This window comes from Alligator mississippiensis, chromosome 4 (genome assembly GCF_030867095.1).
Source record: "Alligator mississippiensis isolate rAllMis1 chromosome 4, rAllMis1, whole genome shotgun sequence".
NCBI lineage: Eukaryota > Metazoa > Chordata > Crocodylia > Alligatoridae > Alligator > Alligator mississippiensis.
In genome coordinates, this window is record NC_081827.1 from 42,503,775 (window position 1) to 42,575,863 (window position 72,089).

The 72,089-nt window shown below is 43.9% G+C and overlaps 1 long non-coding RNA gene across 1 annotated transcript; it reads right to left on the reverse strand.

Moving 5' to 3' along the window:
* Nucleotides 1-730: 730 nt before the first annotated feature.
* Nucleotides 731-9,464, reverse strand: LOC132249814 (uncharacterized). The gene is made up of 4 exons (XR_009461315.1): nt 9,394-9,464; nt 8,001-8,097; nt 2,019-2,166; nt 731-1,402 (listed from the first exon to the last, which is right to left on the reverse strand). It is a non-coding gene; the product is annotated as an uncharacterized LOC132249814 (long non-coding RNA).
* Nucleotides 9,465-72,089: the final 62,625 nt, after the last annotated feature.

Here is a 72,089-nt window from a genome sequence, read left to right on the forward strand (position 1 = left end):
AGTGGACAGTAAGCTGAATATGAGCCAACAGTGTGCCTTTATTGCCAAGAAGTCTAATGGCATACTGGGCTGCATTGGTAGGTGTGTTGCCAGTAGGTCAAGGGAAGTAATTATTGCCCTCTATTCAGCACTGGTGAGGCCATATCTAGGAGTACTGTGTTCAGTTTTGGGCACCCCAATACAAAAAGGATGTGGCCAAATTGGAGAGAGTCCAACGGAGGGTAACAAAAACGGTGAGGGAGCTGGGGTAAATGACCTATGAGGGAAGACTTGGGGGAACTGGGATCATTTAGTCTAGAGAAGCAGAGACTGGGAGGAGACTTATTAGAAGTCTTCACCTATCTGAAGTGGGGTTCAAAGAGAATGGAGCTACACTATTCTTAGTGGTAGAAGATGACAGAACAAGGAGCAATGGTCTCAAGTTGCAGCAAGGGAAGATTAGGTTAGATATTAGGAAGAATTGTCTTATTAGGAGGGTAGTAAAGCACTGGAACAGGTTACCCAGAGAGGTGGTGGAAACTTCATTGGGGGTTTTCAAAACCCAGCTAGACAAAGCTTTGGCTGGGATGATCTAGTTGGGGCTGGTCTTCTTTCAGCAGGGGGTTGAACTAGATGACCTTCTGGTGGTCCCTTCCAACCCTAACTTTCTATGATTCTCAGATTTATATCAGGAAGGCCAAATGACTCCATATTGTCTGCCAGAATGACAAAAAAAAATCATAATGGGGAAATTACCATTTTACACAGGTAACAACTGTAAAATGAGGCTTATACAAGAATACATTCAAAGCATCACAAAGTATATTCTTTGCTCATGCAGACCAGTAGACCCAGACTCACAAAAGATCATGTGGAAAACTTGCAAAGGTAGTATACTAAAAAGGCTTACCAGCTGTGTTTCCCACAGAGCAGTTGGGATGTGAGCCATTGCTTTGCTTGTGCCCTTAAAACCTATGGCCATATTCCCATAGCTTGCTTACAGTCGGTAGCCAAGATTTCACAGACCAGGCAGCCCTCTTGTTATCATTGTCAGGCAGTTGTGATCCTAGTGACTCACATACAAGAATTCTCCACAGCTCCACTTCGGCTTTCTTGATGAGTCAGAGAAATTCTGCCAGTACCACTCCCAGCAAAGAGATAACAGTGTGAGCATTTACCTTTTCTTCCAATCCACTCTGGAACACCCTCTCTCTCTTTTGCCTCCATGATTCATGAAGCATTTCACAGGCAACCTTGGATGGTAGGAGGGAGCTGTTCAAGAACCGATTTACCAGCTCCATGATGACAGTTGAATGCACCTTTGGGTGACTCAAGTCCAGGTTGCAGGTGCTCAGTGACAGCTGGAGGTGATTGTGCATTGCTTTCCTGGGGTACTGAGTGCCTGCTGCATTTTGCATAAAATCTGCAAGAGCAAAAAGGCAAGAGTTATACAATGGAAGCCAAGAGACTCACCCAGTGATTTGAGCAGACAATTACTCTTTCCCTGAGGCTATAGCTTGCTTCAAAAGCTAGGCTGTAGCCTCAGCCTATCACTTGAGAAACACCCCTTTCTACTCCTCTAAATGGGCCTGAAGGTGGTCGTGGAGGTGATTCTGGGCCTCCATGTCCCTTTCCAGTTCCTAGTCACCTGGTCATGATCTCTTTTAACTGAAGTGCAAGTCCACAGTTCTTTCTTTTCCCATCTCATGGATAAGGGCATCCTGGTGGCCCTTTTCCCACGTGGCTTGCAAGTGCAATCAAGTCAAATCCCATTCTCACAGAATAGGATCTAGGATTGTTTTTTTATGGTCTGCCCCTGGACATGCAAAGTTGCAAGTACCAGGCTAATGCTGGGGTTGGGATAAGTGGTCACAGACAATGGAGCATCTGGAGGCTCTGGGCGGAAGCCTTTAGAGATCTCTTCTATAGAGATCAGCACCTCTGTTTCTCTTGATAGGATCATAGGATACCATTCTCTCTTCTCCACATCTGGTTTACCCATCATCCATGTGAAGTGTTCTCAAATCATGGAGTGGTACCTGGAACAGTGAAGAGTCCCCTTCTCCCACTCATTCTTGCTTCAGTTGCCTCCATTCTTGTAGAGTTGTTTGTTTTTGGTTTTTTTATTTAGTTGAGTTAAAGAGTATATTTTCATTCAGATCAATACACACTCTCTCTCTCTCTTCCCTGCAATGATGAAGAAAATTAAAAGTCAAAATAACCACCAGTCTACTTCCTGTTTCAAGTTGGGAAGGGTCAAAATGTGTCAATATTTTTAAATGAATTATTTTTTGTCTTTTCCGATTCACTAAAAAAAAAAAAAAAATTAAAATTCTGGATTCAGCCCAACCCTTATTTTTTTTCCAGATTTGTTGCTATTGGCAATTAACCAAAAATCTGCTATGCCAGGTCTACCCAAAATTGCCTCTGAATGTGGCCCCTACTCCTTTTATGTTTTATTCCCTGAAGGAAGAAGACATATGTTATTGGAAAATAATATCATGGCTTTTATTTTATATTAGAATGCAGCATAGAAACTAATTTCTTTTTAAAGAACATTCTTTTGTTAGACTTTTTTCCCTAGCACTGGATGTGTAGTAGTTGTACTCAACAATACATTGTCAAGATTTTCTCTCTCTCCCTTGTTGGATATAGAATGAAAATTAAATGTATACACATTAATAAATGAATTTAAAAATCTCCTCTAGATGAGCTGTTAAGATGAACCCCTTCCAGTATTTTTACTTTTTAAGACTCAAAAAAGGTATTATGGAAACCTTTCCATGTTTCTTTTTCTATTCGACTAACACCTTAAAAAAAACCTCTAGTAACAGTTTCATCCAGCTTCCATGTCAGCTGCAGGTATATACAGAATCTGCTTGCTTCATAAACCAAGACTACAATTACACAGGAGTCTATAATCCAATATAAAAATATGTCTGCTTTGGATTAAAATAAGTGCAATATGGTACGTGTTTGAAAGAGCAGACTGCATTTTTGTTTTCAATACTGGAGTTAAGATAGGAAAATCCTGTGTGACTTTTAAAGACTTTTACATATTCATTCACTAAAAATTGCACTGAGTTTGAAACTGTATACATGCCATACCTTTTCCTTCCAGTTCTGACATTCCTGAGTTTGTTCACTTTGTTTCAAGAGACCCAAAAGTGGTGGTGGATGGGTCATTTTCAACCTGGAGGGATGTGGGCAGTGGGGTCCCCCAGAGCTAGGTCCTCGGACCTGCGCTGTTCAACATCTTCATCAGTGACTTGGACGAGGGGGTAAAAAGCACCCTATTCAAATTTGCTGACAACACTAAGATGTGGGGGGATGTGGGCACGCTAGAAGGGAGGAATAGGCTGCAATCGGACCTAGACAGGTTACAGGGGTGGGCAGATGAGAACAGGATGGGTTTTAACACTGACAAGTGCAAGGTGCTGCACCTGGGAAGGAAGAACCAGCAGCATACCTACAGGCTGGGGAACTCCCTTCTCATCAGCACAGAGGCAGAGAAGGATCTTGGAATCATTATTGATGCCAAAATGAACATGGGCCAACAGTGTGAGGACGTGGTCAGGAAGGCCAACCACACCTTGTCATGCATCCACAGATGCATCTCAAGCAGGTCCAAGGAGGTGATCCTCCCCCTCTATGCGACACTGGTCAGGCCGCAGTTGGAGTACTGCATCCAGTTCTGGGTGCCGCACTTCAGGAGGGATGTGGGCAACATGGAGAGGGTTCAGAGGAGGGCTACCCGCATGATCAGCGGGCAGCAGGGCAGGCCCTACGAGGAGAGGCTACGGGACCTGAACCTGTTCAACCTCCACAAGAGAAGGCCGAGGTGGGATCTAGTGGCCTGTTACAAACTAGTCAGGGGGGGACCAGCAGGCATTGGGAGAGTCCCTGTTCCCCCGAGCACTACCAGGAGTGACTAGAAATAATGGTCACAAGCTGGCAGAGGGTAGATTTAAACTAGACCTCAGGAAGTGCTACTTCACAGTCAGGGCAGCTAGGATCTGGAACCAACTTCCAAGTCAAGTGGTGGTGGCTCCTACCCTGGGGGTCTTTAAGAGGAGGTTAGACGAACACCTTGCCAGGGTAATTTGACCCCAGTACTTTTTCCTGCCACGGCAAGGGGTCAGACTTGATGATCTGCTCAGGTGCCTTCCGACCCTACCAACTATGAAATAGTTTTCAATAGAGTCTAAATCTCTGACAAACTACATGAACCTGTAAAATCGTTCTAGAGAAACTCAGTTTAATTTAGACAAGATATAATAAGGTTGCCCTCTGAAGGGCACCTGCTGAATAATGAACTTCTAACAACTGTAGTATGGTTCCAGTGACTGAAAGGAACTTTGTGCTTTGTTTCCTACCACAATCAATTCCCTTTCTTTCTTTGTAGACGTATACCATAGTGTTTGAAGATTACTCTAAGCTAAAGGATGATACTTGAGATGCAGGGCTGCAAACAGTTGTTAATACATTATAACACTAAAAGGGAGTGACTCCATCCCAAAAGCTTATTTATGTAATTGCCAGTGGCATCCAAATTTTGCAGTAAACCTTCTGCAGTTATCCCTCCAAATGAAAAGTTGCATCCAAATTCTATGGAAATCCAGAGCTAATCTTTCTGTCTCAGACCTGGCTTTTAATTCAGAGAGTAGCTGTGTATCAGGTGAGGGGAAGAATGATGGTTTATTAACATTTTAAGACAGAAATACACATGAAGCAGACTAGGAAAAATCCTGTTGTTTAATACACAGTGTATGGAAAAGTGACATCTACTAATTGACAGCCTGCTGGACCTGATGCCCTTGGTGTATTGACTGACTCATGTGCCCACCCTGAAGCTGACCATGAACACTGGCCTCGTCACTTAAGCTTCCTTGTAAGTGTCACTGTGAGCTAAATCCCTCCTCAGGCTTTCTTCAGCCACTCACACCCCAGACTGCACTTCAAGAAGAATGAATGTGTGCATTCTGCAAAGTGGAGATTGGGGAGCAGCTGGTCTTTAATGGCATTTACAAGGGAACTGAGGCCAGAAATCACATTTTGTTTTCAGCTCCAGGTTAGATATGCCTGTCAGTCAGTGCACCCAGTATTAAAATACATGTCAAGGCAGAAGCTTGTCTTCAAGGAAAGGAGTCACTATTCAAGAAATATAGTTGTCATTTCTCCAATTTGACATTAGTTTGGGACTTTCCACAGCCAGAATCAGTCTTTCAGTTTCTTCTCTAGTACCACAGACCTGTGTGTTACCTCCCACAGCAACAATTTTTATTTCACCATCTTTCCCAATGCCCACACTCACTGTTGGGAAGTTCTGCCACACAGCACACCCTGTCACCATGTCTAGATAACCCATTAAAATGAATTCAGAAATGTATGTCCAGCTCCACAGTTGGTTACAGTTTTTTCAGTAAATATTTGTAATTAAAATTATCAGGATTAGTAAGACAATAAGATGATATTATTGACCATAAACAAATGTCCCATGGCTTCATGTGGAATGCAGTAGTGTAGTAAAAGGTGGGGCAACCAAGGCAACAGGCCCTGGCACCAACGCCATAACAGAAAAAACCTGAGTTGACAAACTGTCTGCTGCTGTGTCACCGGTAGTGCAGCCAGTGACACGGCCTCGTGCACTACTGCCGCCCAGGGCAATCAGGCATCCTGCTAGGCCCCTGCTTCCTGCCGCATTTCTTGGCTAAAAGCATGCTCTTATACTGTGAAAAAGTGAGGAGGACAAGGTAAGTTTGGTGAGGACATACAGCCTTCCAAGGCTGGCAGCCAGATTCCTGCTTCCTGAAAAAGTATGTCGTTTTCTCATTCACTTTGGGATAAAGGCCAATGATAGGCAGAGAGAAGGACAGCCCAGAAAGAGGAAATTGAGGGGTCAGTAATGATTTCAAGAATATTTTAAGCCACCAGTCATCCACAGAAACAAAGTGATCAAAGACCTTGTCACATGTTCAATTGCAAAAGCTGCAAATCATTGTCATCTTGTGACACTTTAAAGCTAGTACGTGTTAGGGTGGTTTCACCATTCACTTGCAATAGTTGCAAATTGTTGGAATGTCATAACTTATTAAAGTAGGACAAGACAGGAAATAACCCTCACTTGAGAAGGAACAGTTTTGCAATGCCATGAGGGCACTTAACACATGCTAAACGTTTTGAACATTTGTCTAGTTGCATTTTAACTGCACTGTAATAGGACGAGAGGGTCAGGAGGAGACAGCCCCCCCACTTGCACCCTCTCCCATACCTGCATGCTGGTGAAGGTCCCTCCTGGCCACCCGTGTCACAGCCAAAGTGCTGGGTGCTGTTGGGCTTGCTGCTTGTGCAGCAGCCCAAAATTCCAGGAAGGAGACACCCAGATGCTGGCAAGGGAGGCCTGCCCCTGACTTATCCCATGTGGGTCCTTCTCCTATAGGAATTGTGAGCCGCAGCTGGGCAGAGAGTACCAGCCCTGACTGGCTGGATCCCTCAAGGAGTGAAAGTAAAATGATGCCAGAAATGAAGGGAGAGTCCCCTGGACAACAGGACACATGCTGTAAGTGGGTGAAAGGCAGTCTGACTGCCCACGTTTTTTTTACTTTCATAGAAAATGGACTGTCGAGGATCCCCAGTGTGAAGCAAGGGACTTACTGTTAAGGGGCTCTTCAGGCTAGCCTAAGGGTCAGAGTGCAGTCAATGCTACAGCCGGAGCCAGAGCCCTGTGGTGGGAGTATAGGGGTGGAGGATCTCCCAATCCAGACCCCATAAGGGTCATGTCAACAGGCACATAAGGACAGCATAAGCCAAACAGGGTGAAATAGTAAAAATACACGGAGGCCTGTGGTGGGAGCGTAGGGGTGGAAAATCTCCCAAGGACAGTACAAGCCAAACAGGGTAAACGCCCAGACTGGGTGTTGTTTTGTGTCTCACAGAGGCAAATTCTCCATCAACTCATGGCTGGAAAGAGTCTCAGCAAGAATCAGGCCTCTCTTGGGAACAGTAGTCAGAGCAGCAGCCATGCCACCATGCCAGGCCAGCTACATGTACTTTGTAAGTGTGAAGTTGAATATCAGACACTACCCCTACACTCATAGGCCAAACAATATTCAGTTCCTTCCTCAGAATTATTTTTTATATAACAGCTTATGTTTCTCATATATTTCAGTAGATCCTTCATCTGCTTTTCTACCTGACTTCTAATTCCTGCCAGCATATATATATATAACTATAAATCTAATAAATAATAGGTTAAATGAAAAGCCTTCCTTCCTCTGTCATATAGTTAACACAGGGTGTGTCTACACATGCTTTTCTTTTACATGCACCTAAACTTAATGCGCATTTGCATTCAGGTGATTTAGGCACGTATCTACACATGCATGTGCTAAGGCACATTAACGCAGTATGCAGACAGACTTGGGACTAAAGTTAGCCCTAAGTCAGTCGGCATACACAGCGTTAATGTGCCTTAGCACGTCTATATGTGCGTTAATGTGCTTGAGTTATTTGTGCCTAAATTTGATACCTGCTTTTGTAGGTATCAAATTTAGATGCATGTAACCTAAAATCACCATTGTTAAGGCACATTAAAGGCACATAGATGTAGACCTGCACCCTTAATGCACCTTAAAAATGGCTAATGCATCTTAAATTCGCATGTGTAGACAAGGTCAATGTGTACGAAACCAGTCACACATTGTCTCTCCAGGTTAACCAGATTTGCTTATGCAAGTTTTATCCTCCCCACAACCCCATTAGAGTCATTGCTGTCCTGTGTAATAAGGCTTTTGAGATAGACCAAGCTTTTCACATGGCTATATGGCTACTACTTACTTTAATATCTGTACATGCCTCTTCTTTTCTCCTTAGAAAGAAGAGCATCTTTGTCTTGTTCACACTGATATACAGCCTAAGTTGTTTGCCAGTCCTGACTCTACAAGCCCTTATTTTCCCCGCTCTAGCAAATCAGTGTCATCACTGAATTTCAGGTTGTTTATCACCTTGCTCCAAACCTTTACCTTGAGGCCATTGGCCATTTTGTCTTTGTCCAGTGCTGGGGGATTCCAGGTTGTTCTGTCCATTGCTGATCTTGTCTTGGATCAGTTGCCTAGGTGCCTATAAATCAGGACATCCAAACTCACCACTCCATAATTTTTTTTCATCAGGACTGGAAGCTTCTGGCGCTGAAGCCTGTTATTCAATACTCAATCAAATGCCATTTTTATTCCACCATTGGCCAATACCTGATGCTTGTCCCAAGCTTGCATAAAGAAAGAGGAAAGCAGTGGACAGGAGTTTTCCACTGTCATAGGTAATCAAGTAAAAAACTCTGTAAAGCGCCCAAAGGAAAAATATGTAAAATAAAAACAAACAAACTCCCCCCCCACAACTAACCTTTACAATCTATCATTTTAGAATTAGAATTTATTTCAGGAGTACTCATCAGTATATTTCTTCCATAGATCAACCTTTTTGGAGCCTTTGCAGCTAACTGATTCATCAAATCAGCCCATTATCATTCTGTCTAGAATGAACATAGATCCAAGATGTTGAAAAATTACTACACATTTTTACTGTACAAATCCTACTTTTCAAAAATGCTTTATTAAAAGATTCCTCAGTGCCAGTGTAACAAGTGGCTGTTCTGGGCCGAGCTAAAATGTGGCCCCCATACCTGTTCCTGAGGCAACCGCCTGCCTTCTCTCCTGCCATGCCTTGCTGTTAATTAATTAATTGATGTCGATTAGCGGGAGGCTGCCATTGTACTGCCCCGTTGCCAGGGAGCGCTATCTGCAGCTCCGTTTCCTTCACTACACCGCAGTCCACACCTCGCCAATGGAATAGCCGTTGTCTCAGCTCTATCACTATCTGGCCCCTTCTTGGTCTCTCTGGGTCCTCCTTCCTTGGATACATGCTCCCTCAGGGCCAGGGAGAGCCCTAGCACTGATCTCACTCTGTGCCCTCTTCTCCAGGCCTCATCTACAATGCGGCCCCCACTCTGGGGTCTTCCGCACCCCACACTGGGGCTCCTCAATAATGCGGCCCCCTCCTGGGGCCCTCCGTGCTCACACTGGGGCTTCGCAATAGTGCCTCCTTTCTCTGGGGCTTGCCACACCCGCACTAGGGCTTCTCAACATGGCCCCCTCTCTGGGCTCACCACGCCCACCCTGGGGCTTCTCAAATGCCCCTCTCTGGAGCTGGGGTCTATGCACCCCATATGCTGCGCCCTCACTGGCGCTGGGGTCCTCACACTCCGCTGTGAGTCTCCTATGAGGCCTCCTTCATCCCCTTATAGCCTCACCCAAACCACCGGTGATAACAACAACAAAGCAAAACACAAGCCCCTAGGCTATAACATAACTTAAAGCCGCCCGGCTAAAACAACATTGCTCAACTCAGGTCAAGCTGTACCTGCAGTTAAGCTTCTCCTCGCATCCTGGCTTGGGGAGATCCTGCCTCTGTGGCTGCTGGCAGGGAACTGGCTCTGGCCTCCTGTCTGTGCTTTATATAGGAGCCAGGCCCTGCCCCTTTCAGTCAGCTGACCTCCTGGTTGCCCTGGCAACCCCCAGCTGGGCTCCTTATTCCTTGCTAGGGCTCTTTCCCTGGCAGTTTTCCCCTCTCTAGGAACAGGGCACCTCTGTGCTCTGTGACAGCCAGTTACCAGAAATAACTAGGATATCCATGCTTGCATATTAGCCAATTAAATTTACAATCAACTTGACCATGGGCAATACAAGCTTGCCCTGGTAAGCAGTAGGGCTGTGTGAATCTTCAGGTGCTGATTTTATTTGGAGGAGATTTGGCCTGATTCAGCAGCCAAATCTCCGAATCCAAATCGAATCAGGAGACCAATTAAAAGGTCCGAACCTATTTGAAGTTCTTCGAATCAATTCAGAAAAGATTTGGAGACCTTTGGCGATTCAGGCAGTCCCTGCTCGCTGCCACAGGGAGCTGGACCTGGACTCTATACTGGTAAGTAGGGGGAGGGGAGACTGGAGGAGGGGACCATAGGGGGACCCCTGCTAGGCCTCATCCCCTGCCTGATCCCCCAGCCCCACTGAACACCCCCCAACCCCTGCCTGCTCTCCCAGCCCCCCTCCCATGGCTGCCCCACCCAGCCCCAGCTCCCGGCTTTTTTTTTTAAAAAAAAGGAAAAACCCCAGGCTCACTGGTTGCTGCCAGGTGGTGGGGGGGGGGGCAATCCCTGCTGCCCCACACTGCCCCACACTGTGCAGGGGGCTCTGCCACAATCCACCATCCCTCACCCACTCTCCCAGCCCACCCCCCCATAGCTGCCCTGCCCAGCCCTAGCTCCCGGTTCTTTAGAAAAACAACAAATCCACACTCACCGGCTGCCACAGTAGTGTAACGGGGCTTCTTTGGGCAAACTGCCCACCTTCTCTCCTGCTGTGCCTTGTTGTTAATTGACTAATAGATGTAATTAAGCAGGAGGCTGCCCATTTCTTGCCCCGATGCCAGGGGGCGCTATCTGTGGCTCCATTCCTCCCCTACACTGCAGCCCAAGCCTTGCAGATGGCATCTAGATGTTCCTCTAATCACCACCCCCCACACTGGGCCCCAGAATCCTCCTAATTGAACCCAGCCTGGATTCCTCCCCTCACGTGGTCTCATCCACCTTCATACCAGGCAACATAGCTCCCTGAACCGCTTCCCCTTTGGGTGTGATTCCCCCCACTGGGACCTTCAGCTCACTAGCCCTGGCCCACCTCCAGGCCAGTTGGAACCCTAGGCCCGCAGCTCTTGGGCGTTCCTTGTGGTGGGCCCCTGGCCCTTCAACCCTTCTGGTCCTGGCCCCAGCATTGACCAGTCAGGGGAAGTTTAGACAGGCCTGAGTCTATGGCCTTTTTCTCTCTCTCTGAGGGTCCACCCTCTGGGCCCTCCAAACAAAGGGTAACCCACCCAGTCGTGGGGGCTAGGGGTTAAGGCGCCCCAACCCGCCTTTCACCAGGGTGGTAACTGGCCTGGAATTTCCTGGGGACTCTCGTACCACTGGGAGCCCCACCAGGCCACTCACTTCCAGCAGGGTGCAGTTTTAGGTCATGTCCAGGACCAGGAGCCTCCTTACCATCCCCTACAGCTCCTCCCTTACCTCCAGATGATATCAGCAGCTCTCTGTCCAGGTAGTGATGTTGCCTGGCCCCCAGGCAGCAGAACTTCCCTGTTTATATGGGCAGCCCTAGATTCAAAATGGCTGCCCTCATCAGGCACCTGCCAGCTGCTGCATTCTGGCCTTTAAAGTGTCAGGCACAACCAGTGCCCTGCCACAAGTGGCCTTGGGTCTTCTGGGGTCATGTAAGAGCCCTCTCCCACAGTGCAGGGCAGTGGGGGACAGCAGGGATTGTACCCCGCCTGGCAGCAGCCAGTGAAACTGGGGCTTTTCCTTTTTTTTCTTCCTTTTTTTTAAAGAGCCAGGAGCTGGGGCTGGGTGAGGAAGCCATGGAGGGCCTGGGAGAGTGGGAGGGGGTCAGGGTGCCTGTGGCAGAGCCTCTACACAGCATGGGACAGTGGGAACCACCTCCCTGCCCCACCCGGCAGCATCTGGTGAATGGAAGAGTTTTTTTGGTTATTTTTTAAACAAGTTGCTGGGTCTGGGAGAGTGAGAGGGGGATGGGGGCTCATGACAATGCCCCCCATGCAGCATGGGGCAGTGGGGGTTGTTGCCCTGCCTGGCAGAAGCCAGTGAGTGTGGGGCTTTTTTTTTTTTTAAGAGCCGGGAGGTGGGGCCGGGCGGGGCAGCTATTGACAGGGCTGGAAGAGCAGGTGGGGGATGAGACCTCTCCAATTCAGCCAATTTGGCAGCAGCTGAGTCTCCGCATCAGTTTCAGCTGAATTGATTTGAGACAGTGATTTGAATCACTGTCCCCCAAATCAGCTGAATCTGAATCCGAAGCGAATACTAGCTGCTTCACACAGGCCTAGAAAGCAGGTGGGGAAAAAACAACAATGTAAATCTTAAGCAACAAGCAGAATTTCTTTCAGGACTACTCATCCATATATTACTTCCATAGGTGCCAAAAAAACTATTGTAACTGCCTAAATAACACAAGTTATAGAATTGCATCCAGTAATTCATCCATTGGTACAAACAACTTGCTGTTGAACTAAGGCACCCTAATAGAAAAAAAATTATAAACACTTCGTGATAGAGATTCTACCACATCACTTCATAAGTTTTTTTCCAATGATTTATAGCACTATAGTTAAAAGCTTGCACAATATAATTTCTAATTTTAATTTTTTCTAGCTTCAAATTCCAGATGTTGGAACTTATTAGGTCTCCAAAGTTAGAACCCTAATAAGATACATTCTCTTTATAGAGTGATGGTAGACCAGGGGCAGGCAGTTATTTTGGGCAGAGAGCCACTTACTGAGTCTGGCCAAGCCGAGGGCCGCATAACAGGCAGCCAGGGACACAGAAATATTAATTTTCCAAATTTTTTAGGGGCCCCATGGGCCGGATAGAATGGCCTGGTGGGTCACATTTTGCCCACCCCTGTTGGAGACTGTGGTCAAGTGACTTCCTAACTTTACTTCTTTATTTATCAAAATGTATGTATATACAGACATTTTGGTTCCCATTAAAAACTGGAAAAAGTAGAAAATAGTATACTTATTTGCTTATTTCAGTGTGTGTGTGTGTGTGTGTGTGTGTGTGTGTGTGTGTGTGTGTGTGTGTGTGTGAATAAGCATATATTGGCTGGAAAGTGTGCATTTTATATAGAGATGTAGACACACACACACACACACACACACACGTGCTTCCAAGCCAAAAGTGTCTTTCATGTTTTGGCACATTATATAATATAAATATTCTTTTTTATTTTCTATATTACACCGTATAACATTTTTCTTTTTAATGAGCTTGTACTGCCTGAATAAGGCTTACTATGGAGCACAAAAGTTTATTTCCTCCTCTATAATATTCTTGTCATATAAACTGCTTTCCCCACTATTCTGCCATGGATTGCTTTAGATTGCTGTTTTATTAACATGTATTTAAATTGTATCCCTCTTAATTGCCCATATCTTCTCATCATGGGTTTTTCTTGCTACTGAAAGTTAGATTTTTTTTTTTTTATTACCATGGCCAGTAACATTGCTATGATTGCATCTGTCTTGATTTCTGTTGGGTACAGCTGCATGCAGTTTGAATGAAATAAGTCTACAAAATAAAGGCTGCACATTTTTAAGAAGGATCTTGAGAATATTGGACAGATTTTTATTTCTTTTATTTAATATTATTTTTAAGTACGCATCTCAATATTTTCTTTTGCCCTGTGTCTGTGAATGGTGGGGCACATATCTGGAATATCTCCCCACAAAAATACAATACAGGGGAAACCAACTCCTAGAAAAAAAAAGGAGTTGGAATTGTAGAATCAGATTGCAGTTTAGTGCAGGGCTCCTTTAAAAAAAAAAAATGCTTTCTCTGTAACTATGAGGGACAAACCATATAATATTTCTGTAATTTAACGCATTAATAATAGGAGTGGTTTTTTGCTTGCTGCAATACTGCATACATTTTAGAAAATCTCCTTAAAAATAAATGCACATGTATAATAAAGAAATTGCATGGAGACATTCAAGCCTTCTATAAAAAGTATATTGCTAAAATCAGCAGAATGTCCCAAACTACATCCAGTTTATTTAATCTTCATTAACTTTTGGATAAATTTCTAATTTTATTTCATGTATCTAATGCATTATTCAATGTATTCTATCCCTCTGAAACTTTGCTTTAAAAGAGTCTTTTAATTTAATTATGTCCTTTTTTAAAATTAGTTTTGTATTCTCAGTCTAGTCCATAATGACTATTTGACTACATCTTGGAATCAGCGCAGAATTAGGCATGCTTAGGACAGGCATAGAACTAGAATAATAATGATAATGTAGGTCATTATTTTCCCACATTATGTCTAACTTCTGATAGTACTGAAAGACTTTCCTAATTACAGATTTTATCTAATTCTTTTTGCGGGGTTTAATAAAAGTATACAAAAATTTGGACAACCTACTGTTTTCTACACGTGATCAACCAAAAACAGTATAACAGAAATGAAAGATATTAAAAATGCCCCTAATAATACTGGAGAAATGACCCTTCATTCACATTTGGCTATTATTCATAGCCAAAGTGCAATTATTTAAATAGCATTCATTTTCCCAGGTATGTTACCTTCCTAAATCTGGGATAATCACTCCATATGCCTTGACAGTTAAAAATGAATTCCTGAAATGGTGAGGATTGTAGTAGCTCTGTCACTTACCTTGGGAGACGATTCCACAGCCTAATACCACCCACTGCTAGAAAATTTCCCCTATTCTTTATGGTATTGTAAGAGTGATGCTGTAGCCATGATGGTCAAGTAATTATGCAAGAGGCAAGGATTTCTTAGGCTAAGGACAGACATTACACATAAACTGGTTTAAGTGATCAGAAACTGGTTTAAACCTGAAACAGAACAGACATTCAGTGCACATAAACCAGTTTCAAATAAACCGGGATAAATGTAGTATCAGACTTAACCGATTTGGCCCAAACTGGTTTATGCATTGTCTGTCCCAGACCCCTCCTGGTTTAAGTTAAAGCAGACTCGTCCAGCATCCCGGCTTGCTTTCTGGACTGGGGTCTCTGCTCCAGCCCAGCTGGGCTGGCTCCTCTCCTCTACTCCCCAGGTGGCCAAAGAGGGGTTAAATTCTCCCCTCCCTGTTCCACCGACAGGGATCTGAGCTGGGTCGGCTGGGTGCTCCCCCCTTGCTGCTGCCGCAGTGGGGCACCAGGGCCCTGAGGCAGAGGGGAGCAAGGGTGGGAGTTAGTCTCCCCTCTACCCCACTGGCAGTCAGGTCTGCCTCCCATTGCCACTGTACTCACTCTCTGTAGGGGAATAAGCCACCTGCTGTACCCTCTGCCAGACAAAAGAGGGAGGGGAAATAACTTCCATCCCTGCCCCACCCAGGGACCTCTACCTGGCTACTACAGCGGGGGGGGGGGGGCAGGGCCCTTGGTGGGAGTAGCAGCCCCTGTCATAATATCAGTGGTGTGAGACCCCTCCCAAAAGGGGGCCCCACTACAGGGTAGACAGAGCCACCCCCTGGGCATGCAGCTGGGCTGGGCCTGTTCTGTGGTGGCACTGCCTTTCTTGGCAGGGGGAGGAGCTGCCCTGCACTGAGCAATAGTTTCTCTCCAATGCTTCCACTGCTCAGCCTAGACAGGCAAACTTGGAGCCAGCGCAGGGCACACGGTCTTCAGGGCTGTGATGGTCCTTGCCTGTACCATGGGGTTGGGGCCAGAGGCAGCAGCAAAGGAGCTGCTGTGGCCAGGCTGCCAAGAAAGGCAGTCCTGCTGCAAAGCAGCCACAGCCCAGCTGCATGCCCAGGGTGTGGCACCTCAGCCAGGCAGGACTGAGGGACCCACTGGGAGCCAGACAAAGTCCCTCCACTAGCTGGATCTGCCCAGTCAGTGGCATCTGGCCATGCCCCTGCCGGCTGAGCCCCTGTAATGTTTTTCCTGAGCATGAGCCTCTTCCCAGCTGGGGGCGGGGGCGAGGGAGGGAGAGACCATTCTGTGGGGTGAGGAAAGGTGCTGTGGGCTGTGGTGGTGCTGTGGGAGTCTTAAAGAACTCCAGGTCCTGCTGCAGAATATTAAAGTGCAATAACAGAATCCTTGAATTCAATTACTGTTCAATATGGTTCTCTCTCAACAGTGTGACGAGGTGATAAGCAAAGCTAACCACACCCTTTCTTGCATAAGTAGGTGCATCACAAACAGGTCTAGGGAAGTGATACTTCCCCTCTATGTGGCATTGGTCAGGCCACAGCTGCAGTACTGCATTCAGTTTTGGGCACCACACTTCAGGAGGGATGTGGATGGCCTGGTGAGGGTTCAGAGGAGAATCACTCGTCTGGTTAAAGGCCTACAGAAAAAACCCTATGTAAACCAATTTGGGAGACCTGAACCTCTTCAGCCTCCACAAGAGGAGGCTGAGAGGAGATCTCATGGCTGCCTACAAACTCATCAGAAGGGGCAGCAAAAAATAGGGGATGCAATGTTTACCAGGGCACCTGTTGGAGTAACTAGAAATAATGGCCACAAACTGAAAGAAAGCAAATTCAGATTGGACATCAGGAAAATATTCTTTACAGTGAGAGTTTTCAAAATATGGAATAAGCTTCCAAGGGAGGTGGTGCTGTCCCCTTCCTTGGAGGTATTTAACAGGAGATTGGACAGACACCTGGCTGGGGTCATCTGACCCCAGCACTCATTCCAGCCTATGCTGGGGGTCGGACTCGATGAGCTAGTAGGTCCCTTCTGACCCTAACATCTATGAAACTATGACACAGTTCTATGGCACGTCCCAGCATAATCAGCAATAAAGTAATTTGGCAATGATAATTTTGCTTTTAGAAGAACATTAGGTCTGGTCCAATTCTGTGACCTATCAACATGGTGAGATGGACAGTCTTTCTTTTCCTTGAAGGCAGAATGTTCTGTTAGTTAACAATTTATCCATTTAATATTTGTTGTATTAAAATGTTTCCTAAGGTTCTTTTTATGGATTTGCATGTAGAGGAGACTATTTTTTATAAAATATCAGTAAACGGCTAAAAGTTGCCTTTCTTTTCACTAAAGCATCCTTCTTATTAGTTTGAGGCAACTAATAAGTAAGTATAATGTGCAATGGACAGTTCCAGCTTCTTTCTTTAGTTGGTAGAAATGGAATAAGAATTTTAAAGTTGTTATTGCACTATAAAGTATCTTCAGCTACTTTTACATCCATGTTTTATACAGTACTATTTTAATGACATTGGTAAAACTTTCAGCTCCTAGATTTTGTTATGATCATGTTCTTTATAACTGCAGAACCTTTAAAAACTGAAAAGATATGGTCCTACTTTAATCAAGGTGACTTGAAAATTCACTTAATGATGAGTACGGGAATGTTAAATGTTATGGATATCTGCTAAGGAAATTGTGTTCTTTTGTTTTTAAGGTTTTTAGCTATTTCTTTTTAGTTTTTTAATATTTTCGCAATTTTCAAAATAGTAATCTAATGATCATAATGTTGGAGTAACACATTTGTCAGATAAAAAAGTATGCATGATCTATTTAATATAAGTTTTCACTATTTTCAACCTGCAACTAAAGTCTTAGATGAAAAAAGCATAGTATTCCATCAGCAAGATGCCCATATATGATGTTTAAAAAGACTAGTAATTCTAGACTAACTTTGTTAATGGGCTTCCGCAAGTAATTTTATCTTGGCTACTTATGGGATATATTATTAATATGCTGTGAAATGTCCTTATCACTTACATTATCTTGTTTGCTAAAGATTCAACTTTATGTTATGTTGATCTTTACATAATGTCCCACTTAAGATCTTGTTCAAATTTTTTTTCATATTAATTTATTGTGATTTAAATTATCTGTTCTCTAGCTGATAAAGGTAACACAAGGAACAATTTGGTGGGTGATGATAATGATCCCTACCCCCTGCTACCAGAAGTGAGGGAGTCTAAAGCTACAGGGTACCTGTACACTAGCCAGGAGGCTGCTCAGGAATAAGGGAAAATAAATGAAAGATACTAGATGATGTCAATGAAAGGCTATACTGGCAATGTCGTGGGTCAGTGCTATAAGAAGAAACTCAGCCACCCACTAGTGCTGGAAGCAAATGTGGAGAGTTTTTCCAGGGTGCGTTTATTGATCATGCTTTTAGTGGCTCCATTGTTCAAAACAGTCATTGGCTAATGAAGTTCCCTCACTTCCACCTTCTGGCTACTTTAAGAAAAGAGAGTGTGTTTGTGTGCTTTTCTGTGTGTTCCTTTTTGTCCTTCTGACTTCTTTTTTTAATCTGGGAGGGCAGACTGGGAAGTGATAGCGATCAGCTACTTTTAGCTACGGTGAATCTGGAGAAGAGCTCCAGCAACATACTGAAAAGAACAAAAAGCTGCACTGAGAACTTGTCCCATTATATTTAAAAAAATACATTAATTATACATTTTAATTTTTAAAAATGATGTCCTTTGGTTCATACCTGAAGTTTTACGACGCTTAATTTCACCATTGCTGTCTCTTGAGTGGGAGACTGACTGCTCTGGAGTGTGAATAATCTAGTTACAAACAAACATACCAGACAAGTAGAAGGATCATAATTTCTTATGTTGCAAAAATCAATAAAGTGGATTAGAATTGAGATTACACATTGATGAAATCCTAGCAAGAATCTAGATTTCTCTTTCATATAAATGGTTCCTTGCACTGACTGATTTTTAATTTTTTTTTTTGGTTTCACAGAGGCACATTTAATAGTTATAAGACTACCAGTTTTCCAGTGAGTGGGTGGAATAGGATGGTGAATGTCTAATATTATTATATACCCCTCAAGTGAAAATGGGTGTTAGAAATGGGTGGAACAGCTGTTAAAGAAAGGAAAATATATAGTAATCCTGGAGATGTACCAACCTACTCTGCCAACTGCTGAGAGATGAGAAGATTTTATCTCCACATACCAGTCTATTCTTTGACACTTAAGGCTTGCAAACAGACATTGCCTTTGTGACACCATAAACACTTTTATTGTAGCACAAAGCAAGCAGATGGCCAGGCCCCTTGTTGTGCCACAAATAACCAAAATTGTGGCCACAACAATAGGTAGTAAACATAGGTGCTGCTTTTTTTGCTATGGATGTATGTTTGCTTTCTGGCTGGAGTGCAGAGGCAGCCTGGAGCTGTCTATAGTCTCCAGCCACTCCAGGAAGGCACTTCCAGCAGGAGCCTGATCCTGTGTCCCAATAATTCTCCTGTAGGATCAGGCCCCTTAGGCCCTGGCAGTGTCTGTCTGGGTTTCCCTGCTTGCAGAGGCACCCTCACTCAGGACAACAGATATGTCTATGGTGCTCAGTGAAGCTGATCAGCTGTACTGGGACACAGCTCAGCTGATCCTGTTCTAAGGCTTTAAGCAGGATGATGCCTGTTTAAAGCCTTATATAGAAAGAGGCAGTTGTCAAAAAAAATCTCTCTTGGAAGATATAGCAGTTTCATTAATGTTCTTTGTCACACTAGAAGTAGTTTACTTGGGGGCTACACAACTTAAGTCACTTACCAGAAAAATATACAGAGAAAGAGTAAAATTGCTGAATCAGAGATGGAGTGCTGCACTGCATGATTGCCAAATAAATCTAACTGACTTCTAGATCTTTCTAAAACTGCACTAGTTGCTGTTCTCTTCAGCTACATTAAACATTGTTATGCAATGAAGATTAAATATGGTGGTTGTAACTATTAAGTTCTGTTAAATATCACTGTGCCTACTAAAACATGCATCATTGATGTTGTGATTTGTGGTAATAAAGTTATACTATGGTTATACATCTTTAAACTATTGCAGCATATGCTCTCAGATGCCAAGGGAATATTAATTAATGAGAAAATTAACTTGCAAGTATTAGATTACTGGAAGTACCTACAAGTTAGGCTGAAAGTTTAATTTCATCTTGTGCAAAATATATGTGCACCTGCATTTTTAGTAGTAAAACCAAATGTACAGTTTCTTGCTGTTTCATGAAGTAGACCTGTAAAATAACAATCAGTAGTAATATAATATTGCTAAAGCCAACATACAGACTAAGACAGCAGAAAGCACTGGAAATAACATATTATTGTTTTCAACAAAACTGCAAATTTACAGCGCACAACCTACTATGCTATGGAGATAGCTCTGAACCAAAGCTGTTGACACTGGGAGCCTGGAAAAATATGGAATGGTGCTTTGGGACTTTGACTCATCTTTGGTTTGCTTTCTACTGTTTGTTAGGTTACAAACACACACATACATACTTGAAGCATTTGAAGTTAGTTATCTGTTTTGCATACCATTTATGCAACATAATTCCTGTTTTTAAACATGTGCATCATCATTTTTGTAGTATGCTTATACTTGTAATAGTATTTTTAATAGTTTTGGAATATTTTCTGTCTCTTCACCCATTCACTTGCAAAGTGAAAAAAACATTAGAAAGTGAACCACTATTCTCCAATGTAATATCTTACTTAACAACACTTTATTATTGTTTGGCAACTGGAATTAGTTCCCTACTGTAGTAAGCAAGTAAAATACTATTAATATAATTCTGCACCTGCATTAATACCTGCAGTAATAGCTGAAGTAGTTAATGTTGCTCATAAGTTTAACTTGGAATACATTTCAATTTCATAATATTACTTTATTCCTTTTTTCCCCCAAGATTAATCTATATTGTCACTGTCATTTACACCGAGCATTATCTATAAGAATAGACTACATGACATTGCTTCTATTGACTCTATATAAACCCAAAACAGAATGTATGAGACGATACTATTTTAAGAAACACAAAGAAGTAATCAAAATAAAGTCTCTTTTTGGCCCACTGGGAATATAGTTAATAAGAAAATGGAATTTCCAAGTGAACTTCAAGTGAAGAGCCAAATTACCAGCATTTAAAAAAAGGTCATTCAGTTATGTAAAAACTGAATTTATGTCAAATCATTTCACTATGATAATGATGTAACAGGATATTACTAAATATCAAATAAAACATTCATTAATATAATAGAAATATCGTTATACAATGAATCAAAATGATATTGACACACAAGCTTATCAGAATGAAACATTTTGATGTTGCTGAAATGAAAAAGTCAAAATGATTGATTTTTTTTTTGCTTTGATTTCATGAAAATCAACAAATTGCTCCAAAACTCTTCAGAGCTAATAAACGTGCTTTTTTCTTTTTTCTTTCTACAGAAAATGGTTCCATGTTCTCTGTCTTTACCAGCTCTAATCAAGAATATCCTCATAAGGTCAGAGGATTTTCCATGAGAAATTAACCTTCAGGATAGTAAAGAGGAGAAAAGAAACAAATGCCTTTTTATCCCTGTAACACTGAGGCAGAGGCTCCTGTTACTTCGAGAGAAACTGTAGCAGCAATGCCCACAGGCAGGTGCAAGTAGCTGAACATGGGCTGTAGTTGCAAGAAAGCAGATAGCCAGGGAGCTAAATGGCTGCAGGTGCCTACTGTGGGGCAAGTTGGGTAGCATTAGAGCAGAGCCCTCAGTGTGCGGGAGGGGAACAAGTGCAGCTCAGCCAGAGAAACAGCAGTAGACTGCTCATTAAGCTGAGAGGATGCACCTGCTGAAGACCATGATTAGAGCCCTTAAGGTTTAATTAAGGCCAGGTGCTGTTACCACAGAATCTGTGTAGTGCCAGCAGGGCACGAGCATTTCCAGCTGGGCACATGAGCCATCTGCAGAATGCTGGTGAGGTTCTGATGGAGTACACATGGACCGAGTTTGGGTTGGTTAGGCACCAGGCAGATCACTCCAGGACTCAGGGGCAGCCTCCCAATCAGTACAGAAAGAACATCGCAGTATGGCAGGCAAATAGAGGGGTAGGTACACAAAGGACCTGGAGTGCTAGCAGGATTAGGGTAGCACCTAGGGTGTGCCACAGCTGCCCTCAAGGCTATCTTGTCACAGTCCCAAAGGAACATCTTGTGAAATTGAAAGGACCACAAGGTATATGGAATGATCTCCATTGACTCTCCCTGGCAGATATGTTCAAGGCTCAGGTGAAATCAAGGCAGCGCTCAGTCAGAGAATCTTTCTGTCTTCCTACCAAGCCACAAAATAGAAGTATATTTGCATGATAGAAGGCTATCATCTCTCTATTCAAGAGACTAACTGTATTTGTCCCCGGCAGCATGTGATGTGTAAGTGGGGCTGGTGAGCTGTGTCCTTAGCAAGCTAAACCAATTTGGTTTTCAACTGGAAATGAATTAATGGTTAAAGTTTTGATATGGAATTTCTTATAACGTACGGTATTTCATTCAATTTTAAACATGTAGAAGATATAGGCATCAAACACTTGTCTTACTTTAGGCACCCTGGAAATGTTTACTTTGTGCTATGCACAATATCTCCAATACTTACTAGCATGGGAAGATCCAGGATTTCAGAAAGGGGATGTGGGAGCAGCTGCCTCTGCTACAAAGGTGCCGCTGAACCTGGTGGGGAAGTTCTTTCCTGCTTCAGGGGCTCAAAATGTCCCCAGCTGCTTCTCCTACAGCATGGTTGACTGAAAAGGAGGTGCATTCACACCACTGCACACCTGCTGGATCCAATCCTGCCCAGTAAGATGAAATGAACATTTGTTGTGACATAGCAGGGACAACCAACACAAACTTGTGACTTTAATGAAAATACAGACGCATGCAAATTCTATTAAGGACCATCCATGGTGTAAGTAAATCCCTTACAAAATGAAATCCATTTGCTTTGATTTCCTCCCAAAACAATCAATTATGTTCTTTAGGTTTTATGTCCATATCATGATGTATAGCCAAATCGACTAATCCATTGTGTCTTCTGCTTTTCCTTAGATACCTTTTTAAAGATGTTAGAGTATTGAATAAATGTTGCAGCCAAAACTTAAAACAAACCAACCAGTGGAAACTGAAGAAAATGTCTAATCCATGGGCCAGAAAAAATATACACAACACAATAAAGCTTCAGGCCTAGTAAAGGACTTTGGGTGCCTGGATACAAGCCCAGAGGCTGCTCCAACATACTGTAATTACAGCACATCGGAGCAGACTCGATTAATCGAACCTGCTGGACTATGGTAATTACCACACTCCAGCCAGCCTCTGCATTTCATGTATCAGCATCCCCATGTTTCAAAATGGTGGCAGGGGTGCTTTACCTAAACCTTGTTCAATGAGCTTTAGATATAGCACCCCTGCCATGATTTTGAAGCATGGGGGCGCCAATACACAAGATGCTCTGGGCTCTTTGCCTTTTAATTAGAGTAGTTCTTTGAGCTGCTCTAATTATAGAGCCCACCCGCCCTCCCCAGCACATGTAAAAATGCCCTTGGAGCCTAAAAGTTTTAGCCCCTATTCTTAGGACTGATTCTGTATAGTATCCAATGGCTGTTTGACATAGAATCAGGAAGTGTTGGGAGCAGAGACCATAACCTACCACTCTTTTCTATCTGAGTGCTATAAACACCAAAAACATTTTTTTTTAATTTTTCTCTTTCTTTTCTTGGCCCTATGCAGCTTGAATTCTTTGCTGTGCATTAACACAGTTTTGAGAGGAGAAGTGGAGAGTACTTTTCACCTCCATTTGACTAGTCCATGACTGATTGTAAGGGCAGTCTTGTGGGAGACATAGGTTAGAATCCCCTGTGCACTGGAGAGGAATGTTGTAGCAACTAGACTATTACACCATCGCTGCCATCTTCTCTAGCCACATTTGCATGTTGTAAGGAGCATGATGTGGTCACTGGTATGAGCCTGCCAGGTGAGGCCCTTCAGGGGACTTAGCTAAAGGACCACTTAGGAATGGATTTAATATTAAGGAAGCTACTAGATGCCTGAATTCAGGCCATCTATACAATGCCTCCACTAACAGGGTTTCTGTCAAACCCAGATGTAGGCTAAGTACAGGCACTCAAAAGTCTGAGGTGGAAACATTCTAACTTTTGAAATGTACTCTAAGCGCCCAAAGTTAGGTCAGGAGCAAACAGCCCCTTTTGGGGCTCCAAGCTTGCCTGCACGTCAAGCCCAGCAGGTAGGGGGGCTCTCGCATACCTCCCAGTGTGCTCTGTGGGCTCCCCAGACTGTCAGAGATTCTCCTGACTGACTGAACCACCCCTGATTGGCTGCTGGGCACATGCCACCATGCCCCCAACACCCTGCCATTGTGCCTTCATTTCCTGATCTGTGCACCCAGGGTGTTATGACCACAGGGGATGGCCTGTGGCAGCTTTGGCTCCCCCTACTGCCCCTTCCTTCCCCCATCCCCAGGGGATCCTTTATGGGGCCTGACTTATCAAGAGAAGTGTCTGGAGGACTGGTCATGGTCGTGCAGCAGCCACGGTGCTGGTACTGGGGAGTGGGGAGGCTGGTATCTACTCTGTGCCTCTGGGAGGGGTACAACAGCATGTGATAGCACTTACTCTGGAACAGCCACAGCCCCTGTGTGAGGAATGGTGTCCTGGAGCCTTCCTGTGTCTCCTCTTCTGGTAGGGTCCCTGTGGGTGACTCTTCTGGAACACCCATGGTCCCATAGGGAGAAGGAGTTGTTGACTGCCCTGTTTTTGGTGAGGAAGTGACCCAGGTGATCATAGAACTGCACATTGTGCCTACAGTATGCAGACCACTTTGTAGAGTCAATCATGCAGTGATAATGCCTCTTCATCAATGTGGTCTTGGCAAGACAGTATAACCAGTCTCTGTTGTGCATCTGCTGGGCAATGCGAAGACATTTCTGATTCAATGCCCTATATGGAACTGGTGCTGGATGTCTTCCTTGCCCCAGATGGCCATGAAATCCTTTATTTCCCTGCAGTCCTGGTTCTGTGCCCAGGTTTGGCTGGTGGCACTGGATGGGGTATATCCATAATCCATGGTGGTGTCTGTAGGGTCTCAGTGTCTGTAGCTGAGTGAGGGTCTGTAGCTGGCTGTGAGGGGGTGGGTGGAAGACTGGGAAGGTATATGGATGGATGGAAGCAGCAGTAGATGTGCAAAGGTACAAATTGGGGCATGTGGCTTTGGCTCTTACTTCAGAGGCTTGTGGCCTCTGCTCTTACATCACTTGGGCTCTGCTGTTCAGGTAACCACCACAATCTCAAAATTCCCAGGGGCTTTCAGCAGACACCCCCATGATTCTGGCAATGCTATATGCCCTGCCCATGCTGTAAAATTCAAGAGTCCTTGACCAATCAAGGAGGCAAATGGTCACATCCCACGTGGAACTAAAGTTTCCAGGCGTGTCTATGTGCTCAGCCCAGCCTAGAGGTTCAAGGGCTCCTCCCTCCACCCCAGCCACATCCCCACACACACTTAACTGTAGTTAGTTGATCTAATATTAGCTAATTAATTGGAGACAATATGAATTGAATGTGAAGAAAGCACATGGCAGGAGCCTTCTCTCCAAAAAAAAAACCAACCCAGACAAATAAAAAAAAAAAATGAAATGTGATGTTAAATATTTAAGGCCCAACTCAGCCACCCTTACCTGACACCCTTATAAGATGGAGGACTTTAGGGTACTAGATTCTATTAGTGGCATGTTATGAATTTCAATTCCAAATACTACTCGCCAAATTTTATTAAATCTCATTTTTTTCCACTTTTTTTCACTTTTTTCACTCATTTTTTTTCTTTCCCCATTCTTTACTGGCACTGGACAAAATCCCTGTTTTGAAGAGATTTCAGTATAATATAGATGTCACAAGTGAAAAAAGCATGAGACAACACACTATCAAGTGATTTTTTGAGTTATTATGAATTCATTTTGATATTTAAACAATGAATAAATACATCTAAATATGTAGTTTATAAACCTGAGCAAGGTAGAACTTGGGATGAATGTGAGTGACAGATGCTGTATAGAGAGGAATGAGATTTTAAAAGAAGGAGATTACCAAGGAGATATGAGATAGAGATAAGACAGATCTCTTCTCATTATTTTCATCATCCAGAGCTGTAACCCTTCAAAAACAGACATAAGGGGTAAGGACAGAAGTTACATATAAACCAGTTTAAGTGATCAGAAACTAGTTTAAACCTGTAACAGAACAGAAGTGCAGTGCACATAAACCACTTTCAAAATGGCTGAAACTGGTTTAAGATAAACCTGGTTGAATGTCGTATCAGACTTAACTGATTTAGGTCAAACCAGTTTATGAAACTTCTGTCCCAGACCACTTTCAGGTTCAAGTTAAATCACAGTACCCAACATCTCAGCATGCTTTGCAGGCCTAGACTAGGCTATGCTGTGTGCTCCAGACAGCAGGGATGGCCCCACTCCTCTGCTCCCTAGCTGGAGCAGTGAGGGCTGCTCCAGCTGGGGTCTGGGGCCAGGGAGGGGGGTTAAACTTCCCTTCCACTGAGTACAAAGTTTCCCTGCCCTGCTGGCTTACTTACTGTTGACAAACAAATCCCACAGGCACCTGAAAGCAGGAAGAGGCAGTGATGAGCAACTCTGCAGAGTTATGCTGCTGTGACTGTGAACTACAAATCCCAGAGACATCAGGGGCAGCAAGAAGGGGTAGCAAACACACAGCCTATGCTGGCTGCATGCCAAATAACCATGGTCTAGTGCCCCCCACCCCCGGCTTCTGGCTTGAGCCACTGCAGTCATGTGGCTGCATTTCCCAAATTAAAAGTCAATGTCTGTTCATTTGCTTATTGGTTCGATCTTTGCAGCTTAGACTAACCTGCAAAGACTGAATCAATTCAGCCTTGGCCTTTTGACTGTCCGTACTTAGCCAACTATCTTAGAGTTGGAACCAAAGCTAGGTTCTGATCCAAGACTCTAATGCAAACACTCCCCTACTCACCTAAATTGAAATTTCCTATTTAAGGCTTTAACCCATCTCTATGTGGATCTTTGGATTTGCCTAGTGCATTCAAGAAAAACTGTCACATAGAGTTCAGGTGTAACCTAAATTTCAAGCATACACAAACTTGGTTTTAACAAGATACTGTTTGCATCAGGACATTGCAAATTTCTTCTGAGACAGGTATTTAGTCAGGTGTGTCTGAAGACAGGCAGAAGCCAAGGTAGATTTGCTCCTTAGAGATGAACTATGAAGTAAGTAGCTGCTTACTGCATCAGATGCATCTGAAGTCACTTTAGAGGCTACAAGTTAGAGAATGCAAGTTGGAAAAAGTAGATACTATGGATTATAGATACTGAAAACAAGAAATACAGTTTACTTTTTTTAAAAAGAATTCCCCACAATAGCCTTCAGAAGGAGTTAGAAAGTAGAGTGATATTAAAATATTTCAGGCAAGATTTTGCTTCCTAATTTAGGCCCATATACATACCTGGCCCTTATTCTTATTTTCTTTACAACTATATAGAGCTCAGCAGTTCTACCTAATAAGCCTTATTTGGTTTCATTCAACCTCCTCAAGTTTAGCTTTGAATCCAGGTCCAGAATGAAACAATTCAAAGCTGTTGAGTTATGTCTGGTTCTGGTACAAAACTGTAAATCAGCCTGGGTTTGCTCCAGTCAGGGCTGGCCTAGCACAGGTCCCACTGTGATTAGCACAGAAACTTCTACCACATAAATGCAACCTCTTTGTTTGGTGCGGGGGGGTTGTTTGTTTTTTAAAATCTGGCCATGAATTTGCTGTTTTCTCTTCCCCTTCTCCCAAACTGTAGAATTTTTTTATTATTTGTAATGGCTCTTAGTGATTCTCCAGCTGTGGATGCTATTTTCCCCAGGTCGGGGTAGTTCTCTAATTCATTGCTAGGAGATGAAACAAAGGCAGGCTAGAGATATACCTTATTGACTAAACAGTATACAAAGACCCAATCCAGCTCCAGTTGAAATCAAGGGAAAACTACCCCTGACTTCAGTGAGTGCAGGATCAGGGCATAAATCCTTGAAAAATGATAAGCCCAATTTGAGATTTAAATGTTAGGGCTGTGCGAAATTTTGCTATGTGTTTCATTTTGACACTGTTTCAACTCATTTCAAGCTCAAAACAGCAAAACTGGAATGAAATGAAAAGCTTTGTAACAGCCTCAAAATGAAACAAGGGCAGTTGAAATGTTTCAAAAGTTTCAAAATGTTTGTAGTTTCGAAGCTGGGCTTGCTTGCAGCTAAAGAGAAACTAAGGAAAGGGAGAGGGGAAGAGTGGGGAAGGACTGCTGTGATATTAATTGGGTAGCTGGACAGTGACTGATTGTTCCCTGAGGTCCCTTGCAGTCCAAGTTCTCTGGGGGAAGGACAGAAAAACAGCTTAAAAAGCATTGTTTGAACTGAGCTTTCTCTATGCCTTCACACTTACAAGTGACACAAGTTTAGCTCTGAAGAGTTTGAGGTGCAGTTTCCCAGAAACCCCTGCACCTGTTTCCTTGAAGCTTGGCAGGCTTCATGGCTTTAGCAGGGGCTACCTTGCCTGCAGTTTTCACCCTGCTGGGTCTTTTAACACACAAACACAGTCACATACATCACAAGTTTTGCTTGCCAGCAGCCTGAGGTGCAGTTTCAGAGAAACCCCTATATCTATCTCCTTGAAACTTGGCAGGCTTCATGGCCTCAGAAGGGGCTACCATCCCTGCAAGTTTAATCTGAATTAGGCAAGAAATGACAAAGTTATAGGCAGTTTTGTGCTTCCCCATTATAGCCTATGGGCAAAACATTGAAACAGCGTTGAAACAGCAAAACAGTTTCAACAAAACAAAATGGAACAGCGGTTTTGAAATTAAACGAAACTCAAAATGAAACATTTTCCCTGTCAAAACGGTGAAATTGAAGTCGAAATGAAATGGTGCTGTTTTGGATCGCCCTGGTAAATATTACTACATTTCAACAACTTGCATGTGACCGAAGGTCTATGTGATAAGCAGGGGTCCTGGTTTTCTGTAATTTTAAAAAATTCCCAATTTTTAGTTAAAAAAAAAAAAGTAAACCCCATTCCAGGTTTTTCCATGATTAAAATGAAACACCGTTATATCTCTATCTCTAGCTCTATCTATGTATTAGTGGTGTTTCATTTAAAACAGAAAGAATTGGATTTTGGGTTACATTTTTTACACCAACAATTGGGGATTTTTTTTAAATCAGAACAAACCAGGATGCCTGGTGATAAGCTTAACCCTCCCCCCCCCCCCCCCAAAGTTCACTTCACTAACTATTAGATCCGTTCAGAAAACACAATGGGAGTGACTGCCCTGACTGCACACAGATAACGTGTTTGAAAACCTTCGACCAATTTCTTGGTAAACAATGTATTATACTGGCACTGCAGGTAGTGGCTCCACTGCCTGTCCTTCAGGCACACAATGCCTCCTATTGGCTGCTAATGTTAGGGTGCCAGCTAATTAGGCCATTAAAAAAGAACTGATTAAATATTGACACAGTACCAAATATCTCATGGCCTAAGTCATCCTTTCTGGGGCATGAACTGGCAAATGGGAAAACCTGACTGTCCCCACTCACTAGGGCTTCAGGAGGGTAGCCCTGTTTGTCTCTTGGCTTCCTAAATTCTATACAATTTTTAGGGAATCTACTGGGTTCAGAAGGGAAAATAAAATCACTGCTTCTTTTTCAGGGAGCAGATTGGGAAGGCAGGGAAAGAGTTTCTTTTCCTCCCATTGAAGCATGTGAGGTATTTCCTAAGGGGAACATCATAAACACTGTCTCTCAAAGGGGATTCTTTGTGATTGCTGAGTGGCTCTGAGAAAGGAACACTACATTAAGGCTTCTCAGACTATTGGATATTATTATTTATATAGCCAGGAAAAGTGACATCTGTAAAATGGTAACTAAGAAAGCAAAAAATGTGGGAGCTTGCCAGAAAAAAAGAGTTCTCACAGATAGCTGCCCTATGTATGTATGTATGGGACTCCCAGAAGCATATCTCATACTCTGTAGCAGCCTGTCTGAACCAGGTTTCTATCAAGTGCACATGGCTCCAAACCATTACTTGAGTGATCAGAATTGTTAGAAATTGGCCTTAAGACATGAGAACAGAGAAACAATCTCTGCTTCTCTACGGGCATCCAAGGTGTCTGGGACTTTGGGTCTGTACATTGGACTCATGGGTTGCTGGTCCTGTATCATGTGTTGAGCACAGGCAGTGTATGTGCTTCTCACAGTTTACATTTTACACATACATTTGGTTTCCCCAGACAAGTTGGAAAGCAGTGATGCTACATATTAGTATTTATAGGTGGGCTGATATACATTCAGGCATGTTAAAGTATATTTTTATAGTAATAGGAGTTGAGGTTCCTGTCTACACCAGGGACTCTGCAACAGCATTTGACAAGCACAAGACAATTTGACAGTGGTGCAGAACTATTAACTACCTTGGCAGAGGCTATGTTTAGAGGGCATTTTCATTACCAAACTTATCTTGTTGCCACTCTGATCCCTGTTAAATAGCCAGGAGTTAAACACAATTTTATGTTAAAAGCCTCTCAACCATTAAGGAACTTGCCCGTTGCTACTGTTCAGCAGTAAACAGTTTTCTTTGTGTGGATAGATCTATGATAAATGGAGGGAGGATATGGGTGGGCCAGGAACAGAGGCTTCACTAGCTCTTGTCAGTGACAGCCCAGGAGTCAGGCTGGTCCAGCATTTGGGTAGAAAAAATGAGTTCTGGCTGAGGCTAGACTACTACCCTGAGAGAGGGGGTGAGCAGGGTACCACAAAGCCCCATGGGTTGCTGGCAGAATGCGATCTAACGTGAGTCACAGTGAGATCTGGTACAGATGTTCATTACAGTGCTCTAACTATAGGTTACCACATCCATCCAAGGTTATGTTAAAGCAGGATCCAGCATTTTTACAGTGTTCTATGTGCTCTTATCATCTGTTCGGTTATAGCTGCAGAGCACTTTCTGTGTATTTACCATCCAATAAATGTAACTTCTACATCTGGCCATTAAGATTAAACTCAACTTCCACAAGAGGAGAGCAGGAAGCATAACCGTCCATGGGTTTAGAGTGCCAGACTGCTGTTAGCAGATACGTTTTGTATGGCTCTGTATTAGAAAAACTGAAGCTGAATTATTATTTCCTGGCTCTAATTCCAAGTACATTTTCATTAGGTTTTAGATCAACTAGAACAGAAGATGATTCTAAAATGGCAGTCATTAACATGTATTGTATCTGACTGCTAAAATTTCAAAGATGAAAGCAGTGTTTGTTTCTCCACACTTGAAAGTCGGGGAAATTCTCAGCAAGATTCAAAGTGCTTTTCTGAGTGTCAGTTACAAAAAGAGTTTTAGGAAAAACACCTACATGCTTTTAAAAAAATAATAAAAAATCCAAAGAGCAATCATAACCTCTTCCTCTAAATGTCAGGGAACAAAAATTCTTATACCATACTCATACAAGGTCACAAATACCTGGAAGTTTGTTGCTAACTCATTGATGAAGGTGAAATTTTCACATACCAACAATGTTTAATAAATTGACTGTTTGGAAAGCACCAAGGGAAGATGCAACTTTAGGGAAAATGTTTCAGATATATGAAAGAATTCATATTACACAGCTGAGAAGCCATCTGTGACTGACACTGCTGTACCTTTCAGCCAGAGATGTGCAGGTACTTAAAAAAAAAAAAAAAAAAAAAAAAAAAAAAGGAATTCTGGTTATAATGAGCTACCTGACCTGCAAACGGTCTTGAAAAATATGGGGCAACTGTTTCCGCCCCTATAATCAGTTTCACAATCACCTGTGCATTTGAGTTGCCTGTAGACAACTCCAATAACAAGTTGCAAAACTATTATTTACCAAAACTCCTTATTATTTACCTGTCCCCATTATTGACTCGGCTATAGTATTTCAATCACTCTTCAAGGAATAGGAACACAGATGTGATAGGATGTGGTATTGTGGGAAGTAGAATAAAAATAATTTGCAATTTTTTCTGGCTGTATATGGACCAAGCATAGGGATATACCTATCACCTGTTATTTAACCCTTTTCATCTGAAAGGACCCCAGGCTACTTTATATGATACAACAACTACAGTGTGTGTGTGTGTGTGTGTGTGTGTGTGTGTGTGTGTGTGTGTGTGTGTGTGTGTTTATAAAGTAGTCTGGGGTCCTTTCAGATGGAGTGACATAAACATGTAACATTGTACAATAATAGGGACATACAAAAGTTCTGGCTAACAGCACCAAGGCAAATGCATATACCACATTTTCTCCCCTCTGCCCCTCCCCCCCTCAATAAAACGCCTTGTTTTTGCAAATATTTTCTAGTCCTGGTTGACTGTATAACAAAGCATAAGTCCTCCTTAAAATACCATGTGTCCAGGAAATATGGCATCCCAGGATACAGTCTGAGTGAGGCAGCAGGAATTTTCTGGTATGACAAGAACCAGAACAAGCTAGGCACCGGACCCTTGCAAGAGCAGTAGCAAAACTATTACTTCTTTACCGTGAACAAGTCTTTATGCACTTATAAATCATAACATGTTTCCCCACCACAAACCATATCAATATACCTCAGACTGCATTCAGCAGCTCACTTGCCCTGAGCCAATTTAGTGGCTCTTCATCCAAAAAGTATTGCTTTGACTAGTAGCAGTAATAGAGTTAACACTGGACTCTGCCCCTACTCTTTGCAGTCTCTGAGAAAAGCAGCACCTCTCTCGGTAGCCATGAATCAAGGTGTTTGCTTGCTCTATTCCACCCAGCTTCTATACTAATGAAGAAAAAATCATCTTTTCTGCTTAAAACACGCATTCCAATTTTGGAGGGCTGATTTCAGGGTGGGGAGGGGAAGGTGGGTATGCAAGTAAAGTTGGTACTTATGAATAGTCTTGTGGTAATTTTAACTACTTTGAAATATTTAAAACTAAAAGAAAAATCAAAGGTTTAATTCTTCCTACACCACTAATTTATGTTAGGAGTTATGGCATCAAGAAGTCTAAATTGCCACCATCTTGTCCTGGTTGCCACCAGGTGGCCCTAGTTATCTACATGGGTGTTCCTGCCTGCTTATAAACAGCAAATCTTTCAGACCTAGTAGGCTACTCAATAGAACAGAAGTTCCTCTGGAGCCTTGAGCTTTTGACTGTTTGGTCTTAGATTCCTTGTTCCTCCCTGTGCGCTCCTTGTTCCACACTCCAGCCTAGACAGCTTTGCTTTAGACTTACTCCTCTCCCACCCCTCTCCCACCCCACCTCACCCCTCCAGAAGAAACTGTCATCTTCAGACAGCTGGCTCTTGACTTGTGGCTTTGTCTTGGTGATTACCCATGTCCTATCCCATACAGCTACATGTGCCTGCTTTGGACCTCTTAGCTAGTAACTCTGGTCTGGATCCCTGTTTCCTTCTCCTTACTCCCTTGGCTTGTGGCTTTACCCAGGGTTATTGCTGATGACTTGATTTCTTACACACTTTGGCCTCTGACCCACCTGTTCCTGGTCCCTTGTCTTTTGACTCTTATCTGGACCTTGTCTGCTCTTGATGCCCTGGGCTGAGTTGCCTGCCCAGCCCTGTCCCAGTCACACCCCTGTCAGTTTATGCTGGTACAAGTTATGTACTATCCTACATAAATCAGTAGAATCACTGTAGGTGAAAACGTAGTTGTAACTGTGATCAATATGAAGACCCAAGATTCAAAAAGTAAGTAATGTTTTTTTTCCATGCCCCAGTGTTTAAGTACACTATTTATAATTACTGATTTGCAGTAATCAGAATGCCCTCAATCATAGAATGCTGGAAGCTCCAATGGGAAGCTGCCCAGGAATTTCTGGGCATACCCTCCCTTTCCCTGTCCCCTTCCCCCTTCCTCTCACTATGGGCACTTGTCCACATGACCCCTCTCCTGTTACCATGTTACACTTTACCTGGTTCCACATGACAAAAATTGCCTTTAAGCCATCTAGATCATGTCTGCACATCCATGTTGTCAGCTGATTTTGATCATTTTAGATTTTTTCGTGATAATTTAAAACAGCTCCAACATGTTTTATTTTTAGGTCCTGAATTTCTTCCATGAGGGTTTTTTTTTTAATTATTTTAAATTTTCTACATGGATCTGACTTGTATCCAAAAACACGATTTTCCCTACTTTGCAACTATTACACCACCAGGTGCTGCTTGGGTTCACTCATAAATCAATTGAAATCAATTAAATTTTTCTTGCAATGATTCAACTGAATGCCAGGTGCTAATCTTGCAAATATTTACTTATTATTATTTTACTGGGTATTTCAGATTAATGAAAAATGAAATTTAAAAAAACAAACGTTCCACCTTTTTGCATGCACTTCGCTTCTGGCTGTCCTTTGCCCCGCTGCCACTGCTACATATCAGAGCTGGCCATCCTTAACCTAGTCCCCCTGGCCCTCCAACTTTTCATCCTGCTCCTGCCCAGAGAAGCAGGGACCACCCCCATATTCCCTCACACCCCGCTCCCCCCCCCTCCCGGCTGAGCCACTTCACTGAGATGGGTGGCATTGCCACTTTCCCCATCCCTGCTGCCACTTATCACAGCCAACCGGCCACCCTCAACCACTGCTATTCAACATGGCCCCCCAAATTTTTATCCTACTCCCTTCCACCCCTCTTCACATTTTTACAGCTCCAGCAAGCACTCAGAAGGCCATATTTTATCCCAAAAAATGTAAAAACATAAATTTTTACAAATGAATACTTTAATTTAAATGGGGGGGGGGGAATAATCCATATTATCCATGCAGTGGGTAGGGAAGGACCCCAAGTGGGTGCCCATGCCTGATGAGAACATTGGCACATTGGACAGTACAAAGGCATCTTGCAGTTGTCTGTCTTCCTGCTGTGCCCTGTAGGTAATTTAAGCTACAGAATGTAGGCTGTTTCCCCTAATGCCTTTGTAAAGGGCTAATGGATGGTGATCTACTTGATAAGTGCCCACAGCCACAAGACAGTAGCCTTGGTCAAGATGGCACCAAGCTGGTTGTCACTAGTTTTGAGATTCATATTATAGGATGCTTCCCTTTATCACCCACCCTACCCAGAACCACAAAGATTTTTCACCCAGCCTCTTGTATGAAAAATAAAAATATGGGACACTTTCCAAAGTCCTTTTGTGATACTTACCAAAAAGCTACCCAGTTTGTTGAAAATTGCCAACAAGCTGCCCAGCTTAAACTCCTAGATCAACAGGACAGGCTGCTTTTATCAAGACTTTTCCCAAAAAAACAAGGTGGGTTCTAAAAGCCACTATGCAGCAAGGAAGAGTCAGGGAGGGAGGGAGTGTGTGTGGATGGAGAGTACACAAGTAAGGTAATAACACTGTAGTAAAAAAATTGGGCTACATGAACAAAGACAAATAAAGAAGAAGGAACATTATATACATGATCCTTGAAAAGAGCTAATGAAGCATATTTTAGTAAGTAGCTGCTTGGACTAGCTTGACCATTTGTAAGTTTTGAGCATTTTAAAATATTGTACACTGTAGGCTGGGCCACTGAGCAGCAGGAAACAAGAAGGCTAGAGGCAGGGCAAAAATGGGACAAAAAAAATATTCATTGTTAAATACTGTCATATTCATATATGAAACAGAAATATTCATTTTTAAATTAATTTACAATGCAAGCTTAGTTGCTGATGTATTGACATAATACGAGGACTTTAATGATGAATTCCCATATGCTTTTTCAGTAACAAATCTAAAAGGATATTAAGAGTTTTGAATAGGCACCTGGCAGTGAAACTGCCAGCATTTTTTATGGAAGTGGCATCAGGCAATTGTCTCAGGCTTGTGTTCTTCTCTTCTGCCCATTGTGCCTGATGGGAGCAGCATATGAGGCATAGCATTTGGGAACTAGAAATAGGAGGGAGGGAGAAGTTAAGAGCATAAGAATAATTCAGGCACAGCTGGTGAACTTAGACTCGTGAGGCAGTGAAGCATGCCACAGGAGCAGGCGGGGCTAGGGTGTGCAGCTGGCCAAGAGGGGGCAGGAATGCCAGCCAGCAGTGGGGAGGCTGAACTCCCCCCCCCCCCATGGGCTGCAAACCCCCCCACTCCCAGCCACCTACAAACCCTGCCCCCGCCTCACTGCTGATGGGCTGTAACCTCCCCCCCCGCTCCTTTGGGATGCTCCACCACCCCACCAGTCTGAGTTCACCAACCACATGTTTAAGAACTAGTATTGTAAAACCGCCATGCAGTCACTCCAGCCCTGAAATGGGGATACCCATCCTGTATGCAAGCAAGGGGGAGGGCATGGGAAAGTGGAGAAAGGCAGCTGAGGGGCAAGGAAGGATGGGGAGGAGGACTTCATGCTATCGGATACCTAGCAACTTCATTCACACCAATTAAACCTATTTACATGAAAGTTTAAGTAAACAATGCAAGCTGCCCTCCCTCAGGCAAACCTGTAAGACACATTCTGCAATACATTTCTCTTATAGTGCCAAGTGTCTTACTTACATATGCCTAAATGTCCCAACTGGTTGTGGAATAGGTCAGGGTGTCCCCTTTCAAGTGTCACAAAAGTGACTTCATGCTGCATTGGAACACAATACTGTACCTGACATCAGCAGCAAGCAGCATGACCGGTGCTATGCCACCCAGAGGCAAGTGTCCTGCAGGGCTGAGTTTTTGTGCCTCTGGTGTGTTGCCATCTCTCATGCACCTCAAAAGTCTACAGCGTACACACCCCACTCACTGATCCATGAATGTATAGGCACTCAGAGGCCAGATACCCCCTACCCTCACTGGCCTCATTCTGGTGTAAAAAAAAAAGAGCAGACAGTCTGGTGCTGGCTTGGACAGACCGTGAAAAGACCCATGGGTTCAAAATGTGTCTAAAAGCCCAGCCCCCAAAAAGCAGCAAAACAGAACTCTTCCCTATGCAAAAAATAGTGGGGGAAAAAAATTGCTTGGGGCAGCTTTGCAAAGTGGGTAGGTGGGAGATGCAATACTTGTGTATACTTGGGGAGCCCTGTGGAGTTTTGCAAGGAAAGATATCATGCCAAAATTGCCTGAGCATCCTGTCCAAGTTGAACCCAGATGAAAGCTTGCAACTTGCACCCAGGAAAAGTGAAGCACCAGGCTAGGGCAGGGGGTGATGCTTGGGGGTGATGGTTGGTAGCTTGGGTAGTCCGAAGAGTACCCTGCACCCAGTGCCCGGTGGAAATAGCATGCTGCCCTAAGGGTAGCCCCCCCCCCCCCCCCCCCCCCCCAGCCTTGGGTATGTGCAATGCTTGTGTACACTTGTGAGGAGCCCTGCAGAGCTTTGTGTGGAAAGATTCCATGCCCCAGCCCCCCAAGCACCCCGTGCAACTTGCACCCAGGAAAAGTGAGTGGCAGAAATGCTGTGGCAGGGCATTTCTTGTCCTAAAGTGCCATAAGGCAGTAAGATAGTACTGAAAGGGCAAGAGGGTAAAATTGTTCTGATGTGCCCCCTACAGCATTTTACTAGTTATAGCATACTAAGCCCTTACATGGTAAATCACATCCATGTTACTTATTTAGCCATCATAAACTAAGAAAGGAAATTTAAACCAGGAATATTTTTAGCAGATAAATGCCGATTATGTGGACAAGCACCCTAACACTCTACCACAGTTTGAGAGAGGCTGCTGGGCTAGATGGATCTATGGCCTGACCCAATAAATGTCAATTGTTATGTTCTTAAAACCCCTGATGCACATTCATTTAATCCCAATACTCTTGCCCCTTGCCATATGGCAGATGTGTGGCAGGACACACAATTCTGGGATCAGGTATCAGGGCATGTGTATATGAAATGGGGGTTTATTTTGCCTTAAATTGTAGCAGTGGGTTTTTAAAAACACTGCTTCAATTTAGGGCAAAGTAAACCCCCATGTTGTGTACACCTGTGTCTTACCTGCCTCTCTGGTGGCAGGGCGGGGAGAGTGAGCTGCTGGCAGGCAGAGCGGTCCAAGGACTGCAGGAGGGAGGGGACGGTGCTGGTCCCAGGGGGCACGGCAGCCATGAAGGGAAGGACTGGGTCTCCGTGCAGCTCAGGCAGGCAGGCATGATGTTGGGCTCCACCTGCACCAGTGAGTTGAAAAACAAGTGCCTGCAGCTGGACCTGGGATCGATAATCATCGAGTGTCAGTCCCAGGGCTGCTCAAAAAGGTGGAGGCTGAATGGATTCAAGCTTTGCAGATTTTTTAAAAACTGTATAGATTAAACTGACATTCACTTTTCAAACAGGAAAAGCAGCCAGACCCCGCAGTGGCCCATACTAATAGTCAGGGGTCCTAGAGTATGTCTCTAGCTTGCTGCCCGCTGCGGAAAGTTGGAGCCTACTGATTCTTCCAGTCAGGACCACTCCCTGCTGGCTGAGCAAGTGGTGGGGGAGAGGGAACTGCCTGGCACTGGACCCCAGCTGGGAACAGCCTAGGAGGGAGGGGGAGGAAAAGCTGAAACAGGGGCCTTTACTTTGCCCCCTGCAACTGGGAGCAGGGCTGGAATCTCCTAGATACACCCCCTCCTCAGCCCCCTCACAAGCAGCCTCCCCACTGAGGCAGTGGGAGAAGGAAGTCTGCACCTGGGCTTGGTTTTGCCCCCAAGCAGTGAGCCAGGATCCATGCCTCCTTCTCAATCTGGGGCTGGCTGAGGGGAAGCGGGGAAGGGAAGTCCCCAACAGGCACTTGGCTCTGCCTCTGGGGTTGGAAGCCTGGAGACATGCCCACTCCTCAGCCTCCAGACTGGATTGGGGGGGCGGAGCTTCATCCCCTCCAAGAGCTGGAAGCAGGGCTGGAGTTCCCTAGTCATGCCCCCTTCTCAGCCTCTGGACAGGCCAAGGGGAGAGAGGTGGAAGGGGAGGATTGTCTCTGCCCTTTTAGATCCAGGAGCCATACCCCCTTCACATCCTTGGGACTGGCTAAGGAGAGGTGGGGGAGGAAGGAGGGGGAGGAGAAGCCCACACTGGGGCTTGGCTTGACAGGAGCCATGACCCCTTCTCAGCCTCCAGGCTGGCTGGGAGGAGGGAAAAGCCTGTACTGTGACTTCACTGTACCCCCTCCCACGCTGAGCTGGGAGCGGGGTTGGAGTCCCCTGCCACATCCTCTTCTCAGCCCCTGGGCCAGCTGAGAGAGAGAGACATGGCTTCCAGCCAAGCCCTGCTGCAGGCTTCTGTCCCTACAAATGAAACAAATAATTACATGTGTACATACGAAAGATGAAAAATATAAACCTGTAAGACACGTTCTGTAATCCATTTCTTTTGTAGTGCCAAATAGAAAATGGGTGATATCTATCATACAAAATGGATTAAGTATTTCTCAGATCCCATAAGAAATTATCAATACTGCTTAGGCAGGAACTTCTGTCCTTCTACTCAGCTTAGTATGTATTAAAGCATTAAATAAGATAGCTGAGGCAATTGAATGAGTTGATATGTATTGACAAAGGTTTGTTTGTTTTTCTTTGAAAGAAAAACTGATGTAGAATAAATTGAATTTGTTTCTATCAAAACAAAAACTGACAATGCTTGATAAAATGATCTTTCCTATAATAATTGCAACCTAAAGAAGCTGCTGTGCATAAATGTTTTGTGCCACATCTTGATTTTCTTCAAGGGAAGGGACAAAGTAAAGTATTAAAGAGGAAATTGCAGGTTGCAATTGTATACTGATTTTTAATTTTTTTTTCCTGGTTTTCTATCTTTTTATGCTCAGATTTAGCATATTACTATTCAGTATGTGTCTGTAACCCTGGTCTGCCATGCTAGGGGTGGCCTACTGCTAATTTCAGATCCCTGGGGTGCCAATGGCCTCAGTCTTTCTCCCAGTCCACTGAAGAAATAGTAGCAGCTGAGCAACAGAGTACCCAGAGTTCCCTTCCTCTACTGCAAAACACAATACAAACTTATACAAACATTAATATGAGAGAGAGAGAGAGATTATAGAAACTTGAATTTATAAATGACATGAAAAGAATAATGCATAACTAAGCTAATAATACTGATTAACAATCAACAATAGACACCCAACACTCATATATTCACTAATTTGACTACAACATACTATACTTCACATTGGTAACACAGCACTTCAATACCATAATGCTCAGGGTGACAATAAAATGCCAGTGGTCAATCTCGCCAGTGGTCAGCAGGGGGGTGCAGCTCAGGGTCTACTATGCTCATCACACACAACCCAGTCTTCGATTGGGTTTGCATGCAGCAGCTGGCAGAGGATGACATGTCCTCTGACTCATCTGGTAGCTGACTCTGGCATCCAATACCCTTAGACACCGCTGTCCCACCCCTGGTACACCCTTAACTCAAAGACAAACACAAAACAAAGTAACACAAAGACCACCGTGCTTTACAACCCTCTTGGTCTTTTTATAGCCCTCTGCTCACCCTTCCTAGAGTTTCCTCAATCACACAGGTTCCCTGCATGACACTTTTTACCTCCTTCCCCTCAAGCCAATCCAATCTCTCACAGATGGCCAAAGATGACCTGGATGAACTCCCTCCAGTCTCACCTTCCCTCTCACTCCACACAGTGCTCATGGGTTCCTTGTGGATGGCATGACTGTGGGAATCAGTCTGTCATGTCCTAAAGTCCCAGCTTGGTTTTTCAGGGCTGAGAGTTCCCAGGTCCTCCAAAGTCCCCTTGCAAGCTGCAGCCCGCCCAAGAGGTGGATCCACTGCTGCACAGCAACCTTCACCATCTTTCAGTGCACACTTCCTCTGTCCCTCTTCCCCCAGGGTGGGAAAAAAAACCTTCTCTCTTTAAGGAGCCCTCCCAGCCAATCAGGAGGATTTTTTGTGGGCTTGCTGACAGATCGCTTCCTGGGACTTCCCTCTTCTAAGATGTCTCCACTGAGGCAGGTTTTCATTTGCCCTTAGTCTGGCATTCTCAGAGGGACAAAATTCACTGCTACCTATGGTACCTTAGAAGGGACAAACGTCTGCTGCTGCAAGCCACACTGTGTCCAGCATGGAGCATTCCTCTTCGAGGTACATGCACTTTATTTCTTGTTACATGGCCAAATTCCATTAACTTTCTTTTGGTGTGCTTATGCTGTTGTTGAATTAGATAGACTGTATTTTTACCAGCTGCTTGCACAATACAGCTGATTCACTATTTTCTTCCTAACTCAGCTTTGTGGAAAGCTACAAAGGGGGAGATCATACTTTTATGAGTTTACATACAGAATCACTTAATTGACTTTACTGGGGTTACACCTAGGATGAATTTAGCTGCCAGTCTTTTATGGACATAAACAAGTGAAAATCAAATCCAGAGCTTGATGCCTTATACAGGGAGAAAAGGGTTGTTTTGCTAGGATGAATTTTGCCTTTCAGAGGCAAAATGTTTATAGTATTTTAAAGAAGAACCAACTTGACTGCCACCTAATAGCTAAGTCATAGGTTATTCTGAAGAAACTGTTAAAGAATTCTTACAAAATAAGGGAAATTTCCTACAATTGTTCATTAGTCTGGCTTTAAATTTCATGTTCATAAGATCCTGATACAAGGTTTTAGACAGTGCCAATTTTTTACAGTCATGGGCAGAATCCGTTCTTGGACCTTTCAAATTGCTGGGGTAAGCTCAAATATGCTTGGATCCCCTTAAGAGTGTAATGTACAAGTTGTTACATTGGCCCAGGGATTGCAGGAGGGAACAACAGAACAGTAGGTAGCATACTGGTCTCTGAAGAAACAAGTTTTTTTTATAATTTTACAAGCTTAACTCCTTGTAAAATGGTCCTTTTGAGAACTACACGTGGTACCAGGAGTGGGGTGCAAAGAAAGACAAAAAATGGAGCATCTTAGAATTACAGAGGAGTTAAAGCCATCTGGCAATGCAGCAGAAAAGGGGAAGAAATTTAAGCAGAGCTTCACCATATATATGATGGCCAGTAGAGCTACAGAGAAGGAAGATTCACTCGAGGTACCTATTTTTTTAAATATAGCAGGCCCAGAAGCTGTGTCTCTTTATATTAACCTATAACTGTCAGAAGTAGAACAGAAAAGCTATGGCACAGTAATAAAAAAATTTGAGTAATATAGTGACCCAAACAAAATGAAAACTTTGAATGATATAATTTTCACATGAGACAGCAGAAAAAATACGAGACAATAAAGGAATTTGTCAGAGACCTCAGACTGCTGGGCTAGACATGCAACTTTGGAGACCTAAAATAGTCCATAATCAGAGAACAAATATTATTGCATTTAAGGGATACAACCCTTAGGAAAAGACTGCTAGAGGATCCTGAGCTTAATTTGTAAAAGGCAGTTAGAATGTGCCAAGTGGCTGAGATAGCAAAGCCAGACCACAGAACCTGGAGGAAAAACAGAATAAGGTAAACTAGACAGTATTACAAGACTGCAAAAACCTAAGGCAACACACAAACAATACAGAAAGGAGGAAGCAGGCCAAAGGAGGCCAAAGAGAATGGCTTGAAGGAAACAATGGTCAGCGGCAGATGCCACAAACCCATGCAATGCCCTGCATTTGGTATGCACTGCAACAAATACAAAAGTGTCAACAATTTTGCAAGAGTTTACAGAAAGGAGCAGGATTCACCAAACAAGAAATAGCAGGTGCATGCTCTATGCAATGAGGAAAAGAAAGAATTCCTCATTGGCACAATGCAAGAAGAAATGCATTATTCTGAGGATTGGACACCAATGGGTTAATGGTATCTTTTAAATTAGATATGAGGGCACAGGTCAATGTAATACCAAAATACATTATTCAAAAAATGAAAACTAAACCTGTGAACTATGAGAATAAGTGAGACTTAGAGCATATAATGAGAACATGATTGCAAGCAAGGGTGTTTGTGCACTACATGTTAGATACAAGGGTAATATAATAAAAGTTCAGTTTGTAACAGTCCCAGGAAAGCTAATGCCAATTATTGAGTTGTGAACATGTAAATGTTGAGGTTTGATTAAGAGAATAGGTGCCATTCAGGGACTAGAAAGCAAGAACATAGAAGAAGAGTTTTATGGCGTGTTTCAAGACATAGGGAAACTGTTAACTGAGTACAAGATAGAATTAAGAGAACTAAATATTCCCACCACACATGCTCAAAGAAATGTTCCCTTTGTACTAAGGGAGAAACTGAAAAAGGAATTAGATTAGTTAACATGAACATAATAAAAAAAGTAGAGCAACCAACTGCTTGGGTTCATTCACTGGTCATAATAGGAAAAAAAGATGGATTCTTGAGATTGTGAATCCTAAGCAAATGAACAGGTACATCAAAAGGGAGCATTTTCCCATTCCTACCAGGGAAGATGTTTTTGGCAATGTGGGAGAACCTAAATATTTTTCCACTTTGGACGCTTTTTCTTGGTTTTGGCAAATTTCTCTAGAAAAGAATAGCACTAGATTATGTACCTTCAATATGACCTTTGGAAGGTATCGCTTTCATAGGCTTCCTTTTAGACTGTGTTCTGCATCTGGAGTATTTCACAGAAAAATGAAACAAATTTTTGAAGGTCTTGATGGAATTATGGTTTATACTGGTGATGTGTTTTTTTGTAGAAATACTATGGAAGAACGACTCGAGGCTAAGAAAGGCACTAGAAAGAGCTTACAAAGTAGGTTTGAAACTGAACAAAAAATGCAAATTCAGGATCAAAGAAATAACATATCTGGGGGAGAAGCTCTCTGAGAAAGGGCTATAAATTGATCCTGCAAGTGTTAAAGCTCTTACAAACATGCCACCCCCTATGGATAAGGAAGGAGAGTAAAGATCACTTGGGAATTGTGAGGTTACCGCTGATGTTTGGAGTTTTGATTTAACCCTTGTTTCCCTGATTGCCCTATCTAGGGACTCCTGTGGTATATTCCGACTCTCTCCTACCACGTCTTGATTAATTTTGACGTTATTAGTTGGGAGGTGTTATGCCACAGTAGAACATTGGCAATCTATGTAGATTTTTATCTGGGTTATAATCTCTCTTGAGTCGCTCTCAGGCAACACCCCAAATTTACATCATCAATTGAATGACAGTCTTATTTGGATTGAACAATTCTCTTTATTATTTTTGTTATATTTTTCTTCTTACATCTATAACCAGCTCACTTTCAGACAGATTGTTGCTATTTCACACTGTTTCATATAACTTTTTAATTTCCCTTCGGAAGTACTTTGTGGAATCAATTCTTAAGTAATAAACCTTTTAGAATAAAGATAACGGAACCATTTTTAGACTTGACCAAAGAATTTCCCTTTTTTCTTCTCTTTTCCTTGTTTTTTCCATTATCTCCTATTGAGATTTTATCTCATGAAGTCTTTCAGGACTTCTGCTTCTTTTCCTTAAGGTTGGGTAAAGTAGCTGTGGCTTAGGCTCCTTTTCTCTTCCAACACCTGTGGAACATGACTGGCCCCACTGGTCCAAACAAAACACCAAAAAAAGAAAAGAAACAATAAACTCAACTTTCAGTAAAACCAGATGAGCAGCCATGATTCCCTCCTACTTGTGGTTTCTAACTATGTTCCTTTTTCCTTGCAGAGTATCCTAAGAACTGACCTGCTTTGTTGGTGACACACAGCTCACTGACCACTGATCCTGGCTTCTCCAGTACCAAGAACCAGATCCCAGGATTCCTACATCCCATAAGTCTTTCCCCGTTTCTCCTCTTTGGAACTGCTTTTTGCTCCCAGCTCTCTCCGCGTGCCGCGTCACCCCTCCCAGGATTTTTCTATCTTAAAGGAACGGCTGCTCTGGAAACAGTGTTCTCCTAACTCAATCTCCTTCCCTGTGTTAAGTATTTTATTTATAGCCAGTCCCTCTTCACAGGAATGATCAATTTTGTATAGAAATATCTACCCAACTTAGTGGAGCAGACCAAGCACTTGAGATCACTCCTACAAAAGAATGCTCAGTGGATGTGGGAACATGAAGATGAAGCTGAATGTAAAAACTTGAAGGAAAAAACAATGAAAGTTTCAGTACTAAAATACTATGACCCTAAAAGACCCATTAAATTATCAACAGATGCTTCTAAAGAATGCACTGGAGTAGCTTTGCTTCAGAAACATGGGGAGAGCTGGAGACCAGTAGCATATGCATCTAGGACACTCTCTAAGTCAGAGTGTCTATATGCACAAATTGAGAAAGAAAATTTAGCTCTGGTATATGGCTGTAAGAAATTTCATATATTCATCTATGGGAAGCCTGTGATAGCTGAAACTGATCATAAACCTTTGATAACAATAGCAAAGAAAGGATTATCAGACATGCCACCCAAATTACAGAGACTTTTCTTTTAACTGCAAATATATGATCTAGACATACAGTACACACCAGTAAAACATCTACTTATTGCAGATATATTGTCCAGAGCATGACACAACAGAAAAGGACAGAATTCCAGACTCAGACATATAGTACATGTTAATCTAATTAAACGAGTGATTCCTGTCACAAATAAAATGTGGGCACTAAACTGCAAAAGCTACTGCTCAGGACACCACATTGCAAAAAGTAATAACAGCTATTTGTGCTGGTTGGCCTCGAAAACATACCTATCCCCTACTCACAGTTCAAGGAAGAACTATCGATACTAGATGGTATTTTGTTCAAAAGCTTATGACTTGTTGTTCCAGCAGTGCTAAAGAAAGACATGTTAAACAGAATACATGAGAGGCATCTAGGCATTGAAAAATGCTAAAGGAGAGCAAGGGTGCTCTATATTGGCCCAACATAAATAATGAGATAGAAGATGCTGTAAAGGCTTGTACAATATGTCTAAAGTGCAGATCTGTGCAAAGAAAAGACCCCATGATGGTCATAGAGCCCATAGCTCCATGGTATCAAGTGGGCATTGACTTCTTCATGCATGCAGGAAAAATTGTGTGTTAGTGCTGGATTATTATTCTCACTATCCTGCAATTGCATTGCTTGAAAGCACAACAGCAAACCATGCCATAACTCACATCAAATTGATTTTTGTGAGACATGGGATTCCACAAATTGAGAGGCCAGACAACAAGATTCAACTGTCTTAATTTTAAAGAGTTCACAAACAAATATGGATTCCATCACAATATTTCAAGTCCTAAATTCAATAGTCTGATGGAAAATGGTGTACAAATAATGAAGAAATAGTTGAAAAAAGCTAGTGATTCACACACTGATGTTTATCTGTCACTATTAAATTACAGGGTAACACCCATGAAACGTGAATTGTCCTCAGCAGAAATGCTGTTTAATAGGAAACTCAAAACTAGGCTGCCAAATCTTGTTGATGATGTTCATCAGAATTAAAAGCAAAGCATGAGAACATTTTAAAAATTTGACAAACTCAAACAAAAATGGTACTATGACAGGAATTCCAGGGAGTTACCACAACTGCACAACAAAGATATGGTGCTTATTTCAGATGGACAAATGTGGAAACAAAAACCACTAGTTTCCCATCAAGTAGCTCCCAGATCCTATAAAGTAGTCACACCAGAAGGATGGGTGTTCAGAAGGAGCAAGCAACACTTGCAGCTCATAAAGGAGAGAAAAAAAGCAACATCACAAGATTGAGCAAAGGAAACAGAGCTATCATCAAAGCAATAAGAAACAAGAGAGGAGACTGAAAATGACACAGAGGTAGAGACATCTGAACAAGGAAACCAAACACGAACTGAACCAATAAGGATTGAGAATGCAGTGAAACTGAGAAGATTACTCAGAGCTTAAAATAAAACACAAAGACTAATAGAAACCTGTTAAAATGTGCTTTAATTATGGGTTGAACTAAACTTCCAATGTTAGTGTTACATGGTGGTATGCTACATGAAAAGGGGGAAGATTTGTGGATACCTTTAAGAGTGTTATGTATATGTTGTTACATTGGCCCAGGGGTTGCAGGAGGGAATAGCAAAACAGTAGGCAGAGTACTGCCCTCTGAATAAACAAGCATTATCATTTTACAAGTTTAACTCCTTGGTCTTTTGAGAACTACACAAGATCTATTCCCTCGTGCTATACTGTATATTGTATAAATTATAAACTGACAACTAGGTGCACTTTGTCTGTGATTACTCTTTTTCCATTCATTAGACACCCAGAAAGTGGGTCCCTTCAGACCTACAAAGCCTGTGATATAGTTATTGTCACTTTCAGTTCTCCTCCGTGGAGAATTGCTTGTATTTCCACTGACTATCTGATCTGCTGACTGCTTTTGGCAGTGATGTAAACTCTTCTTCTAATCTGCCATTGAGGCCTACAGCTAAATAGAAAGTCAGTTTAATGAAAGAATCTGCTCCAAAGGAAAGAAGAGAGAAAAGAAGTAACTAGTTTCATAGTCAAGAAAGAGAGGAAAGGTTGATCCAAATAGTACCACAGAGAGAAAGAAGACAGCATAGCAGCTCTTGGTGAGGGTAGAAGAAGCTGAAGATGATGTCAGGATGTTGCCTTCAGGGAAGAGAAATTGCAGAAGAGAGGAAAGAGACAGAATGAGCATGGCATAAACACGCTGTACAAAGAAACAATAAAAGAAAAAAAAGAAAAAGAAAGGAAGAGGCAGCCAACTAAGATGACAAGATGAGGGTATGAAGATGGCTATACTGATTCTCAGGTAGAAGAAAGGAAAATAATGGGATAAATAAATGGCAGATGGAGAAAAGCAAAAACAATTACATTCTACTTAGTTTACCATGTTTTACTTATTCACGTTTGTTATCATATTCTCTTAGAAGACACCCTATATCTCAAAAAGTAAATTGGATGGTTAATTATTATGATGTTGTATCACTTTTATAATGATATTCTGACCATTCCAAATTCTGTATTTAATTGGCTGAAGAACTATCATTTGAAATACACCTGAATCACTAATACCCTCTGATAAGGGTTTAGGAACTGACAAAGCCTGCTCTAAATGGAGAAATAATCCATGGATAACTGCAGATGTGGTAATATGCCAGGCTCCTTCTTGTGGAGTCATGGTTTATAGTTTGTTACTAAATTATGTAAGTCTGTGAACTCAGTATTGGTGAAATCAGTCTTAGGCAAAAGACTAGTATCAGGTCTATGAGCCACTTAAGTCCCTCTTAAATCCAATTTGTGGTTTCTATAAAGGGATGCATTGTTTGACTAACCTATAATTTACCGATGGATGCAGTATAGCAGAAGAAATAGGAAAATTCCTAGTAGCCAGGCTGCAGCAGCAGATGTAAGTTCCTTCCTCCTCCTGTAGTGTCAGGGTTGGTGCTTGCCTAAAATGGGGCTGATGATTGGAGGAACAAGTGTGTACGAACAATTCTGGGCTATGGAAAGACCATAAGAAATTATGTAGACTAGAAGCTACTATAAGGACTCAGAGATAAGAATTTAAGAGGTTTGTGGTCCCTCTGGTCCAAAGAGGATAAATCTAGTGATACAAGATAGAAACTTCTACCTATCCACTTATAATTGGCCCATGATCCTGGACCTGCAAGCAATTAAACATCAGAGCAGGATAGTAGTGAAGCAAAAATTCCTCTCCTTTTTCCAAGTGAGTCAGGTAAGTTTTTGAGTTCACAAAGTATTCACTTGCAGGCTGCTTACAAACATTAAAAAAAAATCAAAAACCACACTTTACTTTAAACTCGAAATGCCTACACACTGAGCCCAGCACATGCCCAGAAGAGGCATCACGTTAGTTTGACCCAGCTCGCCCAACATTTGTATAGATCAGGTGCTTCAGCGGGGCTTTTTTGGTGCTTCCATCTAATAGCTGATTGAATCAGCTTTAGATAAAAGTGCCAAAAAGCCCCGCTGAAGCACACGATCTATACAGATGCTGCAGAACTGGGTCAAATTAATACTCTGTCTCTTCTGGTAAAGTGAATTTCTTTTTTTTAAGATTGATTATCAAAGTATATTGACCTTCTGTTTTCAAGGAAATACAGACAGAATCATAAAGCCTAACAGGTCAAGTGGAATGTAGCATTTAGCCAAGATAGGGTGTTCAATCAGGGGCATTGGTATATTCTTCTGCATGTGGGCGGAGGGAGGGAAAAAGAGGCAGGAAGGAGGTGAGAGGGGGAGAGAGGCTATTACCATATTAAAAACAAGATAATTTGGGAACTGTTCAAGACTTTCTGGTCCCTTACGACATGTTAATTTTAATACAATTATTTTTAAAACTACAAGGTTTTCCAAATATTACTAAAGTAATTCCCAGTGAGTACAGTGCTTCACATTTTATGTAGAAATGGATAAAGTATAACAATGGCTATCGTATATCATTCACAGTTTTTACAGAATACCATTTCACTATTTAACTTCTTGAAATTTCTTGTGAAATTATGTCTTTGTCACTGAATTCACAGGGCATTAATTGCTGCCCTAGTAGACTTGTTATCAAGTTCAGCATGGCTTGCTTTTAACTGGGCCTTTTTTTCTTCAGGCACTTATTGCAGTAGGAGTGCTAACATTCAAAATGACAGCATTGCTTATCCTGACTTTTCTAGTATGGCAATTGTCTACTGCCAGCAAAGCACAATTTATTAAATGCTTTATGAAAGAAACTATAACCTTTCTCTGGAGAATAATTCAGACTTTCTATAAGAAAACATTTATGCTAACTGTGCCTCAAATAGAGGTATTTACATAGACATTTTGTGTTGTCTATAATTCAAGTATCTTTAGTTAAACCCTTTTACTTTTCAAAGCACACCACCAAATGTTTACATTTTAAGAATAAATGCATGAAGACATGGGAAAAGGAAATGCAAATGTGATTTATTGCAGTTATTATTGAACATGGGTTCTTAAGCAATTTTCTTGTCATTTATTTTTTTGACTACTAGCCTTCCACTGTGATAATAAAGTAGAAAGGAGGAAGTGAAATGGCTTACAGCACAACAGAACAGTAGAAGAAAAAGTTGTTAGTATTGAAAAACTTTAGCCATGCAATCATTTGAGTTAAAAATTTTTGACACTAACATAAAGTTATCATCATTTATATTAAGCGTATATTAGTATACAGTAGCTAGTAAGTCAGTAAATGACTATTCTAAGTGTAGCCTGGATAGACCTGGGAAGTGTACCCTGTCCTCCGATGACAGTGGTGGTGGTCAGGCAGGGTGCTGAGGAAGGGGTCAGCTACTAGAATGCTTCCACCCCTCTCTATAGAGGTAGGCTGAAACCAAGTACTTAACTATGTACAATTTATTAAAAGAATCAATACAGACACCTAATATAAAACATAGAATATTTACAAGGCTTAACATATAATACTATATATAATATTCCACAATTCACATATAATACCAAATATAAACCAAATAACTGGCTTTTGGAAGAGGGGCCAATGTGGTCCCCATTTTCAAAAAAAGGGAGGAGGGAGGACCTGGGCATCTACAGGCCTGTTAGTCTTACAGTTGGAGTACTGCATCCAGTTTTGGGAGCCGCACTTTAGGAGAGATATGGCCAGCATCAAGAGGGTCCAGAGGAGTGCCACTCTCGTGATCCAGGGACATCAGGCCCTATGAGGAGAGGCTATGGGAGCTGAACCAGCCTTCACAAGAGAAGGCTGAGAGGGGACTTGGTGACTGTCTACAAATTTACCAGAGGGGACCAGCGGGGAATGGGAGAGACCCTGTTCACCCATGCACCTCCCAGAGTAACAAGGAATAACGGCCATAAGTTGTTTGAGAGTAGGTTTGGGCTGGACATTAGAAGACACTATTTCACAGTCAGGGCAGCTAGGATCTGGAACCAACTTTCAAGGGAAGTGGTGCTGGGTCCTACCCTGGGGGTCTTTAAGAGGAGGCTTGACAATTACCTAGCTGGGGTCATATGAGCCCAGTATTCTCTCCTGCCCAGGGCAGGGGGTCAGAGTTGATGATCTACTTAGGTCCCTTCCAACCCTACATCTATGAATCTATGAACTTACAACCTAAACAACACAATTAACACAGAGAGATATAACCCAAGTATATTAACAATAATATTTCTTTAAACCTTTACAAATAACAATACCAATATACACATTGAGGCATTAAAACACATAAACATATAAAACCCCTTAAGGAATACCCCTAGCTATATAGCCCTTAACACAATGACAACCTCAAAATAGAGAGTACACTCAGCACCTCCTCGAGGGGTTTCCCTGAAACCCCTCCCCTTTAGGGCCCTGGGACGTGCACATGCCCCTTCCACAATGGAGGGTGGAGGTGACAGACCCTCCTCACCTGTGTCAGCCTCCCCTGCAGAGCCCACTTCCCCCGTAACTCATGCTTCCTCTCTGGAGAAGTCAAGGCTCATCCCCTGGTGGCCGATCCCACAAGAGCCTCTCCCCACTGGTGTCTTGGACCCTTCTTGATGGCCCGGCACCCTGCACCAGGCACTGGTGTCTTGCAGGAGGCAAGCCCTTATAGGCTCCGACTCCCTGGTCTCACACCCAGGGTTCTCACCTTTCCTGAGCCCTGCTCTGGGCACTGAGGCTCTTTTAGTTAAAGATGGAACCGCACTGTGGGGCTCCGGTCACTCAGCCTAGGGTTGGGGCTAATGTGAACAGCCACAAGCTGCTTCCAAGGTGGTTTCTCCACACGCCGACCCACACACCGGGTGAGGCCCGAGCATCTGGGAGCTGCTCCCAGGTGTGGTGGTGAGATCCACCCACAAGCTCTAAGTGGGATGGGGGGAACCCAGAGAGCCCCTGCAGGGAACAAACAGGTCCCCCACACCCCGGGAAACTTACCTCCAGGAGCGCAAGCTGGCATTACACCGGCTCTTTAAACAGCTGCTCCCGCAGCGGGGGAGCAGCGGGCTAATTGCGGTGGCTGTGGATGCCACCGGGGGAGATTTAAAAACCCTGCCAGAAGCCAGCATGGGAGGGGGGAGACAGAGCGAGCCAGCAGGGAGCCCACCAGGCAGGCAGTGACTCCACAGGCTGGCTGGAGCATTGGAGCTGGCGCTGCACCCATGCCAGGAGCAAAGGGGAACAGCGTCTGGCACTGGGCTGGGGAAAAACAGTCCCCGCCCACTTGCAATCAAAAGTTTAGAGGAACATCCCTCTCACTCAAAGGGAGAAGGATGCCAGACAACGGGAGCCCAGCCCTCTGGCTTCAGGGACTGGGGCTCCAGCCACCTTAACATCCAGGCAATTGATCGGTGCTGAAGCCAACGCCAGACCCCTTGGGAAAAGGGCTTACAGGGAATGACAGAACAACAAAATCCAAACTCCGAGCTGTTGGCAAGTGGATGTGGTGTAGGGCAGAGCCCCAAGGAACATTGTGTCACAAATGGGAGTACCCCCATCACCAGGACACCCAGGAAGAAGAACTCCACTAAACCCCTCTTTTTTCCATTAACATCAAGTCATGGCAGATGAGTTGAGAGGTGTTCTAGTAAAGGGGGATGCTGTGGTACTCACCACACCCACTAGAAGTAGACTCTCTGCACGCCAACTTGCACACCATGTGGAGCCCAAGCAGCCTCAAGCTGCTCCCAGAGTCAGCTCCTCATGCACCAGTCTGCACACCACTGAAGCTTAGGCAGGGTCCCAAGGACAGCCATTTCTGGAGCTCCTCTCTCCTCACCATCCCTTGTCATCTCTCCCCAACCTGCTGAGCACGCTCCCCTTTTATACTCTTTAGGGGCTCCACTCCCAAAGTGCTCTGGAGCTGGCTGGTACAGTTCTGATTCAGGTCCAGCTGCTCCTTGCCCCCTCCCTTCAGAAAAGGGCATGGTATTGCTTCCCTTCTCCAGATTGATGGACAAGCTCCACCAATCAAACAGCAGGTCCTTGAGCCTGGGACTCTACCCAAGCCCCCAAAAAGGTAAGCCTGCTACAAAACCACATTACAAATACAAGTAAGATGTGTTACAGAGCATTATCAGAACATCAGAAGAAGCTGTTGAAAGATGGTTATAAACCTATTAATTATAGGATTCTACATAAGTCCCAATGTGATTTCAGACTACTAAAAAGGTACAATAGATATGATCTTTGTTGCTAAACAGCCACAGAAATCACTAAAATCTTTACCTGGCCTTCACTGACCTGTTTAAGGCCTTTGATTCAATCAACAGATAGGTCCTCTGGAAAAGCATAATGAAATTTGGATGCCCATCAAAATTTGTTAACATCATTAGATTTCTTCACAATGGCAGCATCCTAAGCAATGGCTTAAAAACAGATCCCTTCACTATTAGAACAGGAATCAAGCAAGGATGTGTTATTGCACCAATGCTGTTTTCTACCTATATCACAGCTATTCCATATCTTGTTACAGACAGACTTCCATCTGGAGTCAGCATCCAATATCACATGGGCAGGAATGTATTTAATATCAACCAATTGTAGCCCAGGTATACCCAGGGGTATGCCTTGTCCACAAGTGGAAGGAATAGTGGTCAGGCAAGAGTGCTGAGAGAGGGGCCTGCCACCTGGGAGCAGTCATCTCCAGAGCTCCTCTCTCCTCACTGTCCCTCACTGCATCTCTCCCTTACAGCATGCTGAGCATGCTTTCCTTTTATACACTTCAGGGGCTCCACCTCTGAAGTTCTCCAGACCTGGCAGGGTGCAGTCTTGAATCAGGTCCAGATTGCTCCTTGGGGGAAAGGGTGTGACCTTGCTTACCCTGGCTTGCTTCTGATTTGGCGGATGGGCTCCACCAACTGGAATTGCAGAATCTTGAGCCCAGGACTCATCTGGAGCTCAAAAGGTAAGTCTGCTACGCAATTATGTTCCAAATGCAAAATAACCAACACATCCATTACTGTTCTTCTATCTGCTGATTGTGTTGTGTGCACCCACTCAGTTGAAGAGCTCCAGGTCTCTCTCCGTTGCTTCTCTGAAGGTTATGAATGGCTTGGACTCACTGTCAACTTCACAAAAACCAACTTACTTTATCAACCCACCCAAACCAACCAGCTGCTTCTCTACACATTACAATTAGAGAGCAATCCTTGGATAACGTTGTAAATTCTCCTACCTGTAAGACCAACTTTCCCTAAAATCTGCAAGTGCTGCCTTTGGAAATCTCCAAAATTGTGTCTTTGATGATCATGACATCAGGACCCAAACCATATGTCTCACCTATCAGACTTCTGTCATTGCTACGTTGTTGTATGTGTGTGAAATTTGGATGACATATCAGAAGCACCTGAAAGGTTTGGAATGTTACCAACAATAATGTCTTCAGAAAACCCTTGATATCAGTTGGAAGGATAGAAAAATAAATACCAGCATTTTTTACCAAGCAAACATCATCAGCATAGAAGCCATGTTTATACAGCACCAGCTCCATTAAACAGGGTGCACTGGACAATCAGTTCCCAAAACAGGTCTCATACTTCCAACACACCAATGGCCACCACTCTAGAGGTGGGCAAAAGAAGAGATTCAAGGACATCTTCAAGGCCAAGCTGAAGAAATGCAACATTAACATCAATTCTTCAGAAACTTGAACACTAAATTATCCCCAGTGGCACCGTGGTCTATGACAAGGCACTGATCATTTTGATCAAACTTACCTCACTATGGAGGGAGACAGATAAGAGAGACAAAGGGACAGAGCTGTGATCCAACATCACCTAGATTCACTCTTTCATCCTGGAATTATTTGCCACGCCTGTAGTCAAATTTGTGGATCGCAGATTGGCCTTGTCATTCATCCCCAGACACACCAATGACTTCTCTATTTACTAGAAGACTGTTGTGCTCCTACTGAGGGACTGCCACTGATGGCCAACCTTAGGATTCTATAATATTTTATTATAATTGATCATCCATATATTAAGCCATCTATTGATCATTTAAACATTTATTTATCATTTATAAATGTAGCTTTTAATATAAATCATGAACCATAATCTTCCAGTCTTCTAGAAAGAAAAAGAACTAACAACAACTAATTTAAAAATATATTTCTTGGAGAAATTGTCTGTCTGTCTGCCTGTCTGTTTGGTGATCTTCCTAAAGAGGCTTTCATAGTAAGGTTGAGAATTAAGACATCACTGACAAAAATAGCGCACATATAGCCTTAAGCCGAGTCTTTAAGAAAAATATTCATGTCCTTATGTTATTCCAAAGAAATCATAGCAGGTTTACTGTTGCGGAATAAGTAACTCTTTTTATACTACCTGCCGCAATGATTAATGAATTGTTCTAAATTATTTCTGTCTTGCACAGCTTCATATAATTAGGAAGCTTAATGTGGAAACTACTTAGGCTTTAGAGGCTTGTACTGTTTTTCCAGGACCAATAAATTATAGCTCTTAAGATTCATTGCCAGCATTTCAATCTCTGTAACTTTTGGGGTAAAATGTTAACCTTATTGAAGTTGCTAGCAAAACTCACACTGACTTCAATAGGACCAAGATTTCATCCCTTAAGTTTTTGTAAAAGCTAAGCTACATCTTTTTCTCTGAAGAAGGGGAAACCAAAGTTTCCTATTCTGGATATGGTGATATTTTAGACATTTTCCTTAAGAAAAACCAGTTGTGGTTAGAGTGCAATGATAAAATCAGAAAAAATACCACTGAAAGAGCTTTTATTTTCCTACATTCTTGTTTTCCCTAAGAGAACTGAGACTACAAATACTCAGCAAATCTTTCTGGAACAGTCTGGAAGAAACTTTTCTGCCTTTCAAAGAAAGGTAAACAAAATAGCAGAAAATAACAGATTTATGTGTTACACAAGTATTTTAGCAATTCCAACAAACAGTCTTTAAATAGCAGCAATAAAAGAAGAAATCTAGCAATATGAAAAAAGTTACTAAGCAGGAAAAAATAAGACACCATGAAATATTGTAAATGAGTGCTGGTTCCCTGGAGAAAAGTAATACCTATTAAAAAAAAAATTGAAACAGCTTTGAACTCAGTTTTAATTAAACTGGGGACTTCATTTCACCCCAGACATGCAAACTGAAAGAAAACTGATATTCATCCTGGCACATCTACTGAAAAGTTCTCCCAAAGCTACTATGAGAACTGCCAAAGGTACACTTACTAAAGATAATCTCCAAGCTCAGAGGAGTTCTTTATATTTCATTATATATACATATAGATATACAGATATACATAGATATACATATATGTGTCTGCACACACACATACACACACACGCGTGCACACACACACACACACACACACACACACTATATATATACACATGTATAATGTCAGAGGTCCTAGAAATTAAACAGCAGTGAACAGTTTTAAGGTAAGATACAACTGTCCACAATTTCTGAATTACAGCTACATGAGATGCATGCAATAGATTCTCAACTAAGAAAGGTGCCAGTCACAGGGCTCAAGTGCCTATATACTAATGCTAGGAGCATGGGAAACAAGCAGGATGAACTAGCACTCCTGCTTGCAGAAAACACCTATGACTTAGTAGGGCTAACAGAAACCTGGTGGGATTCTTCCCACGACTGGGCAGTACACATTGAGGGTTATAAGCTGTACAGAAAGGACAGGGTGGGGAAGAAAGGGGGAGGGGGAGGGGTTGCGCTCTATGTCAATGAGCTATATACATCGACCCTTATCAAGACGAAATCGAAGGAGAAGAAAGTAGAAGGATTGTGGGTTAGGTTACACGGGGGTCAAGGAGAAAGGAATTTGGTGGTAGGGGTCTGCTACAGACCCCCACACCAAGGGGAAGAGCTAGATTTGGGGCTCCTGAGGCAGCTCTTGGAGACCATAAAAACTAAGGAGGCGGTAGTGATGGGGGTCCTAAACTACCCAGACATCTGCTGGGAGACACAGACAGCAAAGTCCCACCGTTCACGCAGGTTCCTATCCTGTGTATAGGACCTCCACCTGACGCAGGAGGTACATGGTCCCACTAGGGGGAATGCCTTACTGGACCTGGTATTGGCAACAGGGGATGACATGGTAGGGGACCTACAGATCGGTGGTCACCTGGGGAACAGTGATCACCAAATAATAGAATTCATCATAAGACATCAAGTGGGTAAGGTAACTAGTAGGGTGAAAGTACTAGACTTTAGGAAAGCTGATTTCAATGAACTCAGGCGATTAGTCAAGGACTCACTGCAGAGTAGGAGTTTTGAAGAGATGGGAGCCCAGGAAGGGTGGCTGTACCTTAAGGAAATGATCCTTCGGGCACAGAGGGAGACGATCCCGATGCGAGAAAAAAGAGGGAAAGGGGCCAGAAAGCTTCCCTGGCTGACCAGAGAAATCCAGAGCAGCCTACAGGCTAAAAGGGGAGCGTATAAAAAGTGGAAACAGGGAGAGATTACCAAAGAGGAGTATACCTCCTCTGCTTGCGCTTGTAGGGAGGCACTGAGATGGACCAAAGCTACCATGGAGCTGAGGATAGCATCCCAAGTTAAGGATAACAAGAAATTGTTTTTCAGCTATATAGGGAGTAAAAGGAAGGCCCAGGGAGGAATAGGACCCCTACTAAATGGGCAAAAGGAATTGGTGACGGACAGGGGGGACAAGGCTGAACTCCTCAATGAGTTCTTTGCCTCAGTGTTCCTAAGTGAGGGGCAAGACAAGTCTCTCACTGGGATTGTAGAGAGGCAGCAGCAGGGCACCAGACTACCGTGCGTAGACCCTGAGATAATGCAAAGTCACTTGGAGGAACTGGATGCATTTAAGTCAGCAGGCCCGGATGAGCTCCATCTGGGCAACTATAGGCAAGTCAGACTCACCTCCATCCTTGGCAAAGTCTTTGAAAAAATTATCAAGGCTCACGTTTGCGAGAGCCCGGCAGGAAAAATTATGCTGAGGGGAAACCAGCACGGGTTCGTAGCAGGTAGATCATGCCTGACTAATCTAGTCTCTTTTTATGACCAGGTTACAAAACGCCTGGACGCAGGAGTAGGGGCTGACATCATATACTTAGACTTCAGGAAGGCCTTCGATACGGTATCCTACACCATAATGGCGAACAAGTTAAGAGGCTGTGACTTGGATGACTACACAGTCCGGTGGGTGGCGAATTGGCTAGTGGGTCACACCCAGAGAGTCGTAGTGGATGGGTCCGTTTCAACCTAGAAGGGTGTGGGCAGTGGGGTCCCACAGGGCTCGGTTCTTGGACCGATACTCTTCAATGTCTTCATCAGCGACTTGGACGAGGGAGTGAGGTGTACTCTGTCCAAGTCTGCAGATGACACAAATATGTGGAGAGAAGTAGACACGCCGGAGGGCAGGGAACAGCTGCAGGCAGACCTGGACAGGTTGGACAAATGGGCAGAAAACAACAGAATGCAATTCAACAAGGAGAAATGCAAAGTGCTGCACCTAGGGAGGAAAAATGTCCAGCACACCTACTGCCTAGGAAATGACCTGCTGCGTGGAACAGAAGCAGAAAGGGATCTTGGAGTCCTAGTGGATTCCAAGATGAACATGAGTCATCAGTGTGATGAAGCCATCAGAAAAGCTAATGGCACTTTATCGTGCATCAGCAGATGCATGACGAACAGAACCAAGGAGGTGATACTTCCCCTCTATCGGGCGCTGGTCAGACTGCAGTTGGAATACTGCGTGCAATTTTGGGTGCCGCACTTCAAGAGGGATGTGGATAACCTGAAGATGGTCCAGAAAAGGGCCACACATATGGTTAAGGGCTTGCAGGCCAAGCCCTATGAGGAGAGACTAGGGCACCTGGACCTCTTCAGCCTCCGCAAGAGAAGGTTGAGAGGCGACATTGTGGCTGCCTATAAGTTCATCATGGGGGCACAGAAGGGAATTGGTGAGGTTTTATTCACCAAGGCGCCCCCGGGGGTTACAAGAAATAATGGCCACAAGCTAGCAGAGAGCAGATTTAGACTAGACATTAGGAAGAACTTCTTCACAGTTCGAGTGGCCAAGGTCTGGAACGGGCTCCCAAGGGAGGTGGTGCTCTCCCCTACCCTGGGGGTCTTCAAGAGGAGGTTAGATAGGCATCTAGCTGGGGTCATCTAGACCCAGCACTCTTTCCGGCCTATGCAGGGAGTTGGACTCAATGACCTGTTGAGGTCCCTTCCGACCCTAGCATCTATGAATCTATGAATCTAGGAACTTCTGTAAGTTACTTTGTTCCACAATGGTGATATTTGATTCATAGTCTGGACGTGGGTGGAAAATGTTTTTCCCTTCCTATGAAAATATTTAAGATTTTCAAAGTTCTGCATCATGAAGCAGGCAAGAGCTTTCAAACTTTTTACATACAGATACCAGAATAGCCAATAGGTTAGTAGGAGGGCTGTGCAAAGCTTGGTTGCTGATTTGATTCAATGGAGACTTGGCCTGATTCAGTGGCTGAATCTCTGAATCTGAATTGAACCAGGAGATCCTTAAATCTCTCTGAATCAAATCAGAACCCTCCAAATCAATTCAGAGAGATTCGGAAAGATTTGGATATTGAGACATAGACACAGCTTTAAATGTTTTTTCTACATACCTCAAGGTGCCAGGTGGCTCGTGAATGCTGTGATGCTGGGGTGGATGGAGCATCCCGCAGGAGCACAGGGGTCTCCCCAGCACTCTCAGCAGCAGACCCAGAATTGGACCAGAAGGACTTGTGGTCCACTTCTGGGTCCACTGGGGAGCATACTGAGGGGCCTCCCTGTGCCTCCTTGGCTCAGTGACTGGTGCCTTCTGGGTCTGGGGGGGCACCCAGGGTCCCCCTATGGCTGATTGCTGAGCCAGAAAGGTGCAGGGGGTCCCCCAGCACGCTCCCCAGCAGACCCAGAAATGAACCAAAGGTACTTCTGGTCCACTTCTGGGTTTGCCGCTTAGCATGCACCCCCCGCGCCCCACGCACTCCTGTGGGATGTTCCATCTGTCCCACCATCACTGCATTCACAAGCTGCACCTGGTATCTCAAGGTATGTAGAAAAAACATTGAAAGCTGTGTCTATGGCCAAATTGCTGATTCTCTGAATCAGCATCGAATCTTCAGATTTGGATTCAGCTGAATCAAATCAGAGACAGTGATCCAAAGTAATGAATTGAATCACTGTCCCCAATTCAGACCAAATCCAAATCTGAATTGAATACTCCTAGTTGGCAGTGAAGACCCTCACCAGATAGGTGGAAAACTACCAACCACCAGGCTATACAGTAGAACTCAAATCATCACTTGCTTAGTTTACAGCAGGCTGCCAAATTAAGGATGAGCCACTCAGTTGTCTGCTGTGGCTTTTACTTCAAAGGGTGCTGCTTCTCTGATCAGTTGGAGCTTGTGAGCAGTCCCATATAGCCAATCAGAGAAGCAGCACCCTTCAATTAAAGTCACAAGAAATAGGCAGAGTACCTCAGTGGTCTTGTGCAGTTGTTTTCTGTGGTTCTATATATTCCCAGATGCTTCCCAAACTCTCATCTTCACTGGAGGAAAGGCAGGCCTCCAGTGAATTAATATATATCTAAAGTATTAAGATATACCTTTCTTATTGAAACTGTTACACTTTATTCAAACCTTGGACTGAATCAAGTAGAGCAGGGCATTTAACATGGGTTTTCCACTTCCAATGTAAGTGTCCTAGTTATTAAACCAGAGGTGGGCAAAATGCGGCTTGCCAACTGTTTGGATCCAGCCCGTAGGGGACACCAATCAACTGATCGGCTCTGGCCCATGGCTACCCCTGTAGCATGAGGCTACTCATGAGGCTCGGCACTCTGCTTGGGCCAAACCCCATCCAGGGCAGCCTGCACCATGCTCCAGCCCATGCCCACTGGCCTGGCCCAAACCAGCATGCACAACTTCAGGTGGGGCTGCTTCTGGTGTAGCTTGGCTCCCCTTGCCCCAACAACAGCTCCCCCTGCTTCTGCTGCACCACTCTGGGTGGGGAGGAAGCTTCAGCTGCATGGCTCCTGCCCCAGTGTGTGGGCCTCTGGCTCCAGCTTCCAGCTGCCTTGCACCCATTCCACCCATCTAGTACAGGTGGCCATGTGGGTGGGAGACAGCTGGCAGCTTCAGCCTGGAGGGTCCTGACTCAGCACATGAGGCTCTGGCTCCAGTTCCCCTCTACCTTTCACGCACTCTGTGGAGTGGCTAGCCAAGTGGGTGGAAGGCAGCTGGGACCTAGAATGGGAGCACCACATCCTAAAGCAGGAGCCACCCAGCTGAGGATTCCTCCTTGCCCACAGCAGCACAGCAGGAAAAGGAGCTGCTGTTGAAAGCAACGGAGCTGAGCAGTACTTGGACAACTGCAGCTGTACTGGGAGCAGCCTTGCTGGTAAGCTGTGTGCTGGCCAGGGTCAGACCTGGGGCCAGGGCCGGGGCTGGGGCTGGGACTAAGGCCAGGTCAGTGAGCTAGGGCTGGAACATGGCATGGGCTGCCCCAGGTGGGGCTTGGTGCCATGCAGAACTTCACAGGGCCAGTCACAGACTGCATCACCCAGGCAAGCTCTGCTTCATGTGCCTCCTGTCTTCTCCCTCCCCTCTTCCCATGGCTGGCTGCCAAGACCTAGTGCCTAGGTGCCCCTCACACACACAGATGTGCATGTGCTTCCCAAACACCCCCCACAGGGCAGGGGTGTCCTGCAACCCCACCCTGTGAATGTATGGCAGGTGAATGTAGAAAAGGGATGAATGTAGAATGTAGAAAAGGGACAGGATCAGAAGGGGACCAAAGAATGCAAGACTAACCCCTATATAGCCACCCTCCATGTGGGCCCTGCTGCATCTTCATGTCCCTAAACAAGCTGCTCTTGTGCTGATCACAGAGACACCTACAACTAACTCAGGAAAATATTAGACAGAAGCCATGTCTACACATGAGGTTTACTGTGGAATAGACTAACTGGCTACAGAGTAAAGTGTCACCATCTACACATGCGATGGTATTGGTAAACAAATTTATGCTGGCATAAGATAGTACTGACAGTCAGAGACAGTGCTATTTTATGGCAGGTAATTTACTTTGGTTAAATGCATGTGTAGATGCTGACCAGGGGTGTAAATTGCACCTGTTCATCCCAGCCACCTGAGGACCAGACTCCTGCCTGCCCCCTAGCCACACAGCTCCATGTTTTCAGTATCCTCATGCCCCAGTCATCCCCAACACTGTCTGATTATGCAACCCAAAGCCTGGGGCTGATTCCTCTGTGCCCCTGCCAGTCTGAGCCTTCTCCACCTCGGGTAAAATTGCTGCTATCCTGTGTGCACCTGTAGATACTGTGCTCAGGAGTAGGTCATTCTGGCTGAAATTGCTCCAGAGTTTATTGCTTTGCTTTAATTGCACTTGTAGACATATCTAGAGAGGTTTCTGAAATTCATCTCTTCCTGTTGGAGGCAAAGTCAGATCTGAGTCCATGGCACTGTCACCTAGCTCCACCTGCGAGGAATCCACAGATGCTTAGCCTAAGTTGAATATGTGTTGAACTTTGAATGACCTCCTGCTTGGGAGCATTCCTAGTTAGCTCCAAAGGTGCTGAAGAATAGTACCCAGTGCACAAAGTGTACCATGTGCAGATCCCTGGTGTGCTAGTTGCACTGCCCCTATCAAGGTTTTGTGATAATTGACACTTGGTGGGGGGGTTGAGTGTGTGTTTGGCTACGTGTGGGTCATGTAACGAGAGAGTGTGTTTTTCTTGTCTGTGTGAGTCTGAATCTGTCAGAGCGGTGAATGAATGAGCTGGAAGTAGCTTTGTGGTATATTGGTGCATTGGTGTGTGTGATCGTTGTGTGGTGTTGCGTATTGGGCTATGCTGAGACTGTGGAGGTCTGACGTGCCGAGCACACCCTTGACAGCGAAGGCAGTATAGAGCTGGCCATTACCCCCAGCAACCATGACTTCTGAAATTCCACCTGTCCTCACCACTGCTGGTCTCCTGTGAGAGTGGTCAGGGTTGGCTCCCTGGGTGCGCATAGCACTTAAGCAGTGGCCCTTTGCCCTCTAGTGTAAGTATACCGCTCTCCCTTTGTTTCTCCCTCTTCCCTTCCTTAGAAACAGAAGATAGGCCACCACCAAATAAACCTTCTTGGTGAGCTCCATGCTAGTTGTGATCTGAAGTGGCAGAGATCCAGCATCCAATAAAGATTTCCCCTTAGTATAATAGAAATTACTAGGTCTCCAGTTGGTGTTTTACCTTGTTAAAGCTGTTATTTGAATTGCTTATATTTACTTGTTACTTACCTGTTGTTAATTAATAAACCATTTAATTTGTGTCACTCATATAACAGCCTGAGAGTCTCTTATTAGTCATTGTACAAACAATTGCTGGATTGATAAGGTGATGACAGATATGCCTAGTCAATTCGTTAGCCGAGGGGGGGAAGCAAGAATCACCCACTTGGAACCGGACTATTGGGTCTGCCGTTAATTGGGCAGTGCTAATTAGGTGCTAATTAAGTCTGGGTCAACACTCCCGAAGGCTGAGGTATCTGACTCAAGGCAATAGAGGAGCTGTTACTCTTTTTGGGATTCAAAGCATGTGGAGGATCCCAGGAGAATGACACCTCCATTATTTTTTACCTTCCTTAAAACAAAACCAACCCCACCAAAATAAATCCATTGATTTCAGTATGAAGTACATCATCTCCCTTCTTCCATTTAATCTTGAACATTAAGAATGAGGACATGAGTGTTCCAATGGCTGCTATGAAGTTTATTAGTTTAGGACAGTCTTGTGCTTTTTTTCTCTTTATCCAGTTGTGATAACAGAGTCTGGAATCCAAGATTTTCCCATGACACATTCCTTTCTGCTTTAACAGAAAGTATGGAGAATGGCCTCAGCTCTGCCTAACTCAGAGCCCGGTGATTAGATCTCTTTTGTAAGAGGAAGATGTGGGTTAATCTCCGGCAGGCTTTAAACTAGGCTCGTCGGGGGGAGGGGAGTACAAGGGCAGGGGAAGCTGTGGACCACCAAACCATGTGGCACCCACAAGGACAGCCCAGCCTGAAGAAGGAGAACATTGGGAACCTGAAAGCCAAGGGGAGGCCAGCACTACAGAACAGATAAGAAACAAGAAGGTAAGAAACAATGGGCCCCGTGGGACTCGGAGCGGGGGGGCAGCAAAGGCACCAGTCGCAGTGCTCAAGTGCCTATATACTAATGCTAGGAGCATGGGGAACAAGCAGGATGAACTAGCGCTCCTGCTTGCACTAAACACCTATGACTTAGTGGGGCTAACAGAGACCTGGTGGGATTCATCCCATGACTGGGCGGTACATATTGAGGGCTATAGATTGTATAGAAAGGACAGGTCGGGGAAGAAAGGGGGGGGGGGTTGCACTTTATGTCAGTGAGCAATATACATCAACCCTCATCAAGACAGAATCCGAGGTTGAGGAAGTAGAAGGATTGTGGATTAGGCTACATGGGGGGCAAGGAGAAAGGGATTTGGTGGTAGGGGTCTGCTACAGACCCCCACACCAAGGGGAAGAAATAGATACGGGGCTCCTGAGGCAACTCTCGGAGACCATAAAAGCTAAAGAGGCGGTAGTCATGGGGGACCTAAACTACCCAGACATCTGCTGGGAGACGCAGACAGCAAAGTCCCACCACTCACGCAGGTTTCTAACCTGTGTACAGGACCTCCACTTGACACAGGAGGTCCATGGTCCCACTAGGGGGAATGCCATACTGGATCTGGTATTGGCAACGGGAGATGACATGATAGGGGACCTCCAGATCGGTAGCCATTTGGGAGACAGTGATCACCTTATAATAGAATTCAACATAAGACGGCGAGTGGGTAAGGTAACTAGTAGGGTGAAAGTGCTAGACTTTAGGAAAGCTGATCTCAATGCACTCAGGCGATTAGTCAAGGAAGCACTGCAGAGTAGGAGTTTTGATGGGATGGGAGCCCAAGAAGGGTGGCTGTGCCTAAAGGAAACGATCCTTTGGGTACAAAGCAAGACGATCCCCGAGCGAGGCAAAAGAGGGAAAGGGGCCAGGAGGCTTCCATGGCTGACCAGAGAAATCCAGGGCAGCCTAAGGGCCAAAAGGGGAGCACATAAAAAGTGGAAACAGGGTGAGATCACTAAAGATGAATATACCTCCTCTGCTCGTGCTTGTAGGGAGGCAGTTAGGCGGGCCAAAGCTACCATGGAGCTGAGGATGGCAACCCAAGTAAAGGACAACAAGAAATTGTTTTTTAGATATATTGGGAGTAAAAGGAAGGCCCAGGGAGGAATAGGACTGCTGCTAAATGGGCAGAAACAACTGGTGACAGATAGGGGGGACAAGGCTGAACTCCTCAACGAGTTCTTTGCCTCAGTGTTCCTAAGTGAGGGGCACGACAAGTCTCTCACTGGGGTTGTAGAGAGGCAGCAGCAAGGCGCCAGACTTCCATGCGTAGACCCTGAGATGGTGCAGAGTCACTTGGAAGAACTGGATGCCTTTAAGTCGGCAGGCCCGGATGGGCTCCATCCGAGGGTGCTGAAGGCACTGGCCGACATCATTGCAGAGCCACTGGCGGGAATATTCGAACACTCGTGGCGCACAGGCCAAGTCCCAGAAGACTGGAAAAGGGCTAACGTGGTCCCCATTTTCAAAAAGTGGAGGAAGGAGGACCCGGGCAACTATAGGCCAGTCAGTCTCACCTCCATCCTTGGTAAAGTCTTTGAAAAAATTATCAAGGCTCACATTTGTGAGAGCCCGGAAGGGCAAATTATGCTGAGGGGAAACCAGCATGGGTTTCTGGCAGGCAGATCGTGCCTGACCTACCTAGTCTCTTTCTATGACCAGGTTACGAAACGCCTGGACACAGGAGGAGGGGTGGATGTCGTATACTTAGACTTCAGGAAGGCCTTCGATACGGTATCCCACCCCATACTGGTGAGCAAGTTAAGAGGCTGTGATGTGGATGACTGCACAGTCCGGTGGGTGGCGAATTGGCTAGAGGGTCGCACCCAAAGAGTTGTGGTAGATGGGTCAGTCTCGACCTGGAAGGGCGTGGGCAGTGGGGTCCCGCAGGGTTCAGTCCTTGGACCGATACTCTTTAATGTCTTCATCAGCGACTTGGACGAGGGAGTCAAATGTACTCTGTCCAAGTATGCAGATGACACAAAGCTATGGGGAGAAGTGGACACGCCGGAGGGCAGGGAACAGCTGCAGGCAGACCTGGATAGGTTGCACAAGTGGGCAGAAAACAAGAGGATGCAATTCAACAAGGAGAAATGCAAAGTGCTGCACCTAGGGAGGAAAAATGTCCAGCACACCTACAGCCTAGGGAATGACCTGCTGGGTGGCACAGAGGTGGAAAGGGATCTTGGAGTCCTAGTGGACTCCAAGATGAACATGAGCCGGCAGTGTGACGAAGCCATCAGAAAAGCCAATGGCACTTTATCGTGCTTCAGCAGTTGCATGACGAATAGGTCCAGGGAGGTGATACTTCCCCTCTATAGGGCGTTGGTCAGACCGCAGTTGGAGTACTGCGTGCAATTCTAGGTGCCGCACTTCAAGAAGGATGCGGATAACCTGGAGAGGGTACAGAGAAGGGCAACTCGTATGGTCAAGGGCCTGCAGACCAAGCCCTATGAGGAGAGACTAGAGAAGCTGGACCTTTTCAGCCTCCGCAAGAGAAGGTTGAGAGGCGACCTTGTGGCTGCCTATAAGTTCATCACGGGGGCACAGAAGGGAATTGGTGAGGATTTATTCACCAAGGCGCCCCCGGGGGTTACAAGAAACAATGGCCACAAGCTAGCAGAGAGCAGATTTAGACTGGACATTAGGAAGAACTTCTTCACAGTTCGAGTGGCCAAGGTCTGGAACGGGGTCCCAAGGGAGGTGGTGCTCTCCCCTACCCTGGGGGTCTTCAAGAGGAGGTTAGATGAGTATCTAGCTGGGGTCATCTAGACCCAGCACTCTTTCCTGCTTATGCAGGGGGTCGGACGTGATGATCTATTGAGGTCCCTTCCGACCCTAACATCTATGAATCTATGAATCCCCTAAGGTTGAGGTGTGCCTAGAACCAAAGGCCTCTCTTCCTATGAAAGTACCTTAACCATTAGGCTACTAGGCAAAAATGGATAATGGCACAGTTGCACATGATCTCAGAGTTATTTGATGTGATTTTTGGAGGGATTCAAAGCATGTGGAGAAGTTGAGATTTATGAGGTTCTTAGATAGAATAGGATCCCAGTGGAGGCAGACATCTTTGAGTTTTTGTGGCTTAGACACCTGTAAAGCCATGCATGTTTCACTCTGGTGTCTCAAAGAGAAAACAGAATCTGAGCCTAAGTCTACATGAAGATGGCATCCTCTTTACCTCTTTAAATTGTGCTAATTATGATAGAGGAAATAATACTTTTAAAGATCCATACTACCATGCTCAGTATTTCAAAATCTTTGATCATGACTAATAAAACCATTCTTTTTCATGTTCCACAGCTTTTTTGATAGTGGATTCTGAGTAGAGTCAATCAAAGATTTCCTCTACAAAGTGCCAAAACTCACAAAACACTGAAACTTGGAAAGTCACAATTTACTATAACACACCATCATTATCCTTAATGGAAAGAGAAGTGTGGGGAAGGGTACAGACCTCTTACCTACAAAGAACTGTACAAGTGAAGGGTAAGAATCTTGCAGATCTGTGATTGAGTAGGCAGTGCTTCTGCGAAGTCTACTGTGATACTTGGGTAAGATACCTGTGTGAGAGCACAGGTTCATACTACAGTTCTTGGGTGGTGTGAAGGAAAGAAGTGTGGCACTCTGGTAATAACAAAAATACAGGACAAAAAAGTCTATCAAAATGAAAAATACAGTTAGTATGTACAGTTGTCCTCTAGGCAAAAATTGCATCCATCTAGTGTTATTCAAGCAATGACACTGTGGTCTTCTATGCAAGAGATGTAGGCAACAGTGTGGACTTTGATTTGATGATTTTAGAGCCAGATAATCAGATACAGGAAAACAAAGTTGTTACATGCATTATGTCTGGATTTTTCCCTAGACTGCTGATGTTAATTTCCTTGTAAAAAAATATTTGTTTTTAAACAAGGGGAAATAATTGGCTAGTAAGGGGGCAGTGATCTTCTTTTCTTAGCAAGAATCCTACATATAATCCATTGCATTAGATGTAGCAAATCTGCTCAAGATACCTAACAAAACAAAGCAACAAAAAATCTGCCTCTCCATTGTCTTTCTTTATCTTCACATCAAAAGCACAAGTAAACACAATTCAGGATGCAGTGGTAGATTTGACTTGAACATTCACCACTATTTATTGCCTACCCAGCTTTGATACTTCAGAGTAAATATCATAAACAAATGCCCAAGAAACTCAACTTTTAGAATGGTCACTTTGAAATAAAAGTTGTCATTTCTCATTACAATTACAGTCATGTCTGCACTGCATATTCACTGTCTTCCTCAAGGGTGTTATACTGCTTCAAATGACCTTCAACCTAAAACAGAAACCAGCCTAAACCACATGTCCACCTAACACTTTGCATTGGCTGATGATCACTGCTGAGTGGCAGTACTGATTAGCCTGCCTCCTCCTTGATAATCCTTGATAACATGTGCCCATGTGCTTATTTCTTCTGGTTATAAACCGATTTCTTCTGTCTGATCCTCAGTTATCCTGTATTGATATGGAGCACGATAAGTTTGCTGCACAGGCATGGCTTTTGTATCTTAACCACTGAACTAGCGGTATTCCACCTGAGCAATTCCAGAACTTTCCTAGTGAAGGTTTAATCAAAGCTTGCATGTTCCTGTGAAAGTGTCTGCTGGCTCATCATCTCTCTTCTTATAAAAGCTGTTTTTTTTTAAGAAAAAACTGACCAACTGTCACCATAATACCCTACTACCCAATGAGGAGAGTTGCAATAGCATTGTCCTCCAGCAGGGCCCCCTGTCAATTTGCAGTACTGTGTCTTTAATCCTTGAGACACATAGAGGAATATTTCAATGGTACAAAAAACCTACAAAAATATTTTTTCTATGCTTCCCAAGAAGCTCAAAAATAAGTGATGATAAAATATTGAAAATATTTTTTTTCCACACACTCCTCCTTTGATTGTCTCTCCCACTTCAGCTGCGCTTCTTTTGAAATATTCTTTTTTTCCTACCTTAAGAGTCCTGTAGGCTCTCCTATACACCTTTCCTTATTATACACACAAACTCCACCTGTTGTCTTTACATATTTCCTTTTCCTTTTCCAATGTGTCTGTCCCCACAAGTATATATTTTATCCCCTTCCTGTTCTGTCTCCTTACCAGACATATAGAAAAGCAGCTTCGGGATGTTAATAAAAAGTGTCCTTTGAACATAATTATCACAGCAATATTACTCAAGCAACACATGACACACTGGTTACCTTTGCAAGACAAGAATTTTTTTCTTACCCAGGAGCATCACAACTTTATTTTTCTTTTATTACTGCTCATTATTTTCTTTGTGTACTGAAGTCAGTGAGTTTCAGAGCATGTGCCTGCTAATTTTGACAATCACAGGTCAATCCTTCTTACCTTTTAAAGATGGTAAAACCCCCACAATGTAATCATTGAATACATGATTTGATTTCATTTTTCTACTGTTAACTAGAACTTATGTTTTTCTCTCAGTAATCACACAGATATTCTAAACCTGATCCTGCAATCCTATCCATGCAACAAAACCTTGCACCCATGAAGCTCTCCCCTGACTTTAGGGGCCTGCCTCTGTCGACTGTTTGTTTCACTCAAAATGGGGGCAAGGGAGTTGTGGTGGGTGATGGGCAAAGGGTATATTGTTTTTGTTTTTTGCTGCAACACTGTGTAGCTATATAGAGCCTCAGTCCCTGGTTTCTAAAGGTTCATTGTCCAAAGTTATTCATGAACGTGCTTTTTGATCCTCAAACAAGTTACTGCTTTTGCAAATGTTTTTGGCCTGAAATGTCAGTATTGCATCAATCTGATGAAAAATGGTGTGTATATTTCTGAAAATAACCACAAAAATGGTTCTCAAGAAAAGAACTGGATGCCATGGGGGGCAGAGGAGGCCAGGATATGATAGTAAATGTTCACACCAACTTAAACCAAAGTGAGTTGCCCAGTAGGATATTTATAGTGTGGTAAAGGCAGTTCAATAAGCTGTTGCCTTAGAAATAGGCACATATTGTACTTTTTAGTCTGCAGTGTGAGTGGATGCAGATATGTTAGGATTGTAATACAAATTTAGTCAACCTTTCAAATGCTAAATGTGGTAGTGTGATAAACCTGCACCCTTCACCAAAAGCCATCAAGTCTTCCCTCACTATATTGATGTAAATATTGCTGTTCATTTTACTGGGCTTCACGGTTCCGCTTTTCAACATTTTTCTTTTTTTGTTACTAGGCAACCTAAGTGATACTGTTTCACAGAGAGAAGCTTATCATTTATTTTAATGGGAAAGATCCATGACCAAAAATAAAAGCTTTTGCTCTGATATTATGACAGGTAATATATAAATGGACACTTCCAAGGTGAAACAAATATGAATTTTTGTACCTGATATATACAATGAACAAGCTAGCGTGTTGAATTAGAGCTGAGAATTTAAAACAGACTCAGTGTTGGCTGTGTTCCTTCCCCAGTAAAGCCAGTGGCAAAATTACTACTGAATTTTATGGAAGCAGAGTTAAACTAGTACTGGACATTTTCAAAAATCTTACCAATTATAAAAATTACTCCATCCAGTCTATGCTAGGTGCAAACCAAAGACACTTGGTATTCAAGACTGTGAGCTAAATATACTTAAGGTTAAGGTTTATCCTTTTTTTTTCTTATTAAGTTTGAATCTTGCTGAAGCCAGCTGGTTGCAGAGAGGCAATCAGTTTTGGTCTAAAAACATCTAATTGAGTGTTTTGTTTTGTTTTGTTTTGTTTTGCTTTTTTTATAGTGAAGAACGATGGTAAGTGAGGAGAGCTATAGGAAAGGAGAGAAAAATCAAGTATAATGAGCAATATTTCTAGACATTATCTGAAAAATAAGTGAGACAGATATCTGAGAGAGACAGCATTTTGGGTTTTGACTCAAAGAACAGGGCTGTTTTTCAGAAACTGCACATAAATGAATCTGGCTCAGAGCCTAAAAGTTTCTCTCTGTAATAGATAGTGCTGCAGGCATGTAATACAATGCATCAGAGTAGCTCTTTTACACCTATAACATAAATCATGATGCCATTCACTCAGCCTTTAGTCTTCTGAAAATATGCTTAAGTGATACTTAAGCCAGCAGCAACCTGAGCTGAGAATCAGCAGATACTAAGTGCTCTATTAAGCACTGCTATTATGGTAGCTTTACTAATTTATCAGTATACTCTTTTCTGTTATTATTTCCTTTGTCCTTGTTTTGGTTAGGTTCCCATTTAACCCTCTACATCTCTACCCAAATGCCCTGAATCGTGATGATTCTTTCTCAGTCTGTCCAAGCAGAATAGGCTGTAGCTCATTACCAGGGATTTGGGTTTTACGTTTGTTGAAGAAAAATGTGGATTTACCCCTTTAAAGGAGAAAAACTTGGGAAGCTGCCGGTTTCCCCTTGCAGGATGGCAGAGTTCCAGCCTGCAAAGGGCTGCTTGGGGCTGAGGGGAGCAGGAGGAAGGCAATAAGAGGCAGGGGGTGCCACGGTCATGTGTTTGCATGTGCACATGCACATGGCCAGCAATATAGCCCCAGACAGTGTGGTGAAGAGCAGCTCCCACAGCTACATGCAGGTAAATGTATGGGGGGCATAGGCAACACATGGTGGGGTGAGGGGAGGCACAACTTGTGCGGAGATTGAGTGGCTTGCACCAAGCCCTACAGTGAGGGAGGAAGAGAGGCAGGGTTGGGGGCTGGGCCCTAGAGCCAGCATGCGTGACCGTAGGGCCTGACCAGGGAGCAGGATGGGGCCACAGGTGGCTCATTAGAAGGGAAGAGGGGGCAGCTCCCCAGTGGTGTACAAACACCAATCTAAACAAAATCACACCCTCAAAAGTTATGAAGGTTGGGTACCAGACACAATTTACCATGCTCCATAGCAATGCAGGATGACTGCGGATATCAGTTCAGACAGGGAGAGGTCAGGCATCAGAGTCAATGAGTCAAGGTGGCATGGGGGGAGGTTTCTTCACCCACAGTGGAGCACGGGGCTGCAGCCTGGCTGAACTAGAACTGGGCAGGAGCCATCACTGTGGTCCAGTGGACAAGACCTGGTGTGGGAGGGCAGAGTAGGGCAGTAAAACTCGTTACCGTGGTGAAGTGGGACTCCCCACCTAGCCACAGTGCTAGCTTCCCCACTTGCTTTTGGGCACGCCTCCCACCTGGCTCTCCTGCCATGCCTTGTTCTTATTAATTAGGATGTTAATTAAGCAGGAGGCTGCCCATTTTATGCTCCGATGCCAGGCGGCACTATCTGTGGCTCTGAACCTCCCCTACACCACAGCCCATGCCTCGCAGATGGCATCCAGCTGTTAGTCACACCAGCCCCACACTGGGTTCCAGAATCCTCCTATCAGGATCCCGCTTTGATCCCTGTGCTCAGGCGGCCTACTCTGCCATCATTTGGGCTGCCGAGCTCCCTGTAGCTATCTCCCCTCTCAGGCATGGTCCCCCCAAAACCTTCGGCCAACACAGGCCCTGGCCTCACCTCTAAGGCCAGGCGGGACCCCAGGTCCTCTGCTCTGAGCATCCCTTGCAGTGGGCCCCTGGCCCTTTTGACCTTCCTGGTCCTGGCCCCAGCATTGAACAGTCAAGGGGGTACTCTACCTCTGGCCTCTCTCACTAGCCCCACTCTCTCTCTTGGGTCCACCTTCCTGGA